At 41.9% G+C, this 69,582-nt stretch overlaps 6 protein-coding genes across 9 annotated transcripts in view; 5 read left to right on the top strand and 1 right to left on the bottom strand.

Annotated features, from left to right (window-relative positions):
* The window catches only part of LOC121298288 (lethal(3)malignant brain tumor-like protein 1), an 11,706-nt gene extending 6,503 nt beyond the window's left edge, over positions 1 to 5,203 (top strand). For 2 of the 3 annotated variants that reach the window (XM_041225334.1, XM_041225333.1), the window contains exons 12-22: positions 161 to 312; positions 421 to 497; positions 645 to 730; positions 1,023 to 1,133; positions 1,637 to 1,751; positions 2,300 to 2,396; positions 2,576 to 2,776; positions 2,995 to 3,044; positions 3,418 to 3,575; positions 3,754 to 3,816; positions 4,333 to 4,477. In XM_041225334.1, the coding sequence (XP_041081268.1) occupies positions 161 to 312; positions 421 to 497; positions 645 to 730; positions 1,023 to 1,133; positions 1,637 to 1,751; positions 2,300 to 2,396; positions 2,576 to 2,776; positions 2,995 to 3,044; positions 3,418 to 3,575; positions 3,754 to 3,816; positions 4,333 to 4,467 (1,245 nt within the window). In that variant the 3' untranslated portion in view covers positions 4,468 to 4,477. Of the gene's footprint in view, positions 1 to 160; positions 313 to 420; positions 498 to 644; positions 731 to 1,022; positions 1,134 to 1,636; positions 1,776 to 2,299; positions 2,397 to 2,575; positions 2,777 to 2,994; positions 3,045 to 3,417; positions 3,576 to 3,753; positions 3,817 to 4,332 lie in introns of all 3 variants that reach the window. The other variant, XM_041225332.1, reaches the window with a different exon arrangement.
* A 1,158-nt stretch (positions 5,204 to 6,361) lies between these two features.
* sgk2a (serum/glucocorticoid regulated kinase 2a) lies at positions 6,362 to 14,536 on the top strand. The gene is made up of 13 exons (XM_041225340.1): positions 6,362 to 6,390; positions 9,226 to 9,286; positions 9,545 to 9,597; positions 10,805 to 10,862; positions 11,361 to 11,444; positions 11,530 to 11,661; positions 11,934 to 12,046; positions 12,339 to 12,375; positions 12,562 to 12,648; positions 12,991 to 13,086; positions 13,335 to 13,490; positions 13,898 to 13,987; positions 14,098 to 14,536. The coding sequence occupies exons 2-13, from the start codon at positions 9,251 to 9,253 to the stop codon at positions 14,260 to 14,262; spliced, it is 1,107 nt and encodes a 368-aa protein (XP_041081274.1). The 5' UTR covers positions 6,362 to 6,390; positions 9,226 to 9,250; the 3' UTR covers positions 14,263 to 14,536.
* Positions 14,537 to 16,216: 1,680 nt separating this feature from the next.
* On the top strand, positions 16,217 to 21,938 carry ift52 (intraflagellar transport 52 homolog (Chlamydomonas)). Of its 2 annotated transcripts, none has more exons than XM_041225335.1 (14): positions 16,217 to 16,316; positions 17,055 to 17,179; positions 17,546 to 17,633; positions 17,918 to 18,047; positions 18,199 to 18,274; positions 18,590 to 18,661; positions 19,120 to 19,246; positions 19,400 to 19,483; positions 19,748 to 19,816; positions 20,127 to 20,281; positions 20,529 to 20,616; positions 20,826 to 20,934; positions 21,176 to 21,321; positions 21,509 to 21,937. In XM_041225335.1, exons 1-14 carry the CDS (start codon positions 16,242 to 16,244, stop codon positions 21,551 to 21,553), a joined length of 1,389 nt encoding a protein of 462 aa, XP_041081269.1. In that variant the 5' UTR covers positions 16,217 to 16,241; the 3' UTR covers positions 21,554 to 21,937. The 2 variants fall into 2 exon arrangements, with proteins under 2 accessions (XP_041081269.1, XP_041081270.1); XM_041225336.1 differs by lacking the exon at positions 16,217 to 16,316 and adding an exon at positions 16,339 to 16,442 and having other exon boundaries at positions 21,509 to 21,938.
* Positions 21,939 to 34,353: 12,415 nt separating this feature from the next.
* On the top strand, positions 34,354 to 39,766 carry LOC121298033 (myb-related protein B-like). The gene is made up of 8 exons (XM_041224763.1): positions 34,354 to 34,441; positions 36,375 to 36,692; positions 36,799 to 36,941; positions 37,085 to 37,184; positions 37,508 to 37,615; positions 38,133 to 38,252; positions 38,576 to 38,719; positions 39,533 to 39,766. Exons 1-8 carry the CDS (start codon positions 34,430 to 34,432, stop codon positions 39,659 to 39,661), a joined length of 1,074 nt encoding a protein of 357 aa, XP_041080697.1. The 5' UTR covers positions 34,354 to 34,429; the 3' UTR covers positions 39,662 to 39,766.
* Positions 39,767 to 41,754: 1,988 nt separating this feature from the next.
* Positions 41,755 to 43,654, bottom strand: LOC121298032 (E3 ubiquitin-protein ligase TRIM39-like). Its single transcript, XM_041224761.1, has one exon. The coding sequence runs from the start codon at positions 43,624 to 43,626 to the stop codon at positions 42,010 to 42,012; it is 1,617 nt and encodes a 538-aa protein (XP_041080695.1). The 5' UTR covers positions 43,627 to 43,654; the 3' UTR covers positions 41,755 to 42,009.
* A 4,468-nt stretch (positions 43,655 to 48,122) lies between these two features.
* Positions 48,123 to 64,413, top strand: LOC121298197 (dysbindin-like). Its single transcript, XM_041225137.1, has 4 exons — positions 48,123 to 48,253; positions 61,994 to 62,143; positions 62,423 to 62,566; positions 63,162 to 64,413. The coding sequence occupies exons 1-4, from the start codon at positions 48,211 to 48,213 to the stop codon at positions 63,395 to 63,397; spliced, it is 573 nt and encodes a 190-aa protein (XP_041081071.1). The 5' UTR covers positions 48,123 to 48,210; the 3' UTR covers positions 63,398 to 64,413.
* The last annotated feature ends 5,169 nt before the right edge of the window (positions 64,414 to 69,582 follow it).

Below are 69,582 nucleotides of genomic sequence, written 5' to 3'. Positions count from 1 at the left end.
GTTTTTTTGCAGGCTGTCCTAAGTGTTTCCTCTCTTCATGCTTCTATTTCCAGCCCTCTTTTTGTTTTGGCTGTTGTCTGTAACTCTGGAAGCTGGTCCTTGAATCCATTTTCAATTCCCTACTCTTTGTTCATAACCTGAAGCTTCCTCCCCCCCTCAGACAGAGCTCCCCAGCAGTTTTCAGGTGGGGATGAAGCTGGAGGCCGTCGACCGCATGAACCCCTCCCTCATCTGTGTCGCCACGGTGACTGATGTGGTGGACAAGCGCTTCCTGGTTCACTTCGACAACTGGGATGACACTTACGACTACTGGTAAGGAACAGCAACGCTCCCCCTGTTGCATGTAGCAGGGGAATGTGTGTTTGGAAGATAGGTGTGTGTGTTCTGCTATGCCCGAATCCTGTCTCTCTCTATTACTAGGTGTGATGAGACCAGTCCATACATCCACCCTGTTGGCTGGTGCCAGGAACGGGGCCGTCCCCTCACCCCACCGCAAGGCAAGTGGCACCCAGACTGCCAATCGCATGCAGCCGGGAAAAGGCATTGGTGCAGGTTATCTGAACAGAACACCACATCCACACTTTTCTCATAAGCTGTCAAGTACAAATCGTGTTTCTTCACATTTGGTTCCCTGTGTTTGACAGATTACCCAGATCCTGATAACTTTTCCTGGGAGAAGTACCTGAAGGATACCGGCTCTACTGCTGTCCCAGCACATTGTTTCAAACTGGTTAGTACTAGCCACCTGGAACCACAAACTGGGACATATAAGCTGAATAAATGTCCTTCTTTTCTGTTAACATTACCCAGAAGCTGTGTCTTTATTTCTGTGCTTTGTATGGCCACGGGGTGCTATCTACCCATTACAAACGGTCACATATACATTGTGCACTGTAAGATGAGCCTGTTTTTTTCCTCTGTGTGTGATAGAAGGATGTGGACGGCGGGGACGCTCTTGTGATGTGTCGCGTGGTCTTGTCGTGGTCTTCTCTAACAGCGGCTGTCCTGTCTGTGTTTCCCAGCGCCCTCAGCATGGGTTCCAGGTCAACATGAAGCTGGAGGCCGTGGACAAGCGCAACCCCTCCCTCATTCGCGTGGCCACGGTGGAAGATGTTGACGAGTACAGGATTAAGGTAAACCGTTCTCAGTGAGGATTTAACAAGTGAAAATAAACCTACAGCATAATGAGAACATTCACACAGGTGTCTGATTGTTTTTCGTTGTGTTCCATGCCACAGTGCTAGTTCACATTATGTGCTAGTCGTGTTTAAAATGTAACAATTATCCATTCTGTTTTATGTGTAATCCTTTTTTTTTTCTTTTTTCTTTTGCTTTTCTCTGGGAAAATGAATACTTAACAGGACAAGCAGCTCAAATAATGATACCAAAAGAATGGTCCTGATGGGCTACTGATGTGAAATTCAGTGACTATATAGACTATGAGGGACTATGTATGTATCACAATCCATGACCTTTGTTAATATAAAGTGCAGTGAAGCGCAAGTTTCAAAATGTACACACAGATACTTCTGTGTGCAGAATCACGCTGTGCAACCTTCTGTACCCCAGTACTCTCGAATGATTGTTCCAGTGAGAGAAGGGGTACCCAGGCCGTGACCTATCCCAATCCCCACAGATCCACTTCGACGGCTGGAACCACATGTACGATTACTGGATCGACTCGGACAATCCCGACATCCACCCTGCAGGCTGGTGTGAGAGAACCGGGCACCCCCTGAAAACGCCCCTCCGTGAGTCAAATACACAGCAACCCGGTACAGGCTAACACATACCCTCTCTCTGCATGAACCATGCGTTCACACCCCAGCAAAGCAGCAACCCTCCAGAGCAGCTAGCGCGTGTACATTGCAAGCGGATTGCTTTTTTGCAGTTTGCAAAACAATGTCGCAGCTTACTATTATATGTTTACTTGCTTAAAAAGAAATATAGAACAAGTTTCAGAAATCTTTTAAGAAGTAACGCCAGTATAAAAGGCCCAAAGAATAAATAATTTACTGTATTCGTAATGTTTTTTTTTTTTGTTTGTTTTGTTTTGTTTTTTTGGTTTAATTTAGTTTTTTTTGACAGAATGCTTTCAATTTTTATGTTCTTTTATTTCATTTAAAATGTTTATACTAGAGTAGCAAAATTGAGTTCAGCCATCTAGTTTCAAAAGGAGTTCTGAAAACAAGGGCAATGTTACAAAACATTCAGATCATCCCCAAATTCTTCCCAACAGTGGAGTATGCAACCCCTGACATGCTTTCTGTATGATGTCACATGTTGTTTGCGTGTGCAGGCCCCCGGGACACCTTGGCGTCAGGACAAGGTGGCTGCGCCTCTCTCGTCTGTAAAGGAATCAGCCATTCGCGAGCCAAGTACAGCTTCAACCACAGGTCAGTGACTGCCACACATCACAGTGTCTACAGGGGGGGCGCTCCTCTCCCACATGCACAGCTCTTTACACTGCATAGCCTTTTCTTTTTGTGTATTAAGATGCAGGCTTCCTTCCCCAATGCCAGCACTCTCTTTCTCTTCTTTGAGAATTGTAGACACACTGTGTTTTCCTCCACAGGAAGTGCCCCACCCCAGGCTGTGACGGCTCTGGTCATGTGACCGGGCGCTTCACGGCACACCACTGCCTGTCAGGCTGCCCGCTGGCGGAGCGGAACCAGGGCAGGCTCAAAACTGAGCTCTCCGACACCGAGGGCCCTGGGGCCAAGCGCAACCTGCTCGTCTTTGGCCAGCGCAGCAAGACGTCCCGGCACCACGGCAGGTAACAACGTCCCAGGACTGGTGGTGTGTCTGTTACCTGGGTCTGTGGCGCATGGACCGCCTTTGTATTGAAATGTGCTGTGACGTGATTTTCTTTTGTGAGAGAGACAAGGTTACTGCAGTGCAAACTGAGGATCGCATTCCCTCTAAAACACAGGCGTTGAGCTCTCGAGGAGGTGTTAGCTGAAAATCTAACACAACGTACCTCTCTCGTTCCAGGATAGGCCGTCCGCCCAAGTACAGGAAGAGCCAGCAGAGAACCTATCAGAGTGAGTAGACTTGTACATGCCTCAGTCAGACAAAATCACGCACCATTAAAAGTAACACATTACCAGCTGTACTTATAAGAAAATAATATTGAGTACTTTATAGGTGCTCCAGTGCAACAGGGTACCAGTTTACAAAACACTCTAAACAAATGACAACTTCAAATGAGTAAGGGTTAAACTCATTTTCCACTATTGTTAAAGCCGCCTTATTCTTGTGTGGTTCCATTTTCTTAATCCATGCACTTTGCTCAATGGGAATGTTTCAGTCGTGGTGTGCCGCAGTCGGTGAGGGGTCAGTCTCTCTCCTCTATCTCTTGCTGTCTGTCTCTCTTGTCCCTTGCTGTCTCTCACTGTTCTCACTGTCCTGTCTCAGGTGTGTCAGCGGAAATCATACACCCGTCCTTCTTCATGTCAGCCCTGTCTGCCAACCCGGACCGCACCCTATCACTCTGCTGGGAGCAGCACTGCAAGCTGCTGCCCGGGGTGGCTGGCATCTGCGCCAGCAACGTGGCAACCTGGAGCGTGGACGAGGTGAGAGAGGCACCAGCACTCCCAATCTGGGACTGTCAATAAAACATCCACACTTGAATCATCTCTTCCTTTACAGTAGCATTGCACATCCTGTGAATAAATACCCTGCAGGGTCTATAATGAGATACCTTGTCATTATTACGCTGCCTTTATGCATGATATTGTTCTATTGGAACAGGTTTCCAGTTTTGTCGAGAATCTCACTGGTTGTGACGAGCAAGCCCGGGTTTTCAAAGACGAGGTGAGGAAAGTCATTTTATTTCACTTTTGCTGCATTTCAACCAATTGCAGCTTGGTACTACCAAGCCCAGTCGAGGAATGGCTTTAGACTTTGGTCATCAGGACAGAATGTTTTAATGTACTGATATCAGATGGGAATTGTTCTACATAATATTGGTACAAGTGAAAGCAGTTTACACAGTACTGATTCTCAAATAGTCCATGCATGCCTAATATTGTAATAAAACAACACTAACACACAGTGTGCTTACCTAGGTGTGATGTTAATTTAGCGCAGTTTGTTTTACCAGCATTGCAGTAATGGTTCTGTATTTACCTTCAGATTCTTATGCAATCATTAGCAGAGTGGTATGATTGTGGTTCTATTATAATACTATTATAATATCTGTAAGACAAATGCATGTGAAACTAAAGAAATACTAAAGAGATACTGACAGAAACGAATAGGGTGCATTTTGAATTGGGGAACTCTGGCGATGTTGCATTGTAAAAGTTGCCTGATCGCGTCTCTCGTCAGATGATCGACGGCGAGGCGTTCCTCTTGCTGACGCAGACAGACATTGTGAAGATCATGAGCATCAAGCTGGGCCCGGCGCTCAAGATCTACAATGCCATTCTGGTGTTCAAGAGCACCGACGACAGCCATAAGTGATCCTCCCTGCCCTCCCAACACACACCCCTCCACCCGCAGGCTTTTCTATGTGTGCCAATCTGCAGAAGCATCCCTGCTACCTCCCTGTAAATAAGCTTTCAGTGAACACACCCCTCAGAGAGATGCAAGGGGGTCCTATATGTGCCAATGCTTTCAAATGAGTTCCAGAAGCCAGTGTCATTACTGTCTGTACAGATCAGAAACAACGAGGAAAGAATGCTGACCAACAAAATCTCAGCACATTGCATTTTACCATTCCAAGGATTCTTGCTTGTTAAACCGTGATCTCCCTTTTGCTTTAGTGTCTGCTGGACAATAATTATTATTGCTTCCATACTTTCTTATAAATATCAAAGCTATCAGTGCAACTCCTACATTTGTTAAAAAAAAAAACGTGATTGCACAGGCAGCTTCAGTTTATTCTAAACCAATTTCTATGACTCTGTTTGTAAATGTAGACAATTTGTTTTTCACAATGGTTATAAGCAAGGATGCAGCAATGTGTAATGTGCATTGTAAATATAACACCTTTTTTTTTTTGAAGGTCACAGTGATGTGTACAACATTTGTGAGCCTACAAAACCTAACCAATGCATTACCACAGCTGGCCATCAGAGGGCGGCATCATTGGGAAACTCGCCTGCATTGACTCTCTGATGGGTATGGTCTGCCATGTAGATAAGTAATCGATCAGTCAGTCTTTCAAGCCATCATACAATAAATGTTCTGAACGTGACTGCTCTGCTCGCCTGTAATTTTTATTAAATCACTACTGTCTTTTCATAAAACTTTTGTATATTTTTTGTGATAATGGTGATTTAAAAGTGGACCAGCTTCTACCTTGACCAGAGCTCAACCAACTGTTGGAGGTGTGAACAGGACATGCGATAAAATAAGACTTCAAAAAAGGGCTACACAGTAACGGTGCTGAGTCACTCAAGTAAGGCATGACCATAACGGAAAGTCCCTTTACAGAAAATAAATGCGTAACAGCTTTGAAATGGGTTCTTAACAAAAAATAAACAATATCTGGCCATTACATTAGGTGGATCTGAACTTAAACCTAAGTCACACAAAAAAGACCATGACTGACCATGTTTTCTGTTAACAAAAGGAAAAAGGCAAAAATTCCAGCCCTGTAAAATTCCCAGTGGAATTTGACTGTCTAATTCATTACATATTGGCCTCCCTGGCCCTCCAGCAGCAGACAGTAAACAGCACAGAGTTGCCACTTGTCAACAGAATGACCTTCCACAACAAAAGATAAGTCCTATCAGAAACAGGTTTTATGAGGGTATAGGGAGTGGTTCTCTCAATTTGCTGTTTACCGGTATGTGTTTGTGCTTTACCTGCCTGTCTTGTTTTAATTTACTGAGCTACAGAAGGTACAAAGTCTCAGAAACAGAGCACAGCATAAATAATAATACAAAGAGAATGAAGGCAAAGTTAACCCTAAACTAACCAACAACCCCACAGTGATGGGGTGCAAGTAAATGACTAGGTAACACAATGGTATGGTCAGACAAGAATACAAATCTGCACTCTTCTGAAGCAAAGATGAGGGCACATAGGGATATAGCAGAGTTATATATTTCCCAATAAATATTTTGACTAGAGGTCTTTCTCAATGTCTTTCTCAATGTTTGTCACCAAATTTCACAAGCTTCTTTTGGTATTGCTAGCAGGGTGTTTTATAGTTCTGGGTGAAATACAGTTGATTCGGGATTAGCATACCATGGTGAATGATTTACCTGCAGTTAAGGTATTAGTTAAGAACAAGCTGACCTTCAGCAGGTATTGACTAGAGGGCATTAGTGGTGCAGAACAACAAAGCAGGAGTGTCCATGCAAGGAAGGAATTACCTTTATCTGTCCTGACAGAGGCACTACATTATACACAGTGCTGGCTCGTCTAGGCAAAGGGGTGAGTGTGTTTCACATTGTCTGTGCTTATGAAAAGCACTGTCTTTACCATTGTAAATTTACACTGTAATTTGACAGTTTTCCCATTCTTTTCCTATAGTTATACAATGCATTTAACATGGTTTACCACTGTTTGCCATGGTTTTTAATATGCAGTAACATACCTCTCAAGGTTTTACCTATGCTTTACTATGTGTTATTACTATTCGCTATGCTTTTCTAAGGATTTACAAAGGTTGCTGGCAAGCTTTAAACAAGTTCTGTTGGTTTTGAATCCTTTTTATTGAGCTGGGAAAATCCAGGTGTGTTTGCGTATTATTATCTGCTAATCAGGGTTCTATTGCATACCAAACGGTAGTGAAAGAAAATGCATTTGACAAGAGCCAGTCTTTTCATTTTATTAGCGAGGAAGATAGGCATTTCTGCTAGTGCCTTCACCAGAATCGGCACAGATGAAGACAGTAGCCGAAACAAGTTTCTTAAAAGCTTGAAATTAAAAATGACTGCTGAGCGCTTGGAGGAACAGATAAGTTTGTGTGAAGCAAGACAAACAGTCACCCTTTACAGAACTTCCACTTTTAGTACATTTGGGAGCAGCTGATACCAGCAATGCAATACATGCATTCAACAGGTGAAGAATCGACACTTATCATTTTCAGTGAGTTTGCATCACTGGAGAATTCATGTGTGCATAGAGGACATTGAACTCAGGTCACCACAAACAAGAGTGAGGTGAACGACCAGTTCTGCTAACTCAGCTTTCTAGAACTGTACCTTGTAACCCTGTAAGTTCGAGTGTGCTATTATGCGGTGCATTTGTGTGCAGATCCTGAATGTGTCAGTGTGTCAGTCATGCATGTTTGCATGAGTGTGTGTCCTATATTCTGAATATAATGTCCTAGTTTTCAATAGGCTCTGACAGATTGCTATGAGTGAATGAACTCCGCTTGACAAACCTGCATAGAAACAGAGGTCAACTCTTATTAACACTTGCCTTGCCTTACCACTGTAACTGCTGGTGGATTGCTGTATAGTCATTTGTGTACCATGTAGTATAATTTGAGTTGCACACTTTCATTGCCAGTAGGGCAGCATTCTAATAGTCTCTGCTCAGTTTCCCTTGCCTCCTGGACTGCATCTCTTTATCTGAAGCCACTCTGTTCAGAAAAAACATGGATGGTAAGGTCAGAGCTCTGAGATAGTGGTGCATACAAATATTGTGTCACCTGTGTCATCTATCTGCCATGAAACTATTTTACTTGTAACTTTCTAAAATGTAACCATTTATTTCAACATAATACAATGCATTTGCCGTACAAGGCATACAAACTGCTTCCCTCAGCTCTGCCTAGATAGCAGCATCACACTTCTTGGCTCCCTCTAGTGGATTCTACAGGAACAAGGTTGGCTTGCCAAGGAGCGCAAACATGTCTGGCCCTCTCAAACCAGACCGGTCTCATGCTTCTTATCTAGTATGTCCGTCAGGCTGTGAATACGCAGAGAGGGTTAAGTAACATGCTGTGCAGTGGTCACTTGGTGACATTTCTACAGCGGAACATTGCTGAGGCAGCAGTTGCAAAAGATTTTTCCGAATCGATAGCATCAAGGTATTTCTCAAAGCTAGATTCCCATGAAGTTACAGTGAGGCATTACAGCATTACAGTGAGAATGCTCTGCTCCGACAGCTTCACAGCAAACTAACCCAGTTTAGTTTCAACATCTACAGTCGGTTTCCTGTTACAAGGTGATAAGGGGAGGGAGAGAGAGAAGTAGCAGGAAATAGGTGTCAAATATATAGCACCCCCATATAAATGAATGCTATAGTAGTCTACAGTAATAGTTAAAAACACTATAGTTACTGCAGTATACAATATGGAATGTGCAGGATGATATTAACAATATAGGGTTCTGTCAGTTCTATAGAATACAGAATAGAGGCACGTTTGTTTGTTTGTTATAGGGTCCTGCCATAGAATTAGTTTATTTTATACTTTGGGCTACAGTTACATACGTACGCAGAATAAAAGCAGGGCTACAACACATACACTGGAAGACACAACAATTACAACTGGGGTTTAACTGCTTTCTTTTGCAACCTCCTTGCACAGTTATGCGTTCCTTCTGAAAGGTTGCAAAGCTGTCTATTTAAAAAAAATAAATAAATACAACTAATTGCCCACAGCTGAATAGCATTAATGAGGCGGAAACTAGCCAAGTAGTTTATTAATGATAAGTCAAACACTCAATTTTGCATCCGAATCAGTTTTCCCAGATTAAATAGGGGTTAACCCAGCTCCTTTAATAGTTTGTAGTGAGCGGTGTTTTGGAAACAGTAAACTGACAGTATGGAGCTGAACGCCTGTTTCCCTTGCCGGCTGCAAGCCGCTGGGATAATCTGTGTTTAATAAGCACTGCACGGCAGTATAATAGTTTTTTTTTCATAGCTGTGTACTGTTAGAAGGTGTCGGTGTCGGACTGACCTTACTGTGCAAGGGGGGTTAAACTGTGTACAGTAGGTTAAAATGTTTTTTGTTTTGTTTTGGTTTTTTTTCTGCATGTAGCTTGCAATTTCCAGGAATATTCAACAAATGTATTGCTTACAAATTAATATTAAATTCATAAATAGGTTAGTGATATGGGAGCCTGTCTCCACACAGCATAAGCCAGGTTCTTTACACAAGCATAAGTTATGTAAAGCTGGATTTGGCTGTACAAACACCTACTTCAGCACAGTAACAAGACCATGAAGTTTCTTATCACGGAGCTCAAACAGTGATCATTTCACTATTGGTGTGTGGCTGTTCTTAATTGTATTTTTTTTTAATTGTTTTTTAAGCTCTGAAGCTGTGTCTCTTTTGGAAATGGATTGGACAAAAAACATGGCCAACCATAACCAGGTAAGTGTGTCTTTCTGTTGTTGGTTGGTGTGGAGTTGTGAAAGGCCGCTAGTTGACAGCACTGAAGACTGTAAACCTCTCTGTATGGCCCCTCTAACGTGCCTGGTCTACCATGCCCTATCTTAGGGGTGTTTTTTTTTTTTTTTAAATGACAGCAATATATTGAATTCTGCAAAAGGTGCCTATGTTTTACACAGTGATAAGAAACCCCTCTAAAACTGTGTCGCTCTGCATAACAGCAATGCTTTTCTTTTCCAGCCACGGTCTCCGACCACTAGCGATATTAACTTAGGACCCTCGGCCAATCCCAAGTAAGTGCTCTGCCTTCAAGAGCTGATTTTGTGTGACACGGGTGAAATTCCGTTGTTGTCGGATTACTCCTCTGAGTAGATGGCGTGACAGTGGGCCTCGTTTATGCAACTTTTTTTTTTTTTTTTTTTTGCTTTGCTTTGAAAACATTTTCTAAAGTTAGGTAATGATGAAACTGTACATTACTCCAAACCCTCTGTGGAATAAACAGAACAAGATTTCATGGACACTAACCCCCATTTTAAATGAACAAAACACAGTGATGTAACCCAAAAAAAGCCATAAATAAAGCAGGATTGTGCTTCCAGGTTTATTTGCAATGTCTACACAGCTCTCGTGCAAGAAATGCATTCCAGTCTCCGAAAAGAATAAACACAAGTCTGAATTGACTTGTAAACATAGCAATCTAACATCCTCACATGCATCAGCATTTACTGTAAACATCTGACAAATGTAACCTTGTTGTGGTAGGTGTATCGCCAAACCTCTAGCAGCCTGGCAACTAAAACAATCTCGCCCATTGCTTTTACAAGCAACTCTGATACGAAGTGTCCGAAATGTATAGCATACACTCTGTTTAAAGTTGGTTTTGGTGAGCGGGACTGTCAGCTCGGTTGGCAGGTGCTTCCCTGTCTGAGACTGAGCCAGGTTAATTGAAACGACTTGGAGGTGGTTGTCCTGTGCCCTTTTGATGTTGTTTTGCAGGTGTTTCTCGTGTTTTTGTTGGCGCCAATGTCTTGTAACAATGGCACCTTCCTTGGAGCGACTGCCACAGCAGGGTCCATGCCTTCAGTAAATGCAGGCTTGTTTATTTAGTTTTACGTCATTGTCTGCTGGTGTTCTGGCAGTACCAGGGTAGATAAGAGCTTTATTTGAATTAAAGGCCAAAAAGAGAAGCAAATGAATTGATTCCTTGAATTCTTTGCTATTCTTTGTGTGAAAGATGCCCTCACGGTGATGTACGTTTGCAGTAACCCTTTACTTCCCGATGCAATTGACTGACAGAGGCACAGTGAATAAGCAGCTATATTTTTTGTTTTGTTTTCATTGCAATTTATTCTTAAGTAATGCAATACAACATGAATTAACAAGGGATGGAAATGTTTTGGTTCTTATTTCACGTCGTCTGTTAAAAGCAGGTGGCTGTGCCGACAGGGATACTGAAAAATGAAATGTTCACTACTTGTATCTTTTCGTTGCCTCTTTCAGTGCCAAACCTACAGACTTTGACTTCTTGACAGTTATTGGAAAAGGGAGCTACGGAAAAGTATGTTCATTTCTTCTTTTAGTACAGTTACATTGGAAGGGCATCCCTTTGTGCACCAGGTGTATAGTCCATGTGGACTGCACCAGGTATAGCTTTGCACCCAGTCCTGGGTTTCAGAATCACTGATTAACTCTATCACTAGAGACTTGGGGAGGCTTATTCCTACTGTGATATGTGATCTGAGTAGATTTAGCAGCTTAAACTCCTAGTGCCTGGCCATTTAATAATACACATAAACAAGAGGATCTTTGAAACCCAAGAGTGGGAGCAGGAATAGTGCCAGTTCCCAACCTTTACTCTAATAGATGTTACTGCACAAATTGTCCAATTTATTGATTGCAAAATTGATCACCTCTAAAACTAAGATTCTAAAGGGTATTAGAATCACTGGGGCAAGTTACCAATCTTGCGACTCCCCCCCCCCCCCCATTAACATTTGCATTTTAATTTGTACAGTTCGGTGTGTACATTTCAAAAACTGTCAGACTCTCCTCCCAGGTGCTGCTTGCGAAACGCAAATCGGACAGCAAGTTTTATGCTGTGAAAGTCCTGCAGAAGAAAACTATACTAAAAAAGAAAGAGGTGAGAGCACGTTACTCTAATGTTCATAGATACCGGAGTAATTTTTAGCGCTGAAAAATTAAAGCGCTTTTGTGATGGTTTTCAGCAAAAGAACATCATGGCTGAGCGCAGTGTGCTGCTGAAGAGCCTGAAGCACCCTTTCCTGGTGGGGCTGCACTACTCCTTCCAGACCCCAGAGAAGCTCTACTTCGTCCTGGACTACGTCAATGGAGGAGAGGTACGGTACCAACACACAGAGGAGGTCCATGGAGCCTTGACCCACTGCATCACTCCCAACTGGAAGGCTTCGGTCTTGCATGCTTGGAGAGTGGTTTGAGGGAGTCGTAGTTGTGCTAAGGAATTTACACAAACTGTAATCACAGTCGTATTGTTTGTTCACACATCAGCTTTTTTTATTTGGTTTGAAAAACATGCAGTACTTTAAAAATGGGAGCTGATGATAGCATGGCCCTCTACTGCCTCTCACTGTCACTCTTCCTTCTTTCCCAGCTGTTCTTTCACCTGCAGAGGGAACGATGTTTCCTGGAGCCCCGAGCGCGATTCTACGCAGCAGAGCTTGCCAGTGCTATAGGTTACCTGCACTCCCTCAATGTTGTCTACAGGTGAGTTGGGCCCTGCATTAAGGTTCTCGATAGTCATGTATCCAATTCAAAACAAGAGGCTCAGTAATGATCCTGGCATTCATAGTTGCATGTAATTTAATCTTTAAGAACTGTTTTATTTTGCATTCTAAAACTCTTTACTATTTCTTTAGTGGAGCCCACCCCTTCTTTAGCTAATTGATCAACCAGACTACCGGTCTATCATCTCTTATAGCCACAAGGTCATGCTGCCTCCATGTTGTATGTACTCCCTTCAGTTTTCTCACTGGTTTACTTGTTGGATCTGTTTCAGAGACCTCAAGCCAGAGAACATCCTGTTGGATTCTCAGGTAAGCCCTTGCCAGGTTCGAACGGAATAAAAACGTCTCTGAACCTCACACAGACCTTGACCAGGAAAATCGTTGTTTAAGATTTGAACCCACTGGCTGGGCTGCTGCAGGTTTTGTAGAAGATGGGAGGTGACTGGCTTGTTTTTTGGTGGTTCTTGAATTGCTTTTTTTCCTTGTCCTTACCAGGGCCATATTGTGCTGACTGATTTCGGCCTCTGTAAAGAAGGAATAGACCCTGAAGCTACCACCTCCACCTTCTGTGGCACTCCAGAGGTGAGATCTGGGTTCTTTCAAACTTCAGGACTAAGGGAAATGTTACAAACAAGAGGAGACCGTTCAGCCCATCACTGCTCATTAAGTTGTGCTTTTTATGTTTTTTATCGCCCAAGCAAGTTGCTTAAATGGTAGGAATAGAACTGTTTGTCATAGTATCGAACCTGTCCGTGCAGGTTCTCTAAACCAAGAACCTGTCGATTTTTGTCATTACAATCGCAATCCATCAAACTTTAAAAATATAAGTACATCCACCAATGACTAGAGAAAGTGGTGGGATTGATGGGAGAGGACAGAGTTGGGAGTGTAACTGAGGATATTCTCCTTGTCTTGTGTCCACAGTATCTGGCCCCAGAAGTGTTGAAGAAGCAGCCCTACGATCGTACAGTGGACTGGTGGTGTCTGGGAGCTGTGCTCTATGAGATGTTATATGGGCTGGTGAGTTCACTGTTTTTGGACTGCTTCTTCTCCTAATGATCTTTAATTTCCAGCAACTTTTTTGGTCCAAATTTGAGACTTCCATTCGAACTGGGCTGCATGCACATTGCTGCTAAAGGATCCTCACTTAACCATCATTCAGCTTTACTCGCTGGTAATAAACATTGGACTTACTCTGCAGTGCAAGCCTAGGCAATAACATATTCCTTCTGGCTGTTAAAGTGCTGTGTATGTTTTTGCTGTTCCAGCCCCCATTCTACAGTCGTGACGTTGCGGAGATGTACGACAACATACTGCACAAAAAGCTGGAGCTCCGGGGGGGCAAGACCGTGGCGGCCTGTGACATCTTGGGGGGGCTCCTGCAGAAGGACCAGCGCCACCGCCTGGGGGCCACCGCGGACTTTGTGAGTATTCTGCATCCAAATTTCTACCCTTTTGCTCTATTTCAAAGTTTGCACTACTCCTTATTTTTTAATTTAATTTTTTTGATCCAAAAAGGGTAAGTGCCTAAAGTGGGCCAACATAATGCTTTTTCATAGAGATGGCATCCTCCTATGAGGTCACCATGCATTTGTGTATTCCATGTAAAGACCGCCCCCATATGAGGTCACCATGTATGAAGGGTGAATTGAGCAGTTACACTCAAGTATTCTCTGAATATGGCCATCAGTTTCAATAAACCATTTAAGTATAGTGTCTGTGTTTTTTTTAGTTAGTTCTGAAAGAGTTGTTGGTATCATATGTTGTATTTCAGTGAATCAAGTTTCCTATCCTACATTAGGAAATTCAAGAAAATATGTATTCCTTTCAGTTGGAGATTAAAAGCCATGTGTTTTTCTCGCCTATAAACTGGGACGACCTGTATCACAAGAGGATCACTCCACCATACAACCCCAATGTGGTGAGTAGCTGCTGCTTTTGACAAGGGGGTTCTGTTAATAGTTTAAAATGCTTGCGTGGTTTGAATTGTGTATCTGCCTCACTATCTTTGTAATCCCTCCTCTGTTCCAGAACGGCCCGGCTGACCTCCGACACTGTGACCCCGAGTTCACCAAAGAGGCGGTGCCGAATTCCTTGGGGCGCACCCCTGATCTGACCTCGGGCTTGTCTTCTAGCATCTCCAATGCCTTCAAAGGCTTCTCCTATGCCCCCAGTGATGACGCCTTCCCCCTCTAAAACCAGAGCTCAGACTTTCTTCCAATTTAACACCCCAAAGAGGATTCAGCCAGGCAGGCCAGTAATCCTGCAAGAAACTACTTGGGGGAGAGGGCACTGAGCTGGAGGGTTTTTTTGGGATCATGGTTTTATAAGGGACTCTCATTCTTGTTCTGTATTTATAACTTTGCATAATAGAACATGACGAGATTACTGTAATTACGTGATCGTAAACATCAGACGGCAGATTTTGACGGCTGAAATGTTGAATACAGTGCTTGTGAAATGTTCTGGATTGATGGCAGTGGACAATTTTTATTTAGCCACAGGACAGGTACAGCAAAGGGAATCTTGATAATGAGATCCCCTTCTCCCACACACGGCATGGTACTTTTGACAAAGGCTTTGATCTGTCCTTTTAAGGTCAGAGAACCTGTCTATTAGGAACTGGACTGAGACCTTTGGAACTTATTCACACAGACCTCAACCCCATTTTAGGTGGAGAGAGTTTCTATCACTGCCAGCTGTTATGAAGTACTTCATACCCTGTCCATTGCTGATCACACTGAGCCACTGACATACCTATCTGTTATTATTGTATTAATCTATCTATCTATCTATCTATCTATCTATCTATCTATCTATCTATCTATCTATCTATCTAATATTATTATTCTATGTATCTATCTCCTTCAGGCACTGTGTGCACAATTATACCTTGTTAAGTTTCCTATCTATGTGTCAGTTTTATAATGCATTTCAAATTTCCAGCAGGGCAACTTCTCACACTCCATAGAGTTCACACAAACTGTGTTAAATATTTCTAAAGATTAAATTACAAAAATTGTGACCTCTGTGTGTGTAATATATAGACCGTGATTGACTAATGTTGGACTGCTGTAAACTTGGGTAAGGCAGTCCAGGATTAGTGCTAATGGGAGTGTGTGTGTGTGTGTGTCAAACTAGCACATGCAAGACAATGTAAAACAGACAGTCGTGTGGTAATGTGGGCATCTGAAACATGGAGCAGCATTGACAGCATTCCAGGCCAGAGAGCAAGGGGTGCAAAGCCATTGACAGTACCAGGGGAATTTGTATGAAGCAAGAAATCTGTGTTAGAGGTGGTGCTGGGATTTAGAAGTATTTAGACAGTACGCAGTTACTTCTAGTTACGTACTACTTGATTAAAAGTTAATAAAGCTGACTATTAATAGCTATGCTGCATTAATGATTAACATTAAGGGCTATTAGAGGCTGTCTTCTTAAAGGAGCCAAGCGCGGACTCGGAGTGACTCAGCTCTGCTTACTGCTCTCGCTCCTTGCAGTTCACACACATAACTGCTGAAAGACACGTTTTTGCAATCCTGGTTTAAACCTGCCCTCGCATTGGTTTCATCATGAATTTTATATAATTAGCGATCTGGTCTACCATTGCAGCTCCAGCACTGTTTAAATTCACATGACTGCTGCTGTTGTTTCCCAGCTTGGCCCCATTTGGTCTGGGGAAAGAAAATGACACAAAAATGCCCCACAACACAGAGCCTGGTTTCCATAATCACATGCACGCCATAGAACAAGCCAGGGATTGAGACACACAGCCAGCCTGGCTACCTGCGGAGTGGGAGCATGTCTGGCTAGATCTCTGATAAAACCTGGATCAAGGTGTGATGCAAAAACACTGGTAGAGTCCATGCTGTGCTCGCTGTGGGGAGATGTTGTCACGTACAATAAATCATGATAAAAATGCTTTTGCCAAAATAATTTGTAGGAAAGAACACTTAATAAGTATTACATAAAATGTTATTGTTGTATTGTACTGTGCTGGACGATGAAAAATGTGGAGTGATGACACTCCAAACCAGCAAGTGGCGCTTTCTTGGAGGAAAATAATGCTTTGTGGGGAGCGCCTGGTCTTTAGCCAACAGATTTGGCTAATCCCACAATCCTACCACCCCTATTGATTTAGAATGGAATGCCCCGTTGTCAGGGTGGAAGCGGCCATGGTTACCGCGGTTGTTGTTTGCTCCCAGAATGCATTTGGAAGAGGCCTGCGAAAGATGGTGACCAACAGACAGGTAAAGACAACGCAGTGTCCGAACCGAAGGCTGTAGGAGTTCCTAAGTAAACTTTGATTAATATTATAAAAGCGTCTCAAGCTTGAGGAAGGAAAGGAAGAACTCGCAAAACAAACAAAAAAAAAGGTGTTGAAAGCAATAGCTCGTATTCAATGCGGTACCTTTAACAAAAGCGTTTTAATTAAACTGTTAAATAAATTACATTTTGTACTGTTAGCTGTTGTGCAATTTGTCAGCTTCTCCCCTCGAACATTTTACTTAATTTAGAATAAAAGTTCGTTTTATAGAGTAGATACCGGCATCATATTTTGTGGTCGGCTCAATTTAAAAACACCTGTATAGATACACGTATTCTCTGCCTATTCTAATTTAGTATATGCTATCAGTTTTTCTTAATATGCATGAATATAGTCTACTCTGTTATGTGTGTGTGACTCAGCCTGTCTGTAGTGTAACTGTTACTAACAGTCGATCTATGTTGTCTCTCCATGCCAACACGACCTGGTGCAGGTGATTGTTTGTTTGTTTTTAGGGGAACACATAATTTAAAAACACAAGTAAAATATACCCATCAAACAATAATTAAAAAAAAATAAAAATACTTTAGAAAGTTGGCATTTAATGTAGATATAGTAAGAACGTTTACCATTGTGTGCTCATCTGTTCAGTAGTACTACATCTCTAAAGTTTTATTCTCAAACATGTCTTTAACACAGACAAGCTTCACCTCTTTTGCAGGAAAACATGGAGAAGGACCAGCGCAACACCATTGTGTTCAATGCTTCTAAGCGGGAGATGTTTACAGCGAGTAGTGGCTACAAATCCCTGCAGAAGAAGCTGAAAACGCACTGGAAAATCCAGAGGTACTGCCTCCAGACTTTGCCCCAACCCTGGGCTAGGAGTGAGCATCTTATCAGAGCTTGGCTGGTTATTGAGCCTGACAAGTCCTGTGTTACATGCCTTTTGTCAGGACCTGAAACTTTGCTTTGAAACAAAATAAAATGTAAGAGAGAACCTCAAAGTTCAGTAACAAGCTGTGTGACTTCTTATAGCTTCAGATGACGTGGCTGGTTACTGCAGTACTTTCAGTGACAGACATGTGTATCAATTTGGATGCCCGTCATTGTCAAATTTTGAAACTCCTTTGTACTTTTTGTAAACTAGGTTTTAGCTCTAGTGATTGCAGTGTTTAAACAAATCACAACTCTGGGTTTCATTTCCCACTTTAGTTTTAAAGAGGAGATTTCAGAGGAGAAACTGAGAGGAGTGAAATTGTGGATCACAGCCGGACCCCGAGAGAAATTCACTGCAGCTGAAGTAAGAGGCTCAGCACTGGATTGTGCGGCATGGATATGTTTTCTCCTTATTAATATAGGATTGGCAACAGAGTGTCCTAGGGACTTCTGTGGTCATCTCTGGTAACTCTGTCCATGAAGAAAACACACGATATTGTTCTGGCATGGATAGGCCTTTGATATTTATATTCATGTGCACTGTATCCAAATACTTAAGGTTTATCATGTGGTGCTGCTTGTCTCAAGTCATGTAATGCAGTGCAGCTGCTCTAGAGTTCACACTGTAGCTTGTTTGTGTTCGCTCAGTTCGAGGTGCTGAAGAGATACCTGGACAGTGGCGGGGATGTCCTGGTCATGTTGGGTGAAGGTGGGGAGCTTAAGTATGACACCAACATCAACTTTCTGCTTGAGGAGTTTGGAATCATGGTCAACAACGGTGAGTCTTTACTAGTTAGTACACCCTTTGCTTTGTGCTAGAGGGCTTGGTTTCCAAAACCTACTATCTTTGTAGTTATTGTGTGGATAGTTTTGTTTCACTGTACATTTCTGCAGGGTGTGTGGGCTTACAGCCTCTTTCTACCTTGCAGATGCTGTGGTGAGGAATGTGTATTACAAATATTTTAACCCGAAAGAAGCACTTGTGTCCAACGGCGTCTTAAACAGGTAAACTTAGAGAATTTACTTCAATGAAAAGTTTGATATAGAAGCTTTCTAGTCTGTGTTTAGTCATCAACATTTGTAGCAATAGTATACTTTGTGTTTATGCGGGATTATGTGAAAAAATGAACAATACCATTGCATAAATATTTTTTAAAGGATACCAACTTCAGATATTGAAGATTTTATCTTTTTTTTTTTTTTTTTTTTTTTAAATGTGCAGGTTAGGTAAATATAACAATGTTTGGTATTTTGTGGTTTAAGAGCCACTGTATAGACTTTTACTGATAAGTTATTACATTAACATGCTTTTACCTCCAGAGAGGTGAGTAGTGCTGCTGGGAAACTGGTGACCGGAATCATTGATGATGACAGCAGTGGGAATAACTCGCAGTAGGTGCAATTTCAAGGGTTAACTTGAATAATTAATTAACTAATTTAGCTAATTTATATAGAGCATCACTCTTCTGTACAGTGGAATGTTTGTTATTTCAGATTTTATTTACGCATTGATTTTGATGTGATATATTGTATTCATGATATATTTTTGATGCAGTCATTTATCAAAGTCAGTTGTTGTAGGAACATGGTAATATTTGTCTCAGAATACATTTCAACCAGTGTTTTTTTTTAATATTCAAATTATCCCAGCTCTAATATGTTTATTTGTAAGCAAGGCTTAATTTAGTTAATAAAGAATACATTCTACATATTGATAGGGAGGACTCTGTGGGAAATCAAAAGTACGTGCCACCACTTGCTTTAATCTTGTATTTTTTATAAGATGAATCGGCTGTTGGTAGATTCAAACTCATCCATGGTATCAATATTGTATCTTTGTACCTCCCCAGGGCGCTTACCTTCGTGTACCCTTATGGAGCCACTCTTAATGTGATGAAGCCAGCTGTAGCTGTACTCTCCACAGGGTCAGTCTGCTTCCCACTCAACCGCCCTGTGCTCGCCTTCTACCAGCTCAAGGTAATGGGGAGATCCTTACCAGCATTTCATTTCATCGTTTCTCACAATTTTTAAAATCCTGTACACATATAGCATTACTGCACTAAGCTGTTGCCAAGACCAGATATTGGAAACTCTAAATATGACACTGTATTTTCGTGTTGTGTCTTGCAGCAGGGAGGAAGGCTGGCAGTGCTGGGGTCCTGCCACATGTTTAGTGACCAGTACCTAGACAAAGAGGAGAACAGCAAAATAATGGTGAGAGTTTGGATTCAGCAGTATTCAGTAGACCTGTGTGTTTCTTCTAACATTTAAAAGGGCGTTCTTTACAGTAAGTCAGCATTGTGTGCTCAGCTTGCATTTAACCAAAGCCATTTGAGCCCTTAGTTCTACTTGAGCCTTGCTGTAAAACTGGGTAGATATTTGGATGTCAGATATGATATCTTAGAAAATGTACTATTAAAAAAGGCCTAGTCCAGCAGACTATTGATGTTGTTTTTAATTTTACATGGCATTTCCCAGGATGTCGTTTTTCAGTGGCTTACTACAGATGAGATTCACCTGAACCAGATTGATGCTGAAGACCCTGAGGTGAGTGGCCTTGTCTGTAAAATCCAGTATGACTAGATCTAATCTGTCATCATGGATCTCTAGCATGAGCGGGCGTTTATTCAACATGTGTAAATTAGCATTGTGTGCAAGTGCTAAGTAGTATTTAAAATGTTCATTTTAAACAAAAGAAAGTATGTTTTACAGTACATGTGTTGCAACCCTCCAGTGCTTTCCAGTGGAGATAATAAAGTACTCACAGAGAGCCTCTGAGGCTTTGAATAGAAAAGGAATTTGTTGTAACTCCTAGTTTACAGTGGTTGAGTGTTGAATTTCTTTGTGTCTCCTCCAGATCTCAGACTACACGATGCTACCGAACACAGGGCTTCTGTCGGAGAGGCTGCGGGTGTGTCTGCAGGAGGGGGATGAGAACCCACGTGACTTCACCTCGCTCTTTGACATGTCGCTTTACACGCTGAATACCAGTGGACTGCCGCAGGTCATCAAGTCAGTACTAGACCCCCGATTCCTTGTTTAACTTGGTCAATTTTCTCGTCTAAAACCCTAACTGGTCTTGTATCTGAAAAGGCATGATGCTGCCAAGGTTTTAGTGGCTGGACTAATTATTTCATGAATGTCAGGCTACACTTTTTTAAAAGACCGCAGTTGTGTAGACATGTTATAGGTCAGTTTGTGGTCTATGTGAGGCGTGCTCTGGTGTCTTGTCTCTTGAACCTGTGTGTGTTTCTTGCAGAGCCTTCAAACAGCTGAATGTGAAACACGAGCCTCTCCAGCTGATTCAGCCGCAGTTTGAGACGCCTCTCCCCACGCTGCAGCCTGCTGTGAGTAACAGACTGCTCGGGGAAGGGCTTCAGTTGTCATACATAACAAGACATTAGCTGCTCTTTTTCTCATAAAGTATGTAAAAAGGTGCTCGTTGTTTGTTTTCTCTCTTCTGAATTGACTCCCGTGACACTTGTTGTTTTCTTTTAAACAGTCCCAGCTGCTGTACAGCTCCTTTCTCAACCTGCTTTTGTTTGTGTTTTTGCAGGTTTTCCCTCCCACTTTCAGAGAGCTGCCCTCTCCGAAACTTGAACTCTTTGACCTCGATGAGAACTTCTCCTCAGAGAAGGTCCGGCTTGCTCAGCTTTCAAACAAGTGTGAGTTCACATCATTAAACAGTGCAAATGCAATGGATTTCCACAGTAATATAATACTAAGACCTTGTTAGGCAAATCTGAAGGAAAAAACAGGTGTGCAATATCAATCTTCCCTTCCATATTTCATTAATTTAGTTTGGTGTTCTCAGCTTAATCACCAGTGGACATTTTCCACATGCCAGATTCGCAAGAACCCAATTGTGATCTTGTATATTAAACCCAATCTCTCTGCTGTCTTCAGGCACTGATGATGACCTGGAGTTTTATGTACGGAAGTGTGGGGACATCTTGGGAGTGACCAGCAAACTGGACAAAGAGCAGCGAGATGCTAAACACATCCTGGAGCACATCTTCTTCCAGGTTGTGGAGTTCAAGAAGCTAAATCAGGTGGGTTCAACATCTTTTGTAATGCAGGAATAGCAACGGTATCTACTGTCTCGAAAAATAATGATGACCAGTATACATACATTACTGAAACTGCTGTAGTTCTGTTTTCAGTTGTTTTTTTTTTTTATTGACTTTGTGCTCCTGCAAGAATACTTTTTCAAAACGATTTCTTTATTTTTCCCCATAGGAACATGACATTGATACTACCGAGGCAGAATTTTCACCCTTCTGAAACAGATGAGGTGTGGCTCCACTGCTGATTCTTCATACAGACTGCTCCTCAATTAGGCTTGCTGAGATTTGAACAGCAAAAGGGGGTTTGTGCCCTCTCTCCATAGACAGAGTTTGCTTTTGAAATCAAAAGTGCATTTCCCTACACACTTACTAGCTATTTCCCTTTATTTTTGTGGCAAGTATTTTATACTTCGTATGTACATATTGTAAAAAGTGATAATGGAATCTCATTCCACAGATTTTACCATCAAGGAAAATATGGTGCATTAAAAACCACACACACTGTAGAGAGAGTCAGCTGTTAGGGAGGGGGTTTAGGTGACTTCCAGGAAAAACCATCTTCTTAAATAGTGGATTTGTGTTTCTCTGTATGTGTGTTTTTGTTTGTTTTTTTTTTTTTTTTTTTTTTTTTAACTTCAGTGTGCAACATTGTGGAAGGGCTCATTACACACACTTTGTACAAAAAAAAAAAAAAAAGTATATTTTGCAGTATTTAAGAGTAATAGTTCTTTCTTTCTTGAATTATGAAGGGTAACAATTGTACAAAAATCTTGTATTTAGCTGTCAAACAGTGTATCATTACACATTTGAAAGTGGTTCTCTAGTGAACCGATGAAACTTTACACAAACACTGACTAGAAAACAGACACTTAATATTGTATTGCTATAAGAGTAATGAAACACAAGTGCCAGTGTGATCTCTAGTAAAACACACAATATTCAGGTTACTGGCTGAAACAAGGAGGGAGGGGGGGGAGAAACCACACACTGAACCATTTGTAGGTTGTTCAGATGCCCAGTTGCTTTTCAGGAACCTTTAGAAGACAAATCTGCACATGTACAGTGCATTACCTTGGAACATTCGAGTCCCTATTGCGAACATGTATGGCTGTCTACAATCTCTATAATATTCTTGCAATTAACTGCACAAGTTTAAAATAAGATGGTTTTGGGATAAAAGCCTATGTAAAAAAAATAAAATATTCAAACACAAGTAGTGGATAGGAAGTTAACAGTATTTATTTCAAACAATATAAATTAAAAACATTTTTATTTTAAGACTTTATAACCTGGGTGCTCATATTGCGTACCATAGTACTCTACAGATTTCAGTCAATCTCTTTAGTGCTCTGTGATTCCCTTCAGTGATCCCACCCATGGAAAATATCCACGTTCACAGCCCATGTGAAAAAAAAGGGGGCAAAATAGAATGGTCCTTGCAATACCACCATAAGATATACAAGTACTGTACATACTTTTAGGGCATGTCTTAAACTGTAGCACAACCACCAACCTGCATGACAGCAAAAATCATTTACGATTCATTTACCGAGGCCAGAAGCTTTCCTTCAGAGCAGGGGAACAAGCCAGCTTTTCAGAGTTTCCATTGGTCGTCAGGGGAGGCCTGGGAGAAGGTGAAAGGTCGGATGTGGCAGCCCAGAGCCATCATCTCTTTCCAAGATTGCTGGTTCTCGCAACTGAAGCGCAGACCACCATCATTCACTTGAGGCTTCATGCCCGCCCAGTGCAGGGACAGGCTTTCAGCAAAGGAGGAGGGTGTGGTCTTTACCCCAGAACTCCAGGACACACTTGCCGGTGCCTCCCCCAAGATCTCTGGCATTTCATGCTGGGTCGACTCCAAAGGAGAGCAAGGATCCTGGGAATGCTGGATCAAAGAGATCTCCCACAGGGGCTGGGAACCTAGTGGCAGGGCCGAAAGGTCCACACATGAGAGATCGGCAGAGCTCTCTGTAGAGGAACTTGGGTGGTGCTCTCCCTGGCATGGGGTGGAGGCCTTGCTATCCAGGGTGTGGGTTCCCACTAACTTGTGGTCGTGCTCCAAGGCTAGGAGGGAGAGATTGTGAAGCCTGTGGGAAGGAAGTGAGGCAGCATTGGGGGAGTGGCAGAGGGAGGATAGGCTCCAGGCACCCCCTTCAGCCCCAGACACTCCTAGCCTCTCTGTGAACTCGTTGACAATTTCAGAGCGGGATGCCTTGCTCCCTCTACTGCTCAGCTGAAGGTCCAGAGTAGAGGAGGCAGATGCACTGTGGTCCTGCAGCTGGACAAAGCCCTGGTCCAGGTCTGACAGCACTAGGCTGGACAAAGAAGGGCTTTGGTTGCTCCAGGTTGCAGAAGTGGCAAGAGAACCTAAACAAAAGAGCAACGTTCGTCAGTGTTAAACAAGCACCTATTTTGTACACAGGTTTCATTGTAAAAGGCACCTGGACATGCTGTAGCATTAGACAAATGCAAGCAGTTTTTTTTTTTTTTTTTTTTTTTTTTTTAAATTATAGCGGACTGCTGTTAATCTCCGTCCCATTCTAAACATTTGTAAGACTGCTTGTGCATACAGTTTGAATTAAAGATTGAATCTCATACATAAACCGTGTATTTGCAAGATGTTAAGAGATACCTAGCGTTCATCTCGCAACTCAAAATGTTTTTTCATTATCCCTAAATAAACTGGAACGCCACTGTAAAAATACACAACCACGTGTGAAAATACAACGCAATCATTGTGAACTGCTTAAAAGACTTATACAATTACAAAACTCCAGCGATACTTAATTACAATAAGGTTAACAAAACATTGCGTTAAATTAGAACGAATACTTCGTGCCAAGTTTTCTAAGTGAACCACGGACTGATTCTTTCTTCATGAGAGTATAAACATGATATATTATCTGCGTGGCGCCACGGCTGACCCTTCACAGAGACTGCCTGTGGTTAGATTATCTACAGGCACACACAATATATACAGCCATGTGTCTATTGGTTGTTTAGACTAAAGCGTTGCTGAAGACAAGGACTGTAGAAACACATCAGTATTGTACTGCATTAAAGAGTCACTGTTACCCACTGCAAAATAATACATTGTCCTCGTTTCTCTTACCGCTGTATGCACACTCCCTCTCCATCACTTCTACGTAATCTAGTATACTGCGTGCTTCAGGTGGTCTGAATAATTTATACTCCACCTAATAAATGTGGAACGCCAATTTAAATATGTAATCGTTTAATTCAATTAAACTGAGACGTCTTTCTCACAACGGACACATTTACAAATTAGGGGGCATGTTGGATTGATTACAAGTAATGTTTTTTCAAATCAAGCCATCTGTGATGTTTTTTGCAAGTAAATTACACGCATCGGTTTGCCAGGCTGATCTGTTTAAAAATGTGATTATTTACAATAAACACGCCAAGTAACAATGCATGTGCTAATTGGTAGTGTTTTACTCGATCGTTCACAAGGATAAATTAATGTTATCAGTTGTATATTATAACAGTAAACAGCAAGGTATTTTTCAGCAGGTAACTGCAGAAGATACAGAAGTATTATTGCAGTAATATTAACACCTGTATTATTCTTATTGTTTATTAAATTGTATTTTTCACGTGTGTACAGTCTTCCAAATAAAACATAGTAATACAGTTTTAAACAAAGAACATTGTTTGAAATCTATTCAAAACACTTCATCCGTTCTATTGTAATAAATATTATTGAAACCACAGAATGTCAGTTCTCATTTGTGTACGTGTAGATCAAAAATATGTTTTCTGAAACTGTGTTTTGTTTTCACATGCGAGCATAGGGGAATGCGCGCTCCCTTGAATCCACGGGGTAGCGATTGCGCGCTCTGGTGAATGCACGGGGTAGCGATTGCGCGCTCCGGCGAATCCACGGGGTAGCGAGTGCGCGCACGACTGACTCAGTTCCTGTTCCCCTACGCGCGGTAACGCGTCATCCCAGGGAAAGCTGTGGGCACGCTCGGCGCGAGGTAGGAACTGTAGTTAAGAAAAGTAAAAAGCAGTGTTTGCATAAAAAAAAAAAAAGACACACATTTTTTTTTTTTTTAAGTATAAAGTGGAAAGGAGCAAATTGAAATCTTAATGCACGGGGAGGGTGCGCTTGTTGCACGGTTGCTGTTCGGGATTTGTTTGTTTGGACACTCTTGGAGGCAGGGAGGAGGAAATGTCCTGGTGGCCGCAGGGGTAAGAAAACCGGGGTATCATTATTTCAGTGTTTGCACTTCTGTGAATTTTTGTTGAGATGAGCTGCATGAACAGTTTTTAAATGCATTTTACCACTGCACCTTTTAATTCAAGTATTTCAAGTCTCTGAATGTTTACATTTTTTTTTAGGAAAAGTCTTTGTTCTGCTAATATATCTGTTGTAAATCAATATTGTCGTTGTTGAAAAAGTCTAAATGCACTGTCTCGTTTAGTTACATAAGTAAAACATATTTCCTCCCCAGTTATGAGAGTCAATTTTTAATTTGAAATTTGTTCATTAAAAGTTATTAAAAAAATAAATAAAGTATTTGCATTTGAGAAAAGCTTGTTTGTATTCGTTGCTTCTTTGTGTGACCGTTGTACACAACAATGAAAAAAATACCCGCCTAATTATTTGCTTCTGAAGTGAACGAGCGGCAGCTTGGAACAACCATTTTTGATAGTAGAACAGAGAACAGACTGTACACGTATTTCAGTATCCTGTATTGCTTACTGCTTGGAGAACATTGCCAAACAGAAAACGGATTTTAATCTCATGCCGGTAACGTAATCATTGTATGTTACGTGGGGGAGGGGCGTTTTTTGTGAGTTGTGTGCAGAACCTCAAGCAATTCAGTAGGACTTTGTCACAGACAGAAATCGAGTTTTTTTATACAGTTTAAATGTAGTTCTTTAAACCATCTGGCTCAGCAAACAGTAGCCCCAGATTGCCTTAAAGATTGACAAAAGGACCTCAAGGAGGGACACAAGTAGGTGGAAGCATTGGCTGCTGTACACCAGCGAGGAAACACTCGTGTTCTTCCAGAAAGGGTTGTAGAGAATGCACAGGAGAGCAGTGGGAGCTAAAAAGGCGCATCACTGTTCCTCCTTGCTGTTTCCCAGAAGAGTACTAAAGATGCAGTCCCTCTGCACTTGCATCAGATTAAAACTAAGGTTTAGGAAACTAACTGTAAGAAATTGATTTTATTGCATGAGATGACAAGGTCAAGGGCCAGGGACTGCGGTTCTTATCATCCCTCTGAGACATATCCTGACCCCCTCTTTTGATGATGTTGATGCAGTGAGGACGGTGAGGAGACGCAGTACCAGGACACGGACTCGGATGTCCCAGACAGCGGCAAGGTCAAAGTGAAATGGACACAGGAGGAGGTGTGTGTGTGTCTACTAGGGCTGGGCATTTCTGTATATTTTAATAATCAAATACAAGTAATTTACTAGACGACTACACTACTTTAAATCAATGCGCCCCTGGCACGCAATACCAAAATTGAAGTAATACGTAAATAAATAACAATCTCTGTACTGTTTGACAGTGCTTCAATAAGTATCTCTATTGGGCTGCAGCGTCAGGCTTAGTGTGGTTAAAATGACTCTTCTAACCATTTATTTTTCTTGCAATACAAGATAGATTGTACGATTTGTACTTTTGCAAACGAATAACAATTTTCGAATGGGTTATCCATATGAATGATTACATGCGCCTATCCCTAGTGTCTAACTGTATGTCTAAAGTTTGGAGCTCTGTTTAACTCAGTAGTATATGTCAGTAAAAGCAGCTCATTTTAAGACATCTACTGAAATTGCACAATGTCTAATTGCCAGAGGTTGTTTTTTTTTTTTTCTGTCTTTCCAGGATGAGAGTCTAAGAGGTTTGGTTCAGAACTTTGGACAAGGAGACTGGAAGAGGATCGCCAGCTTTTTAACGGTAAGGGTCTGCAACCAAACTGAAAAGAAGGGAGCGAGATGAACTGGCATTTCCTTGCCTGGGGTGCGTATCCATTTCCACCAGGACAGAGCCCACCCATCTGTATGCATCGCTCTTGCATATATCTAGATATAATAATAATAATAATCCTGTTTCTTTAACCACTGGACCACACAGCCTGCTTTATCCAATTGTGTTGAAACTTGGTTTGGACATTCTCTAGCACCATTGACAGTAATCAGAATGGGGGGATATTTAGAGGCTCCTTTTTTCTGCCAAACCTTTTTTTTTTTTTTTTTTTTTTTTTTTTTTTTTTAAAACATGCATGCTGCTTTTTCTTGATGCTGAGGGGGTCTCATTTTATATTTACAACTGGGATGTTTGTTTAAGCTGCTTTTTTTATTGAATTGTACTTGCAGGTTTCTCACAATGCTCTGGAAGGTGTGGTTGTAAGCATGCCAACGTTTAATGTTATTTAATGGATTCTAACATAACCCTGCGTTTTCCAGAACCGAACAGAGCAGCAGTGTCAGCACAGGTGGCTGAAAGTGCTCAATCCTGACCTGGTCAAGGGGCCCTGGACCAAGGAGGAGGATGAGAAGGTAAGTCTGGGGAAAGGAGGGGAGCGTTGGGGATCTAGGATTTCTCCGTCATTGATTGAAGCTTTGCCTATTGGGAACAGATTGATTTATATCCAGTTCAGTTAGAGGTTCTAAGTCGTTATTGTGAATTTACTTTATTAAATCATAAATCCCAACCTAGTTTGCAGGCTGTCCAAACTTTCAAATCCACAAATGACATTTAATTTTCTTTCTTGTTGTCCATTCAGGTGATAGAGCTGGTGAATTGTTACGGAACCAAGCAGTGGGCGTCAATCGCCAAGCATCTGAAGGGCCGTCTTGGCAAGCAGTGCCGGGAACGCTGGCACAACCACCTGAACCCTGAGGTGAAGAAGTCCTCCTGGACCGCCGAAGAGGACCGCATTATCTACCAGGCACACCGCGTGCTGGGCAACCGCTGGGCAGAGATCTCCAAGCTGTTGCCGGGAAGGTGAACTTCATTGCACCTTCCGAGTGAACACATTGTCAAGACACATGGCTTGGTGGCAGTTTGGCTGCCTCTGTGCTGTGCCTCAGGTGTTTAATCCAGCTCAAGTTTGTTTTAAACAGATTTGTTTGCACTGGCTTATTCTGGAGCTGGATTGCTTGGAGTGCTCTGCATTAAGAGCTCTATGTGAAATCAAACTGTATTGTTACGCATATGAAGGCATTTCTTTAGATTGAATTAATTCATGATGCAGTACTCCTGGAATCTTAAGATATTTTAAAATTGCGTTTGAATTTCTTTACTCTTGAGTTTTGTGAAAGGAATTCTAAAACCTTGTCTTTGTGCCCCGCCTCAACAGGACAGACAATGCAGTTAAGAACCATTGGAACTCGACAATCAAGCGTAAGGTGGAGATGGGCGCCTACTCAAGTGAGGACGATGTGCCTCTCAGCCAGCTTGCCCAATTAGAGGAAGGGGAGGTTGCTACATTTCATGGGGATGACAAGGAGGTGACTATTTTGTGTGTCAATGCGTAACGACAGTAGCTTCAAGCAACATTCATGTTCACCCATGCTTTGTTTCAGCTCATTGTATTGCACGGTCTTTCGTTTAGGAACGCTATTCAATTCCCAATCACTACCTAGCCAGAGGAAAACAAATATATACAAAAACAGTGTGTTTGAGGATTTGTACACTTTGTAAAATCTCTTATTTGACAGTGTCTTTTCATGTCAGTGTTATTTCCCAGTGTGTGTTAAGGTCAGTAACCAAGCCCATGCTTTCACTTTCAGGTGGCGAATCACTGTGATGTGAAGCTGGAACCAGATCAGGATAATCATGACGTAAACCAGGTGAACAAGGAATCTGCTGTATTTTACTCCTATAAATCTCTTCATCTCTGCGCACTGCACTTCTATCCACAGTCTTGCATCTCAAGTATATATTTGTTTACTTTCTCATTCTTAGTTTGCAAAGTCTGAACTTTTATGTAGATGGACATGTATACTATCTCTCCTAATATCGTTTTTCTGGTAATTCTGTTCCCTGCACTCAAAACACACATTGTTGCAGCTGTATCTCTCAGACCTCCTAACGTGTGTGTGTGTGTGACTGTAGGATGACTCCCCTGACGAATGGGAAGACCTGGCCTCTACTTCTCATAAGAAAGGTGCAGCCGAGCAGGGGGTGATACCCAAGACACCCCCGCCCCAGACCGCTGGCCTGCTGACCCCCAAGTCAGAGCCCGATGCTTCGGGGGACCCCTGCCCCAGTCGCTGGGTTGTGGACAGTTCTGGCTTCCTGTCTCCCACGCCAGGCCCCGCCTTCAAAGAGGCGCTGGAGCTCATTGAGGGGGTGAGTCTCACCGCAGGCCACGCTGGGCAGGGCAGGGCGGGGTCCAGGGCAGGGCAGGTTCCAGGGGAGTCTCGGGGAGGGAGTGATGGTGAAACTGCATTGCACAGAAATATTTTATATTGCAAGAGACAGTGTGACTGGGTGTGGATGAGGGAATGCGAACACAACGACCATTACCTTAAAATGGTGAAACGTCCGGTTTCAAAGACCCAGATCAACACTAGTCTTGGATTAGCTAATGTGACTTAAGGTTATCCAGGATTAGCGCTATTGAAGATCTGCGAAACCAGCCATTCATGTCTATAAATCCATTAACGAGTGACTGCGAGAGTCTGGCCATATGAGAGTTTGTTTTTAGTTTTAAAGGGCAGACTTTTCTGATTGAACCCAGTGCTGTCTTAGCAATAGAGCAATTTTAAATTTACCCAACAGGTATGTGCTTATCTTAAAAAGATCCAGTGGGCGAATCTCAATTAAAGGATTTTTTTTTCTTCTAAGGGACTGATGGAGGCACAAAAGAAAATGTGCACAGGCAGTCATCCCTTTAAAACACCCTGTTAGATTGCTGTCTGCGTGACTTTACCAACAAGAGCCCAGCTTGCCCAGGAACACCGCATTTGCTAATTGGCGACTGCTGTTACTTTTTCTGGTTTGAACCAGAGGGTTGAATCCTTACATTGTTCTCAAAGCGTGAATAAAACTAAACATGTACGGCAAAAAGTAGGCAACTGCTGCAACTGTTTTGCGTGTGCATCTGCTTGTTTGTCTCTTTGTGTGTGTGTGGGTGAGAGAGAGTTCCTTTTTTCTATTTTTTACAATGCACCAAACCATCATCGCTGTGGCGATGGGGGTGCTGGTGGGGATGGTTTCAATACTCAGTCTTGCAACTTGTAATCACTTAAATTACAGTCTTCTCCTCGCCCCAAACTGGCTGCAAATAACGGGAGCACTGGGAAAGAGCTGAAGCTCCCGGATTCGCTGAAACCCTTTTTTAAAGACTTGAAACATCACGAAGGCGGCACAGTCACAATGGCTTGCAAGCTCTGCCGTTTCCAAGTCCACTCGAAAGCGGGCATCACCTCCAACTTCCATCGGCACATCAAGGTGAGACCGGCCCCAAGCATGTTTTATTAATGACTGGAGAACCCGCAAACAGCTGCCGTTGTGAAGATGTGTTTAAAACTAGTTTTTTTTTGTTTTTAATCAAGACGCTTCGTTAGGTAGAGCTGAACATTGGTGAAGCAGAATCCATTTGTTTGATGCATGTGCATTTTTGAGTGATGTAAGAGAAATAAAGACATGTAATGTATATTCATTAGTACTTTGTATTGCAACGTTTTGCGTATGATGTATTTTGGTGTTAACTTGAGCAATGGAAGGTGGTTCAATATTCATAGCCAGCCCTGTCTATTTAGGTGGCTGTGGTACTGCACTGCTGCTTACCAGCACAATTTGAATTGCGTTTTCTTATGTGAAGAAAAAGTTTGTCTACCTATTTGAAAAAACTACCTGTTTGTCTACAGTCTACTTAAATTGGACTTGCAGTAGAATGTCTCACTTTGTTGTGATAATCTTTTATTGAACGATGATAACCATTACTGACAGTGTTCTCAATAGAATAAGACTCTTTCTTTCTTTCTTTCCTTATAGACGAGACACACTAGAGTTTTAGTGGAACAAAAACTGAAAGTAAAAATCAAGGAGCGCCAGGAGAATGCAAGGAAGTCTGTTACCCCCCCTCCCCCTCCCCATTCCACTCCCACTCCCCCGAAAGCCCATGAAGTGAACGTCCCCTCGGGCACCAGCCACCAGTCCAGGCAGAAGTCCATCACGGAGGCCGTCTTGCGTATAATTGCAGAGGACATGCTGCCGCTCAGTTTTGTGGAAGGGGCCGGCTTCCGTAACTTCATGACGGTGGTGGAGCCTCGCTACCCCCGCCTGTCGCAGCGCACTGTCGGGCTCAAGCTGTACGATGAGGTGGAGAAGGGCATCAAACCCAACCTGATCAAGGACCTAAAGAGCTGCGTCTCCACTGGGGGAGCGGACGGCATCGTCCACACTACGCTGGACCTGTGGTCGAGCCGCCACGGCGACCACATCATTGGTGTTCAGCTCCACTACTTTGATGACGAGTGGAATATCCGTCGGCCCACTGTGGCTTTCCGCCACATCAGCTGGAAAAACACCACTGCCGCGTTGGCGAGGGAGCTGGAGGCGGTGCTGCTGAGCTACGGTCTATTCCCTCACAACGTGGGCTACGTTGTTACTGGAGAGGCCAAGAGCACCATTGCCACTTACGACTTGTTCTGCGACTACCGCATGGCAACCTCAACTCAGAATAAAGACCTGGATGAGGAGGAGGTCTTGAGCTTCCTGGCTGACTTCTTCCCCACGGAAGATGAGGAGTTTGCAGACATCCAGTTTGGGACGCGAGTTGGCTGCATTGCGCACTCCCTGCAGCTGGTCATCAAGGAGGCCCTGAAGACCTCGCGGGTGGTGGAGAACGTTCTGTCCCAGATCTACAACGTGGTGGCCTTTTTCCGCCGAAGTGTCTACTGGACAGAGGTGCTGACCATGGACTGTGGCGTCACCCTTGTCACGCCTCACGGCCACAACCACCGCTGGAACTCCACCTTTATGGCCATCCGCAAGATGGCAATGGAGTCTGTGTGGGGGGCGGTTATGACCTTGCTGGCCCAGGCTCGCATTGAGGCAAAAGACTCCTCCAGCTCTCCACCACCGGTCCGGGCCAAGAGAGAGCAAGTCCTAGACATCATTGGCCTGCTGGAGCCCTTTGAGGAAGCCACCCAGGTGCTGCAGGCTGAGGGTGTCACGTTCTCCCTCATTTTCCCTTCCCTCATTGGGCTGGATAAGACACTGGAGACCAGATCCACCAACTACTCTCATTTCTGCAAGGCCTTGCGCACTGGCTTGCATGCCAAGTTCCAGCCGTTCATCCTGCAAAGGGACCTGATCCTGGCCACTGTCCTGGACCCGAGGATCAAGTTGCAGCCCTTTGAGGAGACCAAACGGGAAGCAAAACACGCCTTCCTGGCTGCACCCTCCAAATTCCAGGCCAGGTCGGTGATGGAGTCTGCTATGGGAGACCTGGGCTTCAGGGGATCGACGGAGGAAGGGGGGCTGAAGCAAGAAGACAGCCAGGAGGAGGCCATGGAAGACCCAGATACATCCAACACTTCTACCAGCAACCTCAAGCGCAAGAAGATCTTCAGCTTCTTCCAGCCTGCCACCAAGTCGGTCAAGCTGTCAGAGGTGGACATGTATTTAACGGAGGGCCTGCTGGACGGAGATGCCTCGGCGCAAGCCTACTGGAAGGAAGCAACTAGGTTCCCACAGCTCCAGAGCATCGCCAGGAAGCTGCTGTCTGTGCCTGCCACCTCAGGAGGCTTTGAGCGCCTCTTTCCAATTGCCGGGTGTATTGTGCGGGCGAGAAGGAGCAAACTGCCACCCCACACTACCGAGAGGCTCCTTCTTTTCAGGCAGACTGTCAAGGCTGGAGAATACAAATAGCCTGAGTGAAGATCCCCTGCCTTACTGACAGATTTTTACTGCTATACTTAAAAGTGTGAAGTGGGACTGGGGAGAGGGAACTGTGCTTCAAGTATTTAGCTATTCTGTTTTATAAGTTAATATGTTCAGGTGACCCTGTCTTTTATAGTATAGGTTCGAGCACTTGGTTATGAACCTCAAACTAAAAGATACAGGGTCAACTGCATGTTAAATTTTCTACTAATCCTCTTTTGTTAAAGTAACAGCAGATCCTCTGTTTTTTAGTAATTTCAAGAATATGAATTTTGCTCATACAGACAGAGGTGTGTTCTTCTGTTTAACACAAATCAAGAGAACAGTAATACAGGGACTGTCCTTACAGGACACATTAATCCTCATTGTATGTGTCCATGGTTTATAGCAAAATCAGATGCACAATTAGGAAATTAACAGTACATTACGCCATGTGTTATAGCTATTCCTGCTTAAAATAAACATTTAGCCATGAATGTTTGCTTCCTGTGCTATAAAGAACAGTATTTTTCATACAATGTATAGTATTTGCAGCTCCCACAGGTCAAGCTGTTTCTTTTGGCAATGGAAGGGTGGTGTTGTGATGGCAGAGCTGCTCAAATAACCCCAGGTTTCATGAATTTAACTATCCTTCTAGAATGAAATCTCTGTTGCTTATACACATGCAGAAAATGATCTTGTAGGCAACACAATGTATCGCTTGTAAATATTGTCTGTAGAGGCTTGTTTGGGAACCCAATACTCCACAGCAGGTGGCAAAGTATGGTAATGCCGGTGTTGGGGCAGTATGAACACGGGTAATCTAGATTATTCTAATCATGCTGATTTACCTTATTATGTCTAATTAATTGAATCATGAAAGTATGTTCTAGAATCTTGTAAATTGGCAGTTTGGTGATCTTACGTAAATTGCAAGTATGTCTTAACTACAGTACAGTAATCTGGATTTGCATATTAAGTAGCTATATGAACTCTATTACCGGTAAATTATATTGTTTGTAGGACTTTCTGGCATTATTTATAGGCGAGAAGTCTGGAAGATGCTGTCTGTTCTTTTCAGATGAGTCTGGAAGATGCTGTCTGTTCTTCTCAGATGAGTCTGGAAGATGCTGTCTGTTCTTCTCAGATGAGTCTGGAAGATGCTGTCTGTTCTTTTCAGCATTGCGAGCCTAGTGTTGTTTAACTTTGGAATGGCTGCTGTATTGTTAAATGCATATTCAGGTAAATACTGTTGTATATTTTTTAAATAAAACAGTATACATGATTGTTTCTGACTGGCTTCGGTTTAATGTTACTTCCATTCATTGTCGGGTGGAAATATCAAGACGCTTCGATTTTAGGTATTAATATAAAGCGAACATTTAAGCAATTTGACATCACACCGGTGCCCTTGAAACAGTCAAATGATAAGTTCCTAACATGGCTGGAGTAAGCATCGGGTACAGAAACTTTGTGATCTTGGTGCTGTATTCAAGTTTTGCTGCTTTCACCTTCACAGTAGAGAATTAAAAAGCTGTGCATATCAGTATTTTTAAGCTCTCCCCAAAGTGTAGAACCAAGCTGGAATCTTCCTGCACCCCCAGAGTTATGATGAGGTGATGTAAACTCTGGCTTTAGGGGTTGCTGAGCGCTCGGGTTGTTCTCTAGTAAGGTTTTTATTCACTGACCTTTTTAATCATATCTGCTTGTCACATGAGTGCATTTTATTTTCTCCCAGCCATGTTGTAATCTGGTGGTAAAAGAAATAAATAAAATGCCGCTGTTTTTCATCTAACTCTCACTTTGTGTTTATTTTATACTCATGTTTGGTGGTGCATGGGGCAGGTGTTGCCACAGGGGTTGTTGTGATTTATCCCCTTGCACAATGCTTTAACTGTGAACAAAAAGAATATAACCTATAACTCTCCAGTTATGTACTTTTAAAGAACAATTTTATTAACATTTAAGTATTTTAATTAATGTTTGTGAGTTAAAGCTTTGTGAACAGGGTGCACAGTTACACAATGGGGGGGGGAATTGTGTAGCGTTTGATCATTTCTCACAGAAAAGGCTAAGGCCTGTTGCTTCTCCATGCAGACTTAAAGTAGTTATACCAAAAGACACCCCACACTTCAAGGAATGCTCAGGAATAGTTCTGTCTGTACTTCAGGCACAGTTCTGAGCTGTTCACTTGGTTGATTGTGAACAGTCCTGAGCCATGACAATGCGTTGGCTTGTGTTTTAATTGGCAACAACTAACAGCGAAACATTTAATGGGATATTTAAGGGTAAGTAGAAATAAAAACAACATCACTAGAATTTAATCCCCCCGGCAAACCTGGAGAGTCTTTGAAAATAGAGTGTTGAACGTTTTCAGATCATACAACATCCCTTCTGTAAGCCTCACTGTTTTACAGCACACAAGACATTTTATTAACTTTAAAATAATCTTTACAATTTCTTGACTCTGGCATCCTTCGTGATTACTTGTTCAGATCCTGTATTGCTTGCTTCAGTTAGTAATCAAACTCATTCGTTTTACGTACTGAAGCATCTCCAGATGCTTTAAAGGAGACAGCAGGGTGTAGCAGGTGATGATAATGTGGATAAACCATCATAATGTGGAACTTTGTGCTTTAAGCAAAGACATTTCCACTTTGCTTTGCCGGCTGTATGTCTTGTGTACATGAATAGAATGCAATGCAATAACAGGCACTTAGCCAGCTTGAAGTGGCTCTACTGAGCCCATGTCTGTCACTGCTTGGGAGAACACAGCAGGCACTGGAAAGAGGACCTTTACATTGAAACTAGCTGGTATGGTTCAATGATTCATTGAGGCTTACCACTGGGGATAACATAAGAAGCAAGCTGCACTTGGAGTTAAACTTTTTTTTTTAATGAAAGCAGTCAGCCGGGTAGATATTTCATTGACAGTTGGAGGTATAAACTGTGCCCTTTATGTATTATGGACAGTTTGCACTACAAGTATAACTAATTTAGGTGACTTCTATGATTTAGACATGTGATATCGGGTGTATTTTACAAGGATGAGGAAAATTGTATGTTTGTAAGTGTGAGTGTGAGCCTTCAGAATGTAATGCATGGGGGAAAATATCTGTGTGGGAACAAGAGGTTACTGTAGCGCATACTTTATAATGACGTTCTGTTCTTCCAGGATCTGGAGGGTTGGTGTGACCTGTCAACCTTTGATCTCCCGGAGGAGCTGGTGGAGGAGGGCTCAGCCCCCGCTGATGTGCGCAGTCAGTTCCGCCTGGAGGAGAACACGCTGCATGAGCTGAGCAGGGGGAACCAGGGAGAGCTGATCCCTATCTCTCCACGCCCGGCCGTGGCCAGCACGCCTCCCACCATCCTTGCCAGGCATCGGCGCCGCTGCATTACCCAGTCCCCTGGCATCGGGAACCTCGGCGACTCTGTCAACACAATGACCCCCAAGAACACGCCTGTCAAAACCCTTCCCTTCTCCCCCTCGCAGGTAACTCCCTGGGCAGCCCTGGTTGTCGGAGACCACTAACAATCCTGCAGGGCTCTCGCATGGACTGCTGCTTTGTCCATTGATCAGACTCTGTATTTCTGTCTAGTTTCTAAACATGTGGACCAAGCAGGACACCCTGGACCTGGAGAACCCTTCCCTCACCTCCACCCCTGTCTGCAGCCAAAAGGCGGTCGTGACCACCCCACTGCAACGTGACAAGACTCCGCTGACGCAGAAAGAGAACTCTGTGTAAGTCCTCCCCCCTCCCAAGTTCTGTGTAAGTAAAGGTATTGATCTGGTCAAGCCGATTGGAGTGCTCTCCCTAGTGGGTGGCCAACCAGCTAAAAGTTGCATCAACATCTAATTTGTTTTGTATTATTTGTGTTTTGCAGGTTCATCACTCCCAACCACAAGTCTGATCTGGACAACACCCCCCTGACCCCCACGCCTTTCAAAAATGCCATGGAGAAGTATGGACACCTTCGCCCAGTGGTAAGACACCAACTGCGTACCTCTTCATGTCACCAAAGAGATCTAGGGACATTAAATGTCTTGTATTTATATACTTTGTTGGAAGGGTGGTTTAATTAAAATATAATTATAACAATGAAATGATTTACATGAATCCCCTTATTGTAAGAGAGCTAGTACTGGCACTCCAGTAGGGCATTTAAAACCCAAATGCAGTAAACTTTTTTGTACTGTAACAAAAGTCAGTTTTGGGTTTTGCTTTATGTATACGTTCTGTAACTTGCTGGTGTGCCTTTACCTTTTCTGGATTGTTTATTCTTTCACTGCCTCTGTTTGTCTGTCAGCTCCCGACCCCCAACCTGGAGGATCTGAAGGAGGTCCTGCGGAGCGAGGCTGGCATTGAGCTCCTGATTGAGGACGAGAGCCCACAGGAGCAGAAACGCAAGCAAGGGGTGAGTAGGGGGGGGCATGGTGCATCACCTGCTCATGTGAACTAACCAGCACTAGAAATAATCTTTGTAGCACTAGAAACGAGCTGCTTAGACAACTGTAATGCAAGAACAGTTCTTACCAAAACGATGCATATTCTGATTGTGTGTTTTAAAGTAATGGGTGAACTAACCCATACAAGTCTAAGAAACAAAATGTTATGTTTTATATTCACTTTGGCATGATCAGCGATCAGAAGCTGTGGATGCAGTCTGTGCCACTGCTATTGCATTGTAGGGTGTGGCACTTGACACCACACAACTCTGGACAATTGGTATTGGTCACTTTTTATAGGACAGTTTTAAGAGATCAAAAATTACATAAACTCATCCTGCTTGTGAGGCACGGGTCTGGATAAATTAACAGTGAGGATTTGTGTCTGTCTAGAGTGCTGCAAGTCCAGTACCTTTCTTGAGAACCAAATTAATTTGTAACAATGATAACAATAACCTGTATAGTAACCCTTCTGGTTTCTCGCAGCAGCATCGTCCCCCAATGAAGAAGGTGCGTAAGTCACTGGCTCTGGACGTGATGGATAGCAAGAAGAGCAGCTCCGTCAGGGTGCAGCCCTCAAACGCCCTCCCCACACCAGATCTGCAGGTACACTGAGCCCTCAAACACCCTCCCCACACCAGATCTGCAGGTACACTCAGCCCTCAAACACCCTCCCCACACCAGATCTCCAGGTACACTCAGCCCTCAAACACCCTCCCCCACATGTCCTGCACAGAGGAGAATTATGACAAATTGACAGGAGAGTTAGTAAACTGTAGTAGATTGGCCTATCAGTAAATTAATTTGTGATGTTGCACAGGAGCACTTTATATTTCAATGTTATGTACAGGCTCAGTATTTGTTTTCCCATGCTGTAATAAGACTAGCTTTGTGCCCTAGAGTCTGAGCTGTGTGTGTATTTGTTTCAGGAGGAGAGCCTTCTGTCTACTTCCCTCGACACCTCCTCCAGCCTCTCCCCCTCCATGAAGAAGGAGAACAGCGTCCTGGACCGAGCCTTTGTCCTGCCGCCCTGCGAGAGCGACCCTGAGCCAAGCACCGCCCCGCCAACACCGGTGACAATTTAATACAATGCAATACAGTACAATTCGGGCTTGACGGTTTTGGGTTTTATTTTTGATCACGTGACGTCCCTTTTAAACTTATTTTGAGCCAATTTCTGTTTCCTAATTTAACTCAGAAAAAGCTGTTAATTATAAAATAATGTTGCTTGTTTTTACCTTCATATCTTGACTGAGCCTGATTCTGTTTTGCCTAATTTTTATTTTAATTATGTTTATTGCATAATTGCATTGCATTCTTGCAGTCGCCTGGTTTATCGGTGTGCTTTTGTTATTTTCACTCAGTTATCCTGACAGATTTTCTTTTCAGCATAAAATACCCAGTACAGAGTATACACTGATAGCAAGTCCATCATTTAAAATGTCACCGATTTTATAGCAAACCAAAAATAAATCTTTAATTAGTAGTTGTCTCTTTATTAGGATGTAGAGACAGCTAAAGTACTGATTAGGGAGGTAGAGATTTGAAAAATAAAAACTGAAAAGTTCAAGCCTTGAATACAATGCAATATAATAGTGGTGTATTTAAAAAATGCTTTGTAGAAAACTAGATTTGAAGGTCACGACAGTGACTATCCTGGGTCGATCTTAGGGTTAGGGTTATTCCAGGGAGCATGTTAAAACCTGTTCCTGATGAGCACCAGTCTCGTTGAGCCCATTCAGAATCCACACTGATCTAACCAGGGATCAGGTTCATTCTAGTCTTGGTGAGATTTATTGGTAAAGCATTCAGAGCAGGGGTGAATTCACAGGATAGATGGAAGTGGATGTCCCCTCTTCTGCACTAACTCCCCCTTTGCCTTGCAGATGTCTCTGGCCTGGGAGGCTGTGGTGTGCGGCCGGTCGAAAGACCAACTCTTCATGACCGAGAAGGCCAGGAAATACTTGCGTGCGCTCAAACCCGGCACACCCAACCGAGCCCTGATCCTGTCCTGAATACGGTGACCCTCCTAGAAGAGCCGGAACTGTCGTGTCATCTTGTTATTCATTCCATCTGAACCCTTAATTGAACTAATAATTTGCTTAATTAGACCTTTTTAATTGTTCTCAGCTCTTAAAAAGTTGCAGAGTTAAAGTTACTTATAAAATGTTATAGCTAACTTGAAATCTGCAACTGTTTAAGAGCTGAAAACAAGTAAAAAGGTCTAGTTAAGCAAATGATTTGTTAAATTAAGGGTTTGGTTAAGTAGTTAAGTTGAGAGCTCAGCTGGCATGAAAACCAGGTTAGGAAGTCCTGTCCTAGAAGCTGTTGATAATGGGCTTTTACTATGAAATGTTACTTATTTTTTAAGTATTTTTACAAGTGGGGTTAACGGACTACCTTATTTGATGACTATTAGTATTTTTTGAGCTTTTCCTTCTTATGACATATGTCTGTTGGCCTCTGCAAAAAGGTTGTTTATGTCCCCTGTTTTGGGTCAGTCGCTTGTTTCAGAATTTAGAAGCTCGTTCCTGGCATGCTGAAGCATCTAGAATGTGTGTTTTTAGTTTAGACTGAGCAGTTAGTGCTGCAGTGATGTAATCTATCTTAATTTAGCTAGAACAGCTTGGTGCTTCCACTGAGGTTGAGGTGCAAATATGGCGGATTTCATGGCTTATGGGCAAGACCCTCATTGAAAACAGGAGCAAGATGTGATTTAAGTGATATTAAAAAAATAAAATAAAATGAAATAGTCAGGGCTACTGGAAAGCTCTGCTGCTGGAACCAAGCACACTGGGAGCCAGGTCTGTCCGTGTAGACATGGTGTAATGAAGGGGACAGCCTGGCAGGGGCTCAGGAACAGGAGAGAGGCTGTGTGTCCTTCAGCTGCTTTGCTCCCTACGGAAATAAGTAAACCAAAAAATATTTAACTACAAAATAAATACGACCACCAGATGCCTTATTTTGGCAGTTTTCTTTGACTTCCCTGTCTGTGTGTACATTTATTGTCTTTGTTTACTTAATTTTATTAATGTTCCTTTCCTTTGTTGTTCTACAAGTCGATATATTTTCTAATTGATTTTATATGGCTCCAGGTTCAACAGCAGCTCTTGCAGCTTTGTAAATGAGCGGACTGTGTTGTTTGATACACTGCTGCTGCGTATTCTTTCTGCAGTTGTAGAGGTGATATTAAAAACTCTAATTCTAAGTACAGACAAGCCTCTCTTGCATGTTGGTTAAGTCACCCGCTTGCAGCGTTTGGGGTTGCCGGTTTGTGCCGACTCATCCTTTACACAACATGTTGGTGCTTGTGCTGCTGCGTCTCAAAGAAATGAAACCGGTGATTGTAGTTACCTGAATGGATCAGGGTCCTGAGGAACACATGGGCTCTTTAGGTCAGTCTACCAAGAGCCATTGTAGGGTCCCGAGAAGGGAGGACTTGCTGTTTACCATCTGTCCTAAATAACACCCACTGCACAATTGTAATTTGAACGCAAAGCAAGAAGTCCTGGGACTTCCTGCTTTGGTGTGGTAATGAGGCATCTAAACATTTATACTGCAATGTTGTATCGTATTTGTCTTTTTTTTTTGGTTTGTTTTTTCTGTGTACTACAGTTGATAAACATAAATAATCTTACTAACTGCAAGTTACAAAAATGTAATTATTGAATCGATCATCTAGTATTTATATCGATGTATAGAATGAGGAATGGAATCTGTTTAATCATAGCAGCCTTATTCTGTGGAAAGGCAGAGTCACCTCGCTTCACTTAAGCGGGAATGCCTTGTTATTTCTGGTTGATTTAACACTGGCGTGCATCCTCTTTCTCAACCAAAAGTAAAAGCAAACTCTTGACATAACTGACACCTCTGGTGCCTGTGGTACTGTTTCAGTAAGGTATAAATATTTCAAACTAGAACAACCCCTCCTCAGCACGAGCTTTGTGTGTTTTCAGAGAATGCTGCTAACTCTGTATGGCCCCTTTCGAGAATGGTTGCTGTAGACATAAATTCACTGGTTTTACAAAGTACAGCAAACAAGAATTGACCCATATTTTAGATAAGTACGAAATGAAAAGTAGTAAAACAAACAAAATATTTGGTTTAATGCTGTTTATTTATAGAGACGTTTAGTATAAGCTGCTTCATAAACAATATCATTTCAGTAGGTTTTATTGCACTATAAATGCTTGGCAAACATCACAAACACTGTACTAAAGCAACCCTGTTTTAATCTGTAGGACCTTGTGCAGTTAAACTGCAGTCCAGCGACAACCCCATAGTCCTCACACCTCCAATAACCACATGCACTAAATACCAATTTGGGAACTGCACTGGAAGAAATGTGGGCTGCTGAAATGTGTTACTCTGTGTATAATGTGCTCTTCAGAGTTATCCAATCTGTTGGTTTTTGAGAGATTATCCAAACTGCAGGATACACTGGTTCTGTGAATGTCGTGTTAAATGTGTGCAGGTGTACCCGGTTGTCGCTTGCATTGTAAAATGACAGCGTTCCTGCATCGTAATTCAAATGCACTTCAACTCTGACAGGTTGAGTGATACACTGAAGCGCAGTGCTACTGCTCACTGTGTAGGCTTTAAGCATATTGGACCACCATTGCAAACTCCACGATGCACTATTATATCCTAGCGCGGTATTTGAAGTGTCGTTATTACTCTTGTAACAGACCCCCACACCCCACTGACATTTCCCCATTTCCACCTCCCAGCGATGCTCTCCTGACGAGAAGCCCTGAGAACACCGAACTTGGCAATATATACCAGTAAACCTCTCTGCATGGTTTGGGTACGGTTGTTTTACAGCAGTGTAGCGCACTGTCTTCAAATCATCAGAGAGAATCAGGTTGGGATGAACTGTATTGGGATCCAATGAAAGTGGTTGCGATGGGTTAATGAATGCTTGCAGACCTTTCTGTATTCTTGCAGTATCTGCTTGAAACTCAGTGTTTTTCTTCTCCAGATAATCAAAGACTTTCTTTCTGTTTAAACACTTTGCAGTTGGTTCCATTAAAGGCTCCTTTATTGCTTCTGCTAATTTTGAATCGATTGCCAGGAGCTTCTGAATGAACAGAATTTCATCCTTTTCAGCCCAGACAGAGTCAGCTTGGAGCTGTGTGTGCTTCAGAAGACTCTGCTGCTCTGTGACTCTGCGAATGCTCTGCTGCAGACTCTCCACAACGGGGCGCTGTTCTGCTTCAATCGTTTCAATCACGTGTGCTTTGTAATTGGCAACAAGTTCAGCAAGGCTGTCTAACAGCTCCACGGCTTTCTGTTTCATTTCAGCGTTTGCAGCTTTAACTGCAGTTTCATTCTCGTTTGCCTTCCGCAGGAGGCTCTCAGACAGATTCAGTTTCTCTGTTATTTCTTTCAGCTGCGATTCTAGTATTAGTTTCAGTTCAGCATGCGCAGTTTTGAAACTTTTTACATCATGACTCTTGTGATTACCTTCAATGCAGCAGGAGACACAGATGCAAGACTTGTCATCAACACAGTAATACTCCAGGGGTTTGTCGTGCAGTGAGCATTTCCTTGCACTGAGGTCTGCCGTGGCGTCCACTAGAGAATGGCTTTGAAAAGTCTTCTTTTCCCCGTGTCGTTTTAGATGCAGAGCACACAGTGAGATTTCACATTTAAGGCATGTTTTCACTGCAGGCAGTGCGTTCTCTAAGCACATATCACACAGCACCTGATAAGCTGCGGTGCACTCACTTGATTTGAACCCCTCCACAATGTTGCAAAGCTTGAAGTTTCTCTGCAGCGCAGCTTTCCCTTTGTGTTCGCTCCGGCACTCAGGGCAGGTGTGCTGTCCTTCCTCGGCTTCTCTTTCAATCACCTCCCCGATACAAGAAGCACAGAAGTTGTGACCACAGGGCAGCACGACCGGCTCTGAAAAGAGCTGCAAACAGATCGGACAAGTCAATTCTTCTTGGAACAGACTTTCTGGTTTAGACGTGGCCATTGCGCTGCTTCCTTGCGTGTGACGTGGACTGATCGCCAGCTTCCGTGTGTGAAACTGAAAAAAGCTAGGCGTGGTAAAAGCAAACAAAGTACTGTGTGCAAAACAGGACAACATGTGGTTGTATGTTCTAAAACACACCGCTGCACCATTCTTAATAAACGCTTTTTTTTCGGAAATCACATACCTTGGCTTGTACAGTATGTTTGTACCACAAACAAGCACACACATCTGCTTATAAAGTTGGTAACTTATGATGACTTATTTAAACATAAAACCTTTCTAAACTGTTATTAAATACTGTTAACAAAAACAAGTCTAGAGCAGATTATTTAATATAAAAACAATAGATTTTTGAACAAAGATTATTTAAATAAATTGTGACCTTTGAGAACAGGACCCATAAAACAATAATACTCCACACTGTGTGTGTGTGTGTGTGTGTGTGTGTGTATAATATCTATATTTAATTAAGATAGATGCACAGTAGATGAAGTAAGAAAACAATGAAAACTATGTTTTTTATTTTTTTATTTTGTTCTAGTGAGTATCTACTTTTTCTTACATGATATATTTTAAAATCTAATCCCAGCAGTAAGGTTTCAAAGCAAAACATCAAGATGACGACTAAGCATTGCATATACAATATCTTCTACTTTATACAAAATACATTTCCTTTGATATAAATAGGAAATTCAAAAACTCCCATCAAAATAAATATCTGAAAATGTTCCACATGATGCAAATACTTTTGTCAGTAATTACTATTAAGACTAATGCATTTACTGCAGTCTATTACAGCACAATCTGCATTTGCCTGCTTGAGTGGGATGAATTCACAGTGTTGTTACTCAAATAACTTGCATCCTCTGTGGCCATTTATTTGAGGGAGTTGTTCAAAGATGAACTGTGCAGAGATACCCAAGATGACGGGCTACAGGAAATAATCCTAAATGAAGGATACACTGGCTCTGTGAATGTTGTGGTGATAGTATGCAGGTGGACCCGTCTGCCACTTACACTGTGAAACGCCAGCGTTCCTGCATCATAATTCAAACGCACTTCAACTCTGATAGGTTGAGAGTAAAGAAGAAGAGTACAGTTGCCCATATCAGAGGCACTAAGCTTCTTATTGTTCCACAGAAGACACCAAGAGACTGCATTACTTTCCAGTGCACTACCTAAACCTGTCTTACGAATACTCCTGTAACACACCCCCAAAGTCCATTCACACTCGATGGTAGTTTCCACTTCCCAGCAATGTTCTCCTGACGAGAAGCCCTGGAAACACAGAACTTGTTGGAAACTAGAAAACCTCTCTGGGTGGTTCGGGTACGGCTGTTTTGCAGAAGTGTATCTTGCAGTCTTGAGATCGGCAGAGAGAACCAGGTTGGAGTGAACTGTATTTGGATCAAAGGTTAACTCTGGAGGGATTATCAATGCTTGCAGACCTTTCTGTATTCTTGCAGTATCTGCTTGAAACTCAGTGTTTTTCTTCTCCAGATAATCAAAGACTTTCTTTCTGTTTAAACACTTTGCAGTTGGTTCCATTAAAGGCTCCTTTATTGCTTCTGCTAATTTTGAATCGATTGCCAGGAGCTTCTGAATGAACAGAATTTCATCCTTTTCAGCCCAGACAGAGTCAGCTTGGAGCTGTGTGTGCTTCAGAAGACTCTGCTGCTCTGTGACTCTGCGAATGCTCTGCTGCAGACTCTCCACAACGGGGCGCTGTTCTGCTTCAATCGTTTCAATCACGTGTGCTTTGTAATTGGCAACAAGTTCAGCAAGGCTGTCTAACAGCTCCACGGCTTTCTGTTTCATTTCAGCGTTTGCAGCTTTAACTGCAGTTTCATTCTCGTTTGCCTTCTGCAGGAGGCTCTCAGACAGATTCAGTTTCTCTGTTATTTCTTTCAGCTGCGATTCTAGTATTAGTTTCAGTTCAGCATGCGCAGTTTTGAAACTTTTTACATCATGACTCTTGTGATTACCTTCAATGCAGCAGGAGACACAGATGCAAGACTTGTCATCAACACAGTAATACTCCAGGGGTTTGTCGTGCAGTGAGCATTTCCTTGCACTGAGGTCTGCCGTGGCGTCCACTAGAGAATGGCTTTGAAAAGTCTTCTTTTCCCCGTGTCGTTTTAGATGCAGAGCACACAGTGAGATTTCACACTTAAGACATGTTTTCACTGCAGGCAGTGCGTTCTCTAAGCACATATCACACAGCACCTGATAAGCTGCGGTGCACTCACTTGATTTGAACCCCTCCACAATGTTGCAAAGCTTGAAGTTTCTCTGCAGCGCAGCTTTCCCTTTGTGTTCGCTCCGGCACTCAGGGCAGGTGTGCTGTCCTTCCTCGGCTTCTCTTTCAATCACCTCCCCGATACAAGAAGCACAGAAGTTGTGACCACAGGGCAGCAAGACCGGCTCAGAAAAGAGCTGCAAACAGATCGGACAAGTCAATTCTTCTTGGAACAGCTTTTCCGGTTTAGACGTGGCCATCTTTTTACTGAAGAGTGCGAATGTAAAATTAACTCCAAAAGAATAACTTGCAGGGTGTGGTTATAACTGTGTTGGAATAACAGAATGCCATTAGGGACAAAGTATATATTTGACATAGATAAGAATTGGCATATCAAAGTCCATAGCTTTTTTACAATCTGACGGTACAGCGATAACATTACGGTCTATATAGGTATGACTCTGTTGAGAGTACTGAGTACAATTCAAAATACAACTAGGCTACAAAGCAATTGCTTTATGATCAGCATTAATAAAGACCCTAAAGACAAACCATGTCATGGATGGCTAGGCTACCATTAATAGTAAAGGGTTATGCTTACTCCTTTACTGTTCAGATTGAATAGTACATTTGTGTTCCCTGCATATCTAGTTAACAGCAATGCAAGTGTAGCAGCCTTTGCTGCTGTACCCTACTGCTTTCTTCAACCAATTGAAGAGTTTTATGTGGTTTACCTCTTACATCCACACAGTGTCTCCTGTTCCAGATGCTCTGCATCTCCAGACCTGGAATGTAAGACCTGCAGACATGCACTGCAGATCTGCCGTTCTGTTCACACACCCAGGTCAATTAAGAGTGTGGAGCTAGCTTTTCATTTACAGTATTTGTTCAATTTGGTTTTGTAATAACTTATCCTGAGAAGACATCAACAGTGAATCAATAAGCAATCAACAAGCAACCAGGCACAGTCTAGCTTGAGAAAATCACCTTCCATTCTCAATGTTTCACTGCCATGTTTCTGACTGCTCCCCTCCTCCCAACCTCCTCATTCACATTGCTGATTATTACGATATCTGTGCCTGTTGTATATTCTAGAAGCATTATAACATTAGCAAAAGAAAAAAAAAAAGAGAACATTTGCAAAGAGACGTTGCACAAAGGTTTTTAGAAAATTCCCACTTATTAATTCATTCAGCTGCCTCAAATATCCCCATTGATAGAGTGGATCAGGTTGTACGGCAACAGGGAGAGGTAACCCAGCAAAAGGGGCACAGTCTGGGGCACAAATTCAAGAACTTGCACAGGTGGGCCTGATGAGACTGCAGTGTTAAAGACGCCGGATGGAAGATTTCCATTGCTCCTGTGCATTTGCATGTTTGAGCCCATCATTCACCCTGTTTCAACCACTGGATTGAGAGCAGCAGACACATGTGTCAGACATCTACCTCCTTGAACCTATTAAACAGTTCACATAGCCTGTCTGAGGGCTGGAGTCTACTTCATTCCTTCCCACTGTCTCATAGGCCACCTTATTTTAGGAACCTGTTTTCTTGCTAAAGTGCATTTAAGCGCTCAGCAACCAGAATGCATTGTGTTTTTTTGTGTTCTCAGCTTGGAGCTGGAAGTGGCATGCGGTTGGCATCCCTATGGTAGATGCTAATGTTGCAATGTTTACTCTTACAGTGACATCTTGTTCTATTTTTCTTCTGTTCTATTTTTGTCATTATCATCTTTCCTATTCCCTGCAACATGACAACTTACAGGAGACAGGAATGAACACCAAAAAAAAACTTTTTTCAAAGGAAGAAATAAAAGAAACAGTGCCTCTTTTCCTGTCAATTCCTATTTTCTACAGGGTTTTTATTAGGCTTGACGCATCAGCACAATTCCAGCTCTCCCATCACTTGGTATCCTCCACAACATTATGTAAAATCTGCTTTCTTCCCCTAGAGAGCTGTCTCCCCCCCAGTGAGTGTGCAGTTGGTACAGTCTAAATTGCTCTAAGCAGTGCTGCTCAGTACTGAGAGCCACAGACAGGGAGCTTGTGTGTAAATCACTATCACAGACCAGTGACTGAATCTCCAGGGTTCCCAAGTCCTGGCTGTCAGGAGATGCTACTGCTGCTGACAGAGGACAAGCTACCAGTCACCTGCTGCTGACAAAGGACAAGCTAGAGAGAGAGAGAGAGAGAGAGAGAGAGAGAGAGAGAGAGAGAGAGAGAGAGAGAGAGAGAGAGAGAGAGAGAGAGAGAGAGAGAGAGAGAGAGAGAGAGAGAGAGAGAGAGAGAGAGAGAGAGAGAGAGAGAGAGAGAGAGAGTGCTGGCAGAAAAGACAAACTGTGGAACCATGTCCTCCTCTGAATCTAACAGCCACAGCAAGAGACTGCCCTGTAAGTACTTTCTGCTACTGTTTACTAGCAAGCACATATTTAAAGTTATTTTACTGATATTCTGGAATTGTTTTAAAACTAAACTTGCTCAACTAAGCAGGTGTGAACAATAGTTGTTTTTCTAGATGGGGGTTTTAGGGGTTAGGGAAAATGTCATTTTTAAGTTAAAGTAAATGAGTATGAGTTTTCATCCTGTTTATGAAGTAGTCACCAGTTAGTGTGCTATGGGCCAGTTACTATAATTCAGCATTATAGAACACTGTGTTGTATGACCTATTTATAAAACATGATTTAAGTACTGTAATCAAGCTGTAAATCTCACATTCTTTAATTATCTGATCCACCTGCTTAAATGTTTTTCACGTCCTCTGAAATGCTGTTTGGAAACGGAACAATTTGAATCATGATGCAGAGAGTCTATTTTCCAAGACATACCAGAGTTTTTACCAATGACTCATAGCTGTGTTAGACTTGGAGCATGTGTGACACTTCGGCGCTTGGTGGTTTGGCTGGCTTGTTACAGCAGGGTGGATGCAGCTAATTGCATTGACAACGTGTTTCATGTGCACTATATATATTGTTACATTTAATCATTTTGTCCTGCTATTGTATTTCAGCAAAGGCGCTAGGCCTGAACAGGGTTGCCAATAGCATAGTACAGTATCTTGATGAGAAAAAAAACATGATTTAGCAGATATGGTGTTACGCCTTGAACTGCGTTGTAAGAGATCTGCTTTTTGCCTCTATGCAGTCTGGTGTAGCCACTACTACACCTACACAAGGGTACACATGATTCTTGTGGTGTGGTAATATTTCAACACTTCTATCTGAAAAAGGGTTTGTCTGAGTGTTTCAGGTACTGGTGTGTGGGTTAGTACACAAGTGAATAGACAAGCCCTCCTGTGAGTGCATTGATTTGAGAACATTCATCCTGGCTGCTTTCTTGGATACTTTCTTGGATAAACTCTTTTGATGAGTCTCTTATATTTCTGGTTTTGTTTCCTGGTCTTCCTTAAGCATGATTTTAAATAATTACCGTGCATCTGGAATATATATAGATATATATATATATAATATATATGATATATATATATATATTATATATATATATATCTATATATAATATCATGGGTATATATATATATATATATAACCCAAAGGATGTTTTTTTAATTAAAGGATTTTTCCTAGGCAAAGATATATATATATATATATATATATATATATATATATATATATATATATATATATATATATATATATATATCAATATATATATATTATGCACAATTGTTTACAAAACCGACGTGATTTTGCTTCACACCCATTTAACAAATGGTTTGGCTGCACCAGGACTCTGCATCACGACTGACTCACTGCCTACCTGCAGCCAGGATGACTGTTCCCTAATCAATGCACTCACAGGAGGGCTTATCTATTCACTTGTGTACTAACCCACACACCAGTACCTGAGCCCACAAATTAGCTAACCACACACCAGTACCCGAGTCCACACAGGTGCTGACTTGCACTTGTAATGAACTGAGACAATGCTTTAGGATCAATATATATATATATATATATATATATATATATATATCCATTAATTGTAAGTGGAACCTGTCTATAAAGAATCATTTGAGTAAGTCCCTCAGACTAGTCATATGACTCCACATGAGGGACAAGTAGCAACAGGACAGCTGCAGTGTCTTATGTAAGCAGGGTTGTCACATGGATTTCACAGAGCTGTTCTGCTAAACGGAGCTGGCGCTGACCACAGCTAATAGCTGCAGATCCCAAGGCACAGGCACGCTGTAACTGCGGGAGAGCCGAGCTCTCAAAGGGCTGCTTCTGTACAATGAATATAGTTTAATCAATTCAGCAGTGGCTGACTCAAAACGCATATATCATTAAGGAATGGTATGGGTGTGTTTACACAAGTGGTGTAAATAGTAACGGATAATATAATATTTACACCACAGCCATGCATAACTTATATACCCTCACTTGCATTGATGTAAACTGACAGATTCAAGAGGGGTTTCCACGTTAATGGGTCCAGATTTATTGAATGATTTTAAGTTTAAAGGAATTATAAAAACCCATTTTAAATTTGTTATGTTTTAATGAGACAAGCCATCCCTATAGAAACTGTGGCATGAAGTATACAGCAAGGGATAACAAAGCAAACACCTGAAAATTTGCTTTTACGTTTGTGTCTCACACATTTTAATTGCACTTCAAATCTGAAAGGGCTGCTGAGCTATAATATTGTAATCCAAAGAGGCTGCTATAAATAAGCAAATAAACCCACCTGGGGATAACACACTGAACGTTGACTTATAGCATATATATATATATATATATATATATATAGATATATATTATTATATATATATATATATATATATAATATATAGCATCAGCTCGAGCAAGTGTGACACCACAGAGAGCTTGCAGCCCGATGTACTCCATTTAGTGCACTGCTATTCCAGGACAGCTTCAAAGCTGACTGCTACCCAGATAGGATGATTACACTGGGAAACAGCCCTTGCATGAAACAAAGCTGGTTTGGGTTCTTCCTGCATTACAAATCCACTTAAAGTAATCCTGTTGCTCACATAGACAATGTCAATATTCTTGATCCCCTGACCGCAACCTTTCAAAACAGATGCAGAAATGCAGAGATTATGTAGAGAGACTTCTCTAATCAGGTTAGCACTGATATTTCAGGCATTAATTGGCTAAGATCTCTTAACTGGTTCAGGGAGTAGAGATCAGCTGCAAACTTGACTATAGTTGCACTGCACCTGCACATAACATAGCTATATTTCCATTGGATAAGACACACACACACACACACACACACACACACACACACACACACATCAATACTAATACATCTATACTGCAAACTGTTTCTTTATGTAAGTCATGGCATTGTATTGTAATACACAGATGTATCCGGTTTGCTCTGGTGAAGCATAGTGCTTTCACACAAGAAGTCTGCCTATTACAGCACAAATATACAGTCTGCAGGTGAATTGTAATGCTTAAAAATGTCAAGACAGTAATAATAAAATAATTAAAAAAAAAAAAAAAAAAAACAGAAGTGCCCAGACTCTACTGTGTGTGCAAATTGGCATTTGTACATGCCTACAGGATGCTGCTAGCCAATGAGCCAGCTCCCTTTGTGAAATAACCCTCTGGCTACCTATAGTGCTATGTAGAGTTCAATAGGTATTTCTCCAGCTATAAATGGGATGCATGGCCTGCTAAAGATGTGCAGTAAGAACACACAAACGCTCAGTTGAGAATGTGTGTGTATGTGAATGTGTTTCCATTTGAACCTCACAGCACAGCACAGAGCAGCTCACAAGTAATAACGGTCTGGTACTTTGTCTCATTGTACCGGTGGTCTGTGAAGGTGTATGGCTATAGTGAAGCAGTTTATAGCAAGGTATGGAGGAGTGAAAGGTTTTAAAGGATTTGGAGTAAAAGATTTAAACAGCATTTGATTCTGTGCCAGAGTAAAGATTCACTGTGGGAGAAGGACAGGATGGAAATATATTATGATCCCTCCTCTCCCCAGGGCTTTGAGTTAAGGGGACTACATAGATAGACTGAAGAGATAACAGCTCAGCCTAAAGGAGATTATTTAGCCATAGCTGTATCTGGTACTTAAAAGCCTTGTTTTCTGCATGTGAATTTAAAGTGGAAGGGGCCCCCAATAGTGACAAAGAGGTAATTCCCAAATCTAGATGCATCTGAAGGCTGTACTAAATGAGCGATTAATGAGAGGTAATTAGAATCTAGGCAACTCCGCGTCACATCCTTTTAGTCTAAAAGGAGGAATTAGGTCCACAATGGGCCATTGTTGAGAATCTTACAACAATTATAGAAGCTGTTGCAGTGCTCAGCTCAGCTCAGTTATTAAACCGAAGCATTAATAATTCAAAATTTCTAATTTCTGGAGCAGTTCCCAGCTGGGAGCTGAGCCATTTCCAGAACTATAAAAAAAAAAAAAAAAAAAAGATAGAAAAAGGAAATGAACTTTTTCTATATTATTGAAACTGATACTGGTTATTCTATAGGGACCTTCAGAGATTGAGCAGTCAAGCATCTACATCCGAAACAGCCAAAGTTGACCAAAACTTTAATGCCACAGTACCAAACAGTATCCAACAACAGGCTCAAAAAGAAAGAACATAGCAGTGGGCACCTGCAACAATTCATCACTTGCCCTGGAAAAAAGTAGTGTTATTTATTAACAACCACAGCGTTCCATACCAAGCTTCAGTGCCCCTGTAAAGTTGTGTGTGTGCTCTTGTAAAGCAGTGGTTACAGTACAGTAGGTTAAGAGATTGAAACCCTGCATGCTCTAAAAGGTATTGTGTTACCATTCTATGCAAAGCATGCCGCAGACTGTTATTTCTGGCTTCAGAATGAATCGTTCTGAAGGACTGTGCGATATTAATCTCTATAAGTTGCCTGGGATAAAGGCGTCTGCTAAATAAACTAATAATAATAATAATAATAATAATAATAATAATAATAATAAAGAAAGGGAAAAGAACATTCTGCACAAAATGAGGTCCATGGAAGATTTTCTTTAGTATTGTCTGGTTCCCCGATCAGCAGGGACATTGTGAATGTCAGACCCCGCTGCTGGTTTGGTGTGGAGAACACTGATCTGCTGATGAGATTGCTGGAGCGGCAATGTGATAGACAGACAAGTCTATCCCAGTCTGCTAAACGCTCCACTGGCTTCTTTAATAAGTGCAACAGTTCATCCATGACAATGAAACACTCAATACAGAAAATGAACCTGTTTTGCTGTGGAATAGATAATCAGCTGCCTTAATATATTTCATGATATTTCACATGGATGTTCAGTAAATAGATAACTTAATAACTTCATGCTGGGTTGACTTTCCCTCTGGTGTAAGACACGTTGTTACAATGCAGCATTCCTTGGCAAGTTCTAGTTAAATTTCCACCAAGACAAACCCCTCTCTAATAATCCTGTCCTCTTCATGCATATGCAGGCTAATCCGAGACAGCTTTTTGAAAACACCATTGCTCGCACCGTTCCTGATAAACTCAGCTGGTTGCTGATAAGTCTCAGGCATCAACTTCCCTGCCTGTGACTGTGCTGTGCTGTGCTGTGCCTGTACTCTGCAGTCATTAGCAGCTGCTGGAACACGGTTGGTGTCTATTGACTTGTGTCTCTGTGCATGTGTTGGAACACTCAGGATAGTACCCACTGTCGGACACAGAGATAAAAATGAAAATATCGGGTTTGTTTTTATTCATCTCAAGGGTGTATATTTACTGCTTTGTTCTGTTTGTTAATGATTGCCATGTTGATATTTTGGCCAAGCTACAGTAACTGCTGTAGCTGTTTTGTATTAAGTTTCATCCTGTCAGACAATCTCAAGTAATAACTCTTGTAGGCTTAGGATTTCTATACTGCTTAATAAACTTGGTGGCACTGCTAGTTCTTTGACTGTGATCACTGGCTTTTGCAGACTAGCCGTATAAACTTAGCAGACTTAGGAAGGCAATTATCAATCAATCAATCAATCTTTATTTTATATAGTGCCTTTCATAGTGGAGCGCCACCACAAAGCACTTTACAAGATGCAGTAACATCTCAATTATAAACTCACCACCCACCTTATTTATTTTATGCGTTTTCTAAATGAACAGTTCTTCGAATGTTAACTCAGATGTCACTTTTGCTCATGCAGGGGTGTATTGGGATGTGTCCTTATATGTTGGGATGGAGTTGAAGTGAACTGCTCCATGAAATAGGGAAATACCTCATATAGCGTTGCTGTATTTTGTGACTGAATCTTTAGCAGTACCAAGTAATGTTGCAGCAGTCTGTGCCGGACATACACAGAAAGTGCATGAACTGCAGCCCGGCCAGCTCACCTTGGCTTCTATGAAGGACAGCAGGGCAATCATTGTCATGCTGTGAGGACAGCGGCTGCAGCCACCCACATCACTGCACTGTCAGGAGGCAAAGTGAAGACTCCCAGACTCGTACAGAGCAGAGAGTCAGTAGCTCCTAAGCTGGGTATATATTCTAACTCCCAGTCCTCAACACTAACCATTCCTGTTTGTAATCTCTGAATACGTTATAAACACAGATTTATAGATTTTATTTGAATTCTCTTAACATTGTATTATAGATAGTATCTAGTTAGTGGGGTTACATATGAGCAAATTAACCGTGGAGTTTAACATGCCTTTTGACTGTCATAAACATAATTACAATTAGCTTATGCTGAAGATTACTATTCAGTTTACTTCTAAAGCCGTTATAAGGACAGTGGCATCTTAATTGAAAGTGCCTAGTCTAGCTTCAGGCACACTGATGTCATGCAATTGGCTGGTAAAAGATGACCTCTTCTTAAAGACTTCCTCTCGAACCGATAGCTTCACTGATCTGGGCCAATAGGTTTTAATTTGCTCGGTGGTGTATGGGATATTTCTCACTTCGCCTCATATTCACAAGACCTAAAGGAATTAAATTTAATGAATGGCTTATCTGTAGCTATGGCCACAAGTTTTGAATCACTAACAATTTTAGTATTGAGACATAATAAAAAAAAACACACACACACACCAAAAAACTATATGAACATAATTTAGATATTTTATTTAACATCAGGTAATCAAAGACACTACAAAATGCCAGTGTAGCACAGTATTTCATGTTAGATTTCCATTGTTGTTAGTTTTTCATGAAGTATATGGAAAATTGCAAAGCAGGATATCATTCAATATGTAAATGTAACATTATTCAGCAGGTTTCATTTCACTTTATGAAGCAAAATTAGTTAATTCTATAAGGTGATGCAAAACTTTTGCCACAGCTGTGCAGTACAAATATAAACATTACTAAGTGCTGTTGAACTGCAGCTTTTAATGCAGTTAAGGGGTGCGAACAGCAGAAGAGCTAAGGTGAACTGTAGTTAGATTAATGTTACTGTACACAAAGTGCTGTTTAAATATACACAACCCTCCAGCAAGTATTGGCACACCACATCTGAAAACAGATCTGGTTTGTTTTATGATCACATGACTTATCCCAAAAGACAGTCCAAGCCTGTACCGAGTAAACATTTCTGACAGGGTACATTGCTCACTGATTGCAACATTATTTGTTTCGGAGAAGCCACACAGCGATTAATAAGTATGTGCTACATGTTGCAGGTATTTTTCTGTATATACTGTATCCCTCAGGACCTGATCTCCTGCCCAGCTTATTCATATAGCTGTCACCAAAGCCAGGACTGCAATACCTATGGCATCCCAATTCAATGCCCCCCCTGCTCAAACTCTGAAAAACATTAGTCTTTATTTTTAAGCCGAATGAAAGGATTCACATCATGCTTCCTGTGCAGAAGCTATCGCCATTGCTGCTTAAACCTCTGGCTTTGTGTCACTGAGAAAAGTACCTTGTACTTTCCCAGTAATGCAGAGAGCTTGTGGTTTTCTGTTCTGGGAAGCATAAGAGGGCTCTTAGATCCTTTTTGGACTCATGCCCTGGTCCCTTAGCTGTTTCCATTATGGGATCCTTTATAATGTATGGCCTTGTACTGCTAATCCACTCAAGGTTAAACTTCTTAATTGCTGTGGTTTCCAATGAAAAGCAGGCAGGCTGGCTTTTACAACCAAGTCCTATTTTTTTCTTCCTATTAGTCATCCTCTAACAGTATGAACTGATATAGGCTCCAATTTACTGTGCCTGGAAATTCGCTTTTGAGAGAAATTGTTAAGAGTGGACCGTGAAATGTACGGCGTTCATCCCTTTATCGATATTGTGACCAGATGGTAAGAGCTCATTTAGTGAAATGGTCAATGCTTGAGGATGTAGAGGCGCTGCCAACACATGCAATGCAAATGGTTTTCCAAGACTTGGGTTATAGACTACATTGTCCTGCCTGCCTCACAGGTGGAGTGCTATGGGAATGCCAACCTCACAGGAGAGGATCCTTGGTGAAGGTGGATTAGGAGTCATTGGGTAGTGGTTGGATCATTTGCTTTCATCTCTTGAAGTCATGTTCAGTTGTAGAGCACAAATTTGCTCACTGGAGGTCTCAGCCAACCTCGTCAAGAAACCACCACCAACAATATTGTATATATATATATATATATATATATATATATATATATATATATATATATATATATATATATATATATATGTAATTTGTTTATACAAACCCAAACTGAAACATATCCCGGTAGTTACAGTCTCCAGGCCTCATTATGTTTCCCGTCCTGTTGAAGGAGTGCAATATAAATCAAGCATGGAAGATGATTATTTACGTCGTTATCAGTCCTGTGCTGGCGGTGGATCTGAATTCCAGTGCTGTCTGGGGAGCCTTCTGTCTGTAAAGATTGAGCACAGGGTTAGAAAGGTCACTGACACAATGGAGGGATCAGAGCGCTCTGCAAAAACAAAAACAAAAATGATCAAATAAAAAAACAAAATAATAATTGATTTGATTAGCTAGAAAGTGTTCATTCACCTGCTTAAAGTGACATTCTTTTCACGAAGACCCTATCCACTTTTTTATTAGGGTCCGTCTTGAAACAGCTATAGTAAAAATGGGCTCTATCACAAACAATGTTATTTTCTGGTATACGTATAGTAAACTGAAGAAGGACATCGACAGCAAACAAGGTAAAGCATGATTACGATGAGGCCTGGCCCTTCTCAGCAGTGCTGCATTGGAGCCCAGGCCCAGAACCAGTTTCGGCCCAGTCCCCATTAGTTTAACCACAGCTATTGGAGTATAGATTTTTAGTGGTCCCCGTCAGTAGGTGTGTAATAACAAAGGAAAGAGTACACCTTTTTAGTGTTATTTATGCTGCCAGCACTGAATAATGAACAGCAGTTTATTGGTTACTTGATGTATAGCATTATAAACTAAAATAAAAGCTAAGTTTATCTAACATTCTCCCATATTCGAAGACTACTCCAGGTTGATTATTATTCTTTGTATATTTTAATATTTTCTTTCTTTTAAAAACCTAAATTCCCAGGAGAGAGCTGATGCTAAAATATCATATTTTAGTGTCGACAGTGGGGTCCTTTTCCTGAGTGGATGCAACTGGATTTTATATTTTACATAAGCCTTCGTATTCACCATCATCAGCGTCATTCCAGGAATTTGACTTGATTGGAAAGAGCTGATTTATTGCAAAACCAGAGGGCCACCCCTCGCATTTTTCGCTGGCGTTGCACATCTCTACCCTGTGGAGGCTTTCTGAGAGCGATTTTAAGCTGGCCTGACAGGACCTCCTCCCACTGTTTTAAACAGAGGTGTCAGGCGCTTACAGAAACACTTCCTATTCTGATGCTATCTTTTGTTCAGTTGAGATGAAGCCTGTAAGCCCAGAGACCCCAACAAATGAGCGATGTGCCCTGATGGTCTTCATCATCCATCAGCTGATACTATAACTTGAGATATGGGACTACCAATTAAATTCCATTAGCGCCCCCCCGGTCACACAGCATTCCAGCACAGGGAATTTCATATTAGATTCCATTAGCGCCCCCTGGGTCAGAAGGATTCCAGTGCAGGGAATTTCATTTCAGATTCTTTCATCTGTAACAATTGCTCTTTTTTTCTTTTTATAATTTTTGTTATAGGTTCATTCGGAGCATATTGTGATCCAGTTTATAAAGCATTAACCCGCTAGTAATTTCATTGAGGTACTTGATGAATAAGCCACGTTTCTTTTTTCTTTGGAAATCTGTGCTGTTTAATCCTCTCTGTTGTATTCAGTGGGACTATTCCTCTAGGGATATCATGCAGAGGATCTCACAGAACACCATTTGTATTTTTTATCTTAGTTTGAATAGTATATCAGCACCCTCGGGGGCTGTGAATACTGATGATGACATTAAAAAGCAGTAGAGCGATTTCATATTTTGGTCCTGGTTAAAACACATATAGACTGCTAACCCATCTAATATAAAAAAGTTTGCATTAAGATGTGTGAACGCCCATCAGGGTTGACACTTGTGGACTTGTAGATAATGTTGGGGACCCAGTACTTGCAACCCCTTGAATAGAAGACAACCAAAGATGAGTCACTTTATCGCCAAATGATCATGTTTCAATATCCTGTCCAGTATTCCTAATTTAGACAGGTTTAAGAACGTGATCCAATTAGTGCAAGATCTCCCTGCAGATTCCTAATCGCGTTGCTATCCTGAGCTGCCTGTTACAAGTACAGCCACTTGTTTTAAGAGAGAGAGAGAGAGAGAGAGAGAGAGAGAGAGAGAGAGAGAGAGAGAGAATGAGAATACACTGGTAATTACATTATTTGTAGTTTATGTAGCTGTAGTATTTTTTCCACTTTGCACTTCCACTATAGTTTAACAACATTTGGCTTTCATAAGGGATTTATTTCCATGAATAAATGCAATAAAGACATACTCGTCTTTGTATAAAAGGAAACTGTTCCATGTATGGTGATAATAGTATGGTGATAATAGTATGACCATGCATGGTAAGGGCTGAATCTTACTCAGTGCCAATAAAACCTCCGAAGGAGATTCCCATGATGTTAACAGACAAACCCTGTCTTGTGATAATCAAAGGAAAGTGATTTGTTCTGCTGTAGCCTGGATTACCCTTTCAACACTTACCAGGGAACCAGTGGTGATAAAAAAGGCTAACCTATTTAGGGATGTCAACATTTATTAAGGTTTAGAATTAGAAGAAACTGGCCAGGAAAGCTAAAATAGCTTTAATGAATAGCTATTAACAGTTTGACTTTATGCTTACTGAACCCTGCCCCCACCATTCGCTGTGCATGCCAGCTGAGTTTCATGAAAAAAGCCCTAATTTGGCCATTCACTGCACACAGAGACATTCCATTATCCGAAACACCACAGAAGGAAGGCGAGTGAAGGGTTTCAGTGTGGATTTCTGATGACATCATTCTTTTTTTTTTGTGTTCGAAGACAAGCGGTCCTTCACGGTTTGTTTAATTAGTGCCGGCTGTCTATTTTGGGTGCTATCTGGTGCAGTGGGTTAGTGCTTCTGCTTTGAATGCAGGCAGGCTGTGTTCAGATCCAGCATAGGTCTCAAGTGAAATCAGTTCTCGTGGTCTCAGCTTGGTCCTCATTGGACAGAAACCCACTTCACAAAATCAACACACACTTTGGCTAAACTGGCAGTCTGCTTGGGAGAAGCACATGGGTGAAGAGCAAGCTCATGCCTGTGAGATTTGTAAGGAAGCATTAAAAGGCTGCATTCATGCAGTATTAGCATGCCTACTTCCAAAGAGAAGCTGCCTTATACCACTGGTCTCCTACACAGTCTGCATCGTTAACACATACGTACCCCTTGTTTCCCAGATTCTCCAGTAAGCAGCGCATGCTGTGTAACTCTGTAAGTATGATAACAAAACCTCAGCCATGACAGCCTGTCATGCATGGGGTTGTGCCAGGCTGCAGAGACAGTTCCTGCCGTAAATACCAGCTGCTGCTTATGAACTTGTAAAGAAATGATACTGGCAGCTGAGTGCATCTCTCCTGGCGTATGTGTGTGGCTTCAGGAATGTATGGTTTCTACACTTGTTGGGGGTACCCATGAGGTTGCTATTGGCCTCCTTCCAGATTTTGATAATACCGTTTTATACTATACTGCAGAGCAGCTATGCTTGGATCGTTTCTGCCATGCAGTGAAAGACAAACTCCTCTAGTTTTTCCAATTACATTTCTTGTTGCTGCTCTTCCCATTTCTGAAATAAACAAACAGAGGAGGACAGATATGAGTCCAACGCTACACTGGTCAGGTTCTCAATCAAATGTGCTAAGCAGTACATACTGGAGTTTGGTAGGCCTGCAGTGCATTCAGTCAGAAATGAAGTCTGAGCTGGGAAAAGGGAGACAGCTTTCGGAAATTGTGATCTACAATATAATACAATACAGTTCACATTTCTGTAGAGCCTTTCATCACATTGATCCCAAAGCGCTTCACTGTATGCTTCATGCACAGTATTGTTTGTTGTCCTCTTTACCCTATATGTGAAATATGAAACACAGTGTTTGCAGAGTAGTTCAACTAGCCACCTTTTTTCATAGATCCTATTACAGGTCGTACCATTTAATCCTGTTTAAACGATTAACACCATTCCTGTGTGATTGAATGTGTGACAGTAGGGGTGGAGGGTTGGGACTCGGGGCAATCCAATCTGTGGGAATATCCTGTTCCTATCCGTTCACCTTCTTCACCCCTCTCCTCTGTCTCCAAGTGGGATTTCCACATTGATTTTTCTTTCATTGCTTGCTCTGAGCTGCAGGCACTGACAGCAATGCTCTGATAGCACCAGTCATGAAATCAAGAAATAAAGGCTGTTAGTATTGACCCAGCGCTGTGCGTACAATGGAGAGGCTATTGCCTTTAATTTATCAGGGGCATAGGTGTTTGTGGTGGGGAGGGTTTCAATAACCATGAATGCTTTCTACTCCCTCACTTCGGGATTCAAACTCCCTACTATTGGGAATAGGTAACCATAGGGGATAGCGTTAGATACTGCCTGATCTTTCCACATATATTTGTATTTGTAAAAAATGTTTTTCACATGTTATTCAGCTGTACTTATCATATGAATTCAAGCTTAGTTGTGCGCTGTAATTGCAGAATATTTAAAAGGGTCAATACTGTAGAAAACTAAACAACAGCATCCTTCACTTAGATCAATGCTAGTGTTTTACCACATCACGCTTCCTATCAACCATCATTTTTTGTTTTTTAATCCATGTTTTCACGTGTGTTTGTGTGTGTCTGATTTAAATGTTCTTCAGTCTTTTCCAAAATAGTTTATAATGGTTCCTGTTTACAATCACCCTGATGGGACTTTGCATAGCAAACAGTGACACCTTGTGGCTGAATGCTGTAGTTGCACCAAAAATCTAGCTTTCCACATACCCAAACTGGAATATTGAAGTTTTTCTCTATTGAATTTTCTTGATTGTTTTGGCCAAATGAAGGCAATGCTATTGGAGTTAAGTACGGACAGAGAGGAAGTCGGTTGGGAACTCGGGAGGCAGAAAGCAGCTCCAGTGATTCATGTAATTGTCAGGATAATTCCCTCAGCTGCAAACTGCTGATTCAGAGAAGCAGCAGGAGGTTCTAGTTTCAACAGAAAAGCCTTGACGTGTGATAGTGAGGCAGGGGGTTATCATTAATGACCAGCAGGCAGCTCAAAATAACCTTTTGACATAAACTCCCATCTTCTTCCAGCTGTTCATTTGGATCTGATGTATCTGGCTGTAATGTGTAGTACCAGAATTGTTTGTAATGTAATAATACATACGTTTAATTAAGGATTAACTATACAGACCCTTATCTAACTCTACTACTGGTATTTTTTGTAAAATCTGTGATTGATAAGCAATCTGGTTCAGAACCGGTCCTCCTGGGCTATCCAAATGACAAGGATAGTGTATATTCAACACCTGTAATGGGATTGCAATGCTCACTGAAGTAACATCAGTAACTGTAAAATTTAAAGTGTATCACTTCATCAAAATATCTGTGGGGTTTCAGTTTTGACTGTGGGGTCTTTTGACCCCACAACCCCACACTAAAAGTGCCCTTTGTTTTTAACACCTAATAATATGTCCTGTATGAATGTCCCTGGATATTAAAGTGGCTCTCTGTTCATCATGCTGGGATCTTGTGACTGTTTTTTCAGCTGAGACAGAGCATGCTCAGAGGGTCCTGGAGCTGGACCACACGCAGCAGCTGAAGCTCCGGGAGAGGCAGCGTTTCTTTGAGGAGGTTTTCCAGCACGACGTTGACGTCTACCTCTCTGCAGCCCACCTCCAGATCGAGCACAAGAGACGTCAGTATTGCCAATTTTTAATTTTTTAATTTGAAAACTGGAAAACTGTGCAGTCGATCCAAATCAAGAACTACAGTATAATGTTTTCCTGTGGCACGCTTTCAAAACGTACTATGGCGATTCAGTGTCATCTACAATACTATGCAATTTAATCTTAAATGCAACTAACACACAAGCAACTAACACCATTCATGTCTGGGCTGCATTACCCTTGCAGAGTTGAGGATTCGAAATCTTAGCATTTAGAATGCAATGTTCTATATTTCTGTTTGGCTTCAGCGCCCATCGGTAGCATCTCTTCCATGGAGGTGAATGTGGACATGCTTGAACAGATGGATCTCCTGGATATCTCTGATCAAGAGGCTTTCGATGTCTTCCTCAGCTCAGGGGCAGAGGAGGGCAGCGTTGCCACAGCTCTGGCAGGTAAAACAAAGAAACAATGATCAATCTGCCATTGCTCGCCTCGGCTGTGTGCGTCTGCTAATGCAGATAGGACACCCCCATGAACCCAGATGGTATGTCTCAGTAACCCTAATACTGTGCAGTAACGAGTGTAAATATCCTTATCAGGATAACATGATAAAAATAATCTTAGCTCATCTTGAATTGCATCTGGAGGTTTCTGTTTTTAAAATTAGAATTCCAGTCTGTTAAAGTTAGCTATTTCTGGTATTATAAGTTAGATTTTTTAAAAGCCACTGAAAAGTTTGCTGTCATTTTATTGTGACAGTACTTTGATAAAAGTTTATCACTGCAGAGCTGCAGTTTACCATGCTTCACCATACTATGCTTTTACCACTCTTAACAACAGGGTATAGCACAGTACATGTGTGTAAGGGTAACATAAAGGGACATTTTCAGTCAAAAACAGGTCCTAAATCTGACTTATTACTCAAACTGAGCTTAACGGCAAACCAAGGCTGAATACATCTGGCATTTGTGTTATAAGAAGTTTCACATTCAATTAAAAATAATAAAGGATTAAAGAAATGTTTTGGATTCTGTGTTTTTCTGCCAGACGACGACAGTGACGTGTACCAAGACGATATCACGCTGCAGGTACCCGGAGAAACCAAATCTCGCACGTCCTCCACATCCTCCACCTCCACAGACCCCTACAGCCTGGACACTAGCGAAGAGGGGGCGGAGACCCCCGTCGTCCAATCAGACGACGAGGATGCGCAAGCCGACATGGAACTACTGACAGCCCCGCCCCTCCCCCAAGACAAGGATCAGCCAGACCACGCTTCCTAGCAGCACCTCCACTGTCTTATTGAGTTACTGCACAGCTAAACCTGCTTAGAACCATTACAGCTAGTCATAGAGAAGTGGTCTTTAAACACTGGAGATGTGTGTACAGCTTGCATCAGAGCAGGCACTGTATGTAGACAGGTCTCTTCTGGTGGTCTTTGATACCAGTTTGACTGCACTGGGTGTAGCTTTTCTGAACTCATAAATTTTAAAAGCACTCATTATGCTTTTTATGGGGTAGTCATTTTTTTCTTCACTCTCCATGACTTTTTAATTTGCAGAATCTCTTTGAAAAAGTTTCTTTTCCAACGTTAAATTGCGAACAGGCGTTTCGATTCTGTAACAGCCCCCAAAAATAAATAAAGTCTGCCTGTCATCACTGTTTATAACTAGTTCTACTCTATAAACAGCGTTCGTCAGGTTCAATTTATATTTACAACTGGCAAACTACCGTTGCCTTATTAAGACTTTTTTTTTAATTAGGAAAAAGGATTGCAGTTGATAAATGTAAAACATAGAAGAGTTCTACTTTTTTGTTAAGTTGAAAGAGTGATATGAATATGAGCACAATGACTTAGAGTTACAGATATGAATAATCTCCAGGTACACTTCATACATGGGATTCGTGGTGGGTGGCTAGATGGGAGAGTATATAGAGATTATGTACAGTCACACCATATGAACTGTCAGAGATGCCAAGACTTCCTAACACATAGTCAGGGTTACCATATGGCTCCGTGCTCGCTGGGACAGTTCATTATTGTCGTCTTTTAATTTGCATCTCAATGAATTCTGGTACATTGCATCTGTCTCACGCACCTTTTAATTTGCATCACAATTAATTCTGGTTCATTGTATCCGTCTCACGCATCTTTTACAGTAATAGTTACAGGACTAAGGGGAAAAATAACTAGTACCCATGATGCAGTTTTTTTTTTTACTATTAGCATTCAGTCACTTCCTATGTAAGAGTGTTTTCATTTACCTTTACCTTCAATAAACACTTTATAAGCGATTAATCAAATGGAAAATGCACCCACATTTTTGGATTTCCCCATTTTTTACAGTAAAAAAAATTAACTGAATTGGGCCCAGGGTTTACAAAAAAGTCCCATTCTGTACATTGCTGATATAGAAATGATCGACCCCTTTGACCTCTGGTGAGAGAACCTAACTTTTATTTATTTATTTTTTATTTTTTTGGAGACAAAAGCATTCTGTGAAAAGATGGCAAATGGATCCACAGCAGCTGTCCTCGGTGTAGTAGTAGAACTGGACAGTAGGTGGCAGTGGTGGTTAATCTTGAAATCACACACACACACACACACAGTATGGTGCTGCTTCTGTAGATGACCCCAGGACTGAGCGTCTAGAATTCCAGACAGAGCAACAGTGTGACAGAAGGGATTGACCTGACACTACACCAGTAAAACAGAACGAACTGCAGCGTGCCATAGCAGTAACAGAGCTGAAGCTACACCCTGTGCTTTAACTGCAAATTCCACTCACTACAGTTACAGCGTAACTTGTCACAACCTTTAGTATGACTGCAAACCAATATGCAAATCACCTGCAGAGCTCTAAACATAATGAGCAGTGCAATTAAACCACAGTCTATCTACCCTCTTCTCCATCACCACTTGTCCCATTTCTATTGCACCTTCACAGCAGTAAACTCATGCAAACTTGCTTTTGTATTGGTCGATCAATATGACTGAATTTAGAATGATCCCATTGTTACCGCCACCAACAGCCCTCCAAACAGCATGCTGCTTCTCATTGTTACTGCAAAGCATGGCTTTAAGGAAATTAGGCACAAGAGAAAGGGATCATTTTGGAAGGTAGAGGGCTCTGGAACCTAACGCCAGATATAGACGAATGGGTTATGCTTGGGAGAGGTGTGCAATCCTTTGTTTGAAAAGGCAAGGCCTTCTGGTGGAAGCAGAATGGACCGTACCAAACCAGACCCATGGCCCTGCAACAAGATCCTCCTATCAGCTCGTCACATTGAGAGGCTAAGTTGCATCCCTGCTGATTGTATTCCTCCGGATTGTATTCCTCCTGTCAAAAGTGCACAATAAAAACAAGATTAATCAAACTGGGTTGACTTGCAAGTGCATCTGTGGCCAAAGGTTCAAGTCAGGTGCAGCAAAACAAAGATATCCCTCCCAAGGTTATATAATTGACCTTCAAATACTGAATGAGATCCAGGTATTAACAATGCAGACTACAAGGTTTGACCTGAGCCATATCTTAGAAACCATTAACAATATATACTCCATAGGTCTGTGACGGTTTAGATTATGAAAAAGACTCCCAGGTGTTAAATTTAGACCCTGATTAGTACTAGTCATGGACTACCTGAACATAAGGTAACATGAAGTAGCCGAAGATTAGTGTTAATCTGGGTATGTGAACTCATGAGTAGGTGTTAAGTCGATTTATTGTTTATCGGTTTATTGAATCTGGCATTTCAGAACTTGAACTGAAAGTTTTTATTTTACAAAATATTTTAGGGACTTTGCCACAGTTCTATAACATATAAGACTATTTTCTCTTTGTTCTTTGTTCTCTTTCTCCAGTTTAACTGGGTGTGAAAAATCAAAATCTTGGGAAGTCTCTTGTTGTTTTACTTTTTTATAGTGGCTTGTTGCCACTACATAGCTGGATTTACATGTTTCTGACTCACCAAGCTATTGTTGCTATAAACATGGGCTGATGTAGATTAATGCCAACTGCCAGCAGATCATCCTTATTTCAGCACCTCTCATCAAGATACTGTATTTACAGTATAGTCGTAAATCTCAAAAAACTACTCACTTCTAAGTCTTTTGTAGTCATTTTTGTATTACTTTAGTATAAATACATGTTCATTTGGATTCATATGTTGTTTTTTTCTGACTTGTGAACAAAAAGACACACATTTGCCTGTTTTTCCATTGGAAATAGTGATATTTTGAAATATCACTGTCCTGGTCACAAAAGCAAAGTTTGTGGGGAATAATAGCCATTTTCTATACTTTTGAGGCATAAGCAATTAGGAAATAACACTTACTACCCAGGAACAAAAATTGTGTTACATAGTGTTATTGATAACAAGGCACCACTCATGCCTGTTTCTGGGCTCTGATATAAATATATCAGTCTTAGCATGGCGTTGACTATACAGGCTCTCGCTGTCACGATTAAGAGCAGGTTTCCAAATGGATATCTTGTATATTTATAATTCATATTAAAAATATATATAGACATAATCCTTTTGTAGTAATTGGAGCCTGAGAGTTGTTAAGTGGCTTAGTCACCCAGAACTATAAAATAAATACTAAAAGAAACTATGTTTGAGTAAATAACTTGACACAGGTTTGGACAAAAAGCCTTTCTCAATGTCTTAAAAAAAAAAAAAAAAAAAAAAAAAAAAACAGAAGTAAATTACAGACTGGGGGAAATGGTTTGAAGATCTCTTTGTCTTGTTTGTTTGCTGACGTTAAGACCCTTAGGCAAGAAACAGCTGAAGATGGAATCCATAACACAGCGCCATAAAACAAGAGCTCAACTTCAGTTCCGTGGAGAAGTTTCCAATCTTTCTGACTTCTTACGTTAAGTTATTTTCTACATTAACATTATTATTACATTTTCGTAGCATAATTATCCTCAGACAAAGCTTTAATGAAATGACAGATAATTGCCTTAAGGATTCAGTGAGTCCTGTACATTATCTGGTTATGACCAGAGAGAAAGAGAGAGACTTAAGATCCTTTATTTAAATATTCCAAATAAAATCCATTAAAATTCAAATAAAGGTAAAACACAACAAAAGTTAAGATTCCTACTGCCTCAGCAAAATTTAAAAAATCCTAAAATACATTGTGTTCTCCTTAAAAACAGACTTTAAACAAAATAAAAGGATCATTAAAAAATAAATATTAAACAGTGTTTTTTTCTTTGTTGAAAACAGATAAAAGCCAAAATTAAAAAACACTGTAAAACAAAAATTAAATAAAATTAGAACAAAAACTGGAGCTCCCCCTCCTCACTCAGAGCACACAAGAAGTCTCCCACACACCACCTCTCCTGAAAGTCCTCCAGGTTACTGACCAGTTTAAAATACTCAAACTCTACTCTGATCTGGCTGACCACGAGCACCCTGAACTGAACCACTAAACTGGTCAGTCCAGAACCAGAGAGTTGATTTTTCCTTGTCTTTAAAATAGCCAATTTTGCCTGTCCAATTAAAAAATGAACACACCTGTTTTTCATTTTAAAACTGTATAGAAGCCCCAAAATAAAAAGCTCCTTACTAAAAACTACCCCTAAGTTATTCAGGATTCCCTGCAGTAAATTAAAAAGTGGCCGCAGCCTCTCACACTCACTGTAGGCATGAAAAAGAGTTTCCTCTGCTGAGCAAAAAGCGCATTGCTCACTGATGCTGGAGTCCACTCTATGGAGAAACCTGCCTGTGGACACAATGCAGTGTAGAATCTTCCACTGCAGGTCCCCCACTCTTGGCGAGAGGCGGCTTGTACAGCACCCTCCACACCGGCCTGTGCCCCTCCTCTACAGCCAAGTAAGCTCGCCACTTAGAGTCTACCAGACCCCTTAGCCTGCTATACTCTGTGGCTTTAACACACAATTTGTATATATGTTTTCCACTCATTGTGGGAAAGATCATTTCCTCCACATTCTGCAATTTAAGCAAAGTCCCTCCATTCTCTCCACCCCCCTCACCTTCCTCACCTACTGCTGGTGACATGATCATCCCTGGAAATAAGGAAAGCTGTCTCTGCTCTGTGCCTCTGGACAACTCCTCCCTCAGGACTGCCTTGAGCCGCGGGGAGAGGCAGCCCCTCAACTCACCCATCAGTCTTTCTGCAAGCCTCTCTGAGTGCCAGCCTAGCTGTGCAGTTAGCTGGGAGGCAGTTAGCCAGCAGGAGAGCTCAAGGTTTAACAGGTGGACCATCCTGGTTACACCTGCATTTAAAAAACTGGCACAGAGCGTCATCGACTGGAGGAACTTAACTGGAAAGAGTGGATTAAAAAATAGGGGCTCCTCAAACAGGTCCTGCCCTGTCAAGGACTCCACATCCCTTTCCACCCTCACCAGCTGCCAGGCTTTTAAAATACTTTGATAAAAAGGAGGAAGTCCTGCTTTACTAAAACTGGTGTTCTCAATTAAAAACAGGTGTTTTCCTAACCCCAGCCCCCCAACTCTATTGAGAAGGAAACAGGCCAGCCTCTTCCAATGAGCCTCCTCCTCAGTGTACAGGAGTCTCTGAACCGCCTGCAGTCTGAAGGCTGCCACCCTGCTGGCAATGCTGACTAGCCCCTGCCCCCCCTCATCACTAGGGAGGTAGAGGACTGCCGGCCTCAAACTGCGTCTCCCGCTCCAAAAGAACTCCAGCAACACTCTCTGGATCTCCTTCACCAGGCCCTGGGGTGGGTCCAGGCATACCAGCTTGTGCCACAAGCTAGAGGCCACCAGATTATTAATAACAAGCACCCGGCCCTTGAAGGACAGTTGAGCCAGCAGTCCCTTCCACCTCTGCAGCCGCCCCCTCACCCTGTCCAACAAACCCTCCCAGTTCTTTTTCATGTAGTTTTCTGTTCCGAGGTGCACCCCCAACACTTTAATACCTGTTCTGTTCCATTTCAGCCCCTCAGGCAGGAAAGGAGGGGTGCCCTCATCCCAGCTGCCTGACAGGAAGGTGTCACATTTTGCCCAGTTTACTCTGGCAGAAGATGCTCTCTGGAACTCATTTAGAGTCTGCTGCAGTGCTTGGACATCAGCGTCCCCACTCACAAACACAGTCACATCGTCTGCGTAGGCAGACACCTTCACTGTGGCAGAGGAGGGTGTGGAGGGCGAGGAGGGCACTGTCCATCCAGCTAGCCTGACCCTCAGCAGGTGCAGCAGGGGCTCTATAACCAGCGAATACAGCATACCAGACAGGGCACAGCCCTGCCTTATACCCCTGCACACTGGGAAGGGCTGACTCAGCCCATTGTTGATCTTTAAAATACTAAAAATGTTGGAATATAAAAGCCGAATATAAGAAATAAAACCAGGACCGAATCCGAAGGCTTCCAGTGTATGAAAGAGGTAGGTGTGGTCGACTCTGTCGAAAGCCTTCTCTTGATCCAGGGAGACCATTCCTACATTAAAATCACAAATATCACTTACAGTTAAAAAA

The sequence above is a fragment of the Polyodon spathula genome, chromosome 23 (genome assembly GCF_017654505.1).
Source record: "Polyodon spathula isolate WHYD16114869_AA chromosome 23, ASM1765450v1, whole genome shotgun sequence".
Lineage (NCBI taxonomy): Eukaryota > Metazoa > Chordata > Actinopteri > Acipenseriformes > Polyodontidae > Polyodon > Polyodon spathula.
The sequence above is the reverse complement of the archived record's forward strand: the minus strand, read 5'-3'. Positions and strand labels throughout refer to the sequence as shown.

Excerpts from the sequence above, each read along its gene's own strand:
- sgk2a (XM_041225340.1), top strand. The coding sequence starts at position 9,251 with ATGGATTGGACAAAAAACATGGCCAACCATAACCAG. Across the intron at positions 9,598-10,804 it reads GGACCCTCGGCCAATCCCAA|TGCCAAACCTACAGACTTTG; the intron begins GTAAGTGCTCTG and ends TGCCTCTTTCAG. Across the intron at positions 13,988-14,097 it reads CACCATACAACCCCAATGTG|AACGGCCCGGCTGACCTCCG; the intron begins GTGAGTAGCTGC and ends CCTCTGTTCCAG.
- ift52 (XM_041225335.1), top strand. The coding sequence starts at position 16,242 with ATGGTTACCGCGGTTGTTGTTTGCTCCCAGAATGCATTTGGAAGAGGC. Across the intron at positions 20,282-20,528 it reads GGACTGCCGCAGGTCATCAA|AGCCTTCAAACAGCTGAATG; the intron begins GTCAGTACTAGA and ends TGTTTCTTGCAG. Across the intron at positions 21,322-21,508 it reads AGTTCAAGAAGCTAAATCAG|GAACATGACATTGATACTAC; the intron begins GTGGGTTCAACA and ends TTTTCCCCATAG.
- LOC121298033 (XM_041224763.1), top strand. Across the intron at positions 37,185-37,507 it reads ATGGACACCTTCGCCCAGTG|CTCCCGACCCCCAACCTGGA; the intron begins GTAAGACACCAA and ends TTTGTCTGTCAG. Across the intron at positions 38,253-38,575 it reads TCCCCACACCAGATCTGCAG|GAGGAGAGCCTTCTGTCTAC; the intron begins GTACACTGAGCC and ends TATTTGTTTCAG.
- LOC121298032 (XM_041224761.1), bottom strand. The coding sequence starts at position 43,626 with ATGGCCACGTCTAAACCAGAAAGTCTGTTCCAAGAAGAATTGACTTGT.
- LOC121298197 (XM_041225137.1), top strand. The coding sequence starts at position 48,211 with ATGTCCTCCTCTGAATCTAACAGCCACAGCAAGAGACTGCCCT. Across the intron at positions 48,254-61,993 it reads CCACAGCAAGAGACTGCCCT|CTGAGACAGAGCATGCTCAG; the intron begins GTAAGTACTTTC and ends CTGTTTTTTCAG. Across the intron at positions 62,567-63,161 it reads CGTTGCCACAGCTCTGGCAG|ACGACGACAGTGACGTGTAC; the intron begins GTAAAACAAAGA and ends TTTTTCTGCCAG.